General features: G+C 46.5%; 1 protein-coding gene across 1 annotated transcript; it reads right to left on the bottom strand.

Moving 5' to 3' along the window:
* Positions 1 to 53,912: 53,912 nt before the first annotated feature.
* On the bottom strand, positions 53,913 to 59,769 carry LOC138678938 (uncharacterized). The gene is made up of 5 exons (XM_069767765.1): positions 59,590 to 59,769; positions 59,227 to 59,422; positions 58,931 to 59,090; positions 57,525 to 57,989; positions 53,913 to 53,943 (listed from the first exon to the last, which is right to left on the bottom strand). Exons 2-5 carry the CDS (start codon positions 59,381 to 59,383, stop codon positions 53,913 to 53,915), a joined length of 813 nt encoding a protein of 270 aa, XP_069623866.1. The 5' UTR covers positions 59,384 to 59,422; positions 59,590 to 59,769.
* Positions 59,770 to 72,089: the final 12,320 nt, after the last annotated feature.

The raw sequence follows: 72,089 nt of genomic DNA, 5'->3' as shown, positions 1-72,089 counted from the left end.
TGGGGTTCGGTAACTGCGGCTGCCTCGCGGCCTAGCTGTTCTCTCCTCTCCTGTGGGCCTTCGGGTCCACCACCTGGTTCCAGCACCGTCAGCTGGTTCCAGGCCGAGCCTTTGGCTTAGGTGCCTCCTCCTGGGTATCCGAGTTCCGCCAACGTCAGGCGGTCCTTGGTAGTGCTTTTAAGTGCGGGCACCTACAGCTTAGTAACCGGGTTCCAGCACCGCCAGCTGGTCCTCGGTCGTGCCATTGGCTCTTGCACACTGGGGCAACGCATCTGGGTTCCAGCACCGCCAGCTGGTTCTCGGCAGTGTTCTTGACACAGGTACTCCCTCGTGCCAAGCCTGGTTTCAGCACCGTCAGCTGTTTCCGGGTTGTGTCAAGCTCACTGAGACGCCTATGCTTGCCCCGTCGTGGTGCGGTCGGGTTAGCCAACTCCAGGGTGCCTCCAGTTTAGGAGCTTCCTATGTGGGCTGCGTGAACTGGTAGTCAAGGCTGGTTCTGTAGTGCCAGTAGGCCCAGCTCCCCCTGTAGGACTGTTGGGGTTCGGTAACTGCGGCTGCCTCGCGGCCTAGCTGTTCTCTCCTCTCCTGTGGGCCTTCGGGTCCACCACCTGGTTCCAGCACCGTCAGCTGGTTCCAGGCCGAGCCTTTGGCTTAGGTGCCTCCTCCTGGGTATCCGAGTTCCGCCAACGTCAGGCGGTCCTTGGTAGTGCTTTTAAGCGCGGGCACCTACAGCTTAGTAACCGGGTTCCAGCACCGCCAGCTGGTCCTCGGTCGTGCCATTGGCTCTTGCACACTGGGGCAACGCATTTGGGTTCCAGCACCGCCAGCTGGTTCTCGGCAGTGTTCTTGTCACAGGTACTCCCTCGTGCCAAGCCTGGTTTCAGCACCGTCAGCTGTTTCCGGGTTGTGTCAAGTTCACTGAGACGCCTATGCTTGCCCCGTCGTGGTGCGGTCGGGTTAGCCAACTCCAGGGTGCCTCCAGTTTAGGAGCTTCCTATGTGGGCTGCGTGAACTGGTAGTCAAGGCTGGTTCTGTAGTGCCAGTAGGCCCAGCTCCCCCTGTAGGACTGTTGGGGTTCGGTAACTGCGGCTGCCTCGCGGCCTAGCTGTTCTCTCCTCTCCTGTGGGCCTTCGGGTCCACCACCTGGTTCCAGCACCGTCAGCTGGTTCCAGGCCGAGCCTTTGGCTTAGGTGCCTCCTCCTGGGTATCCGAGTTCCGCCAACGTCAGGCGGTCCTTGGTAGTGCTTTTAAGCGCGGGCACCTACAGCTTAGTAACCGGGTTCCAGCACCGTCAGCTGGTCCTCGGTCGTGCCATTGGCTCTTGCACACTGGGGCAACGCATCTGGGTTCCAGCAACGCCAGCTGGTTCTCGGCAGTGTTTTTGACACAGGTACTCCCTCGTGCCAAGCCTGGTTTCAGCACCGTCAGCTGTTTCCGGGTTGTGTCAAGTTCACTAAGACGCCTATGCTTGCCCCGTCGTGGTGCGGTCGGGTTAGCCAACTCCAGGGTGCCTCCAGTTTAGGAGCTTCCTATGTGGGCTGCGTGAACTGGTTGTCAAGGCTGGTTCTGTAGTGCCAGTAGGCCCAGCTCCCCCTGTAGGACTGTTGGGTTCGGTAACTGCGGCTGCCTCGCGGCCTAGCTGTTCTCTCCTCTCCTGTGGGCCTTCGGGTCCACCTCCTGGTTCCAGCACCGTCAGCTGGTTCCAGGCCGAGCCTTTGGCTTAGGTGCCTCCTCCTGGGTATCCGAGTTCCGCCAACGTCAGGCGGTCCTTGGTAGTGCTTTTAAGCGCGGGCACCTACAGCTTAGTAACCGGGTTCCAGCACCGTCAGCTGGTCCTCGGTCGTGCCATTGGCTCTTGCACACTGGGGCAACGCATCTGGGTTCCAGCAACGCCAGCTGGTTCTCGGCAGTGTTTTTGACACAGGTACTCCCTCGTGCCAAGCCTGGTTTCAGCACCGTCAGCTGTTTCCGGGTTGTGTCAAGCTCACTGAGACGCCTATGCTTGCCCCGTCGTGGTGCGGTCGGGTTAGCCAACTCCAGGGTGCCTCCAGTTTAGGAGCTTCCTATGTGGGCTGCGTGAACTGGTAGTCAAGGCTGGTTCTGTAGTGCCAGTAGGCCCAGCTCCCCCTGTAGGACTGTTGGGGTTCGGTAACTGCGGCTGCCTCGCGGCCTAGCTGTTCTCTCCTCTCCTGTGGGCCTTCAGGTCCACCACCTGGTTCCAGCACCGTCAGCTGGTTCTCGGCAGTGTCTTTTGCTCTTGTACCTTCTGCTCCCCATCCTGGTTCCAGTACCGTCAGCTGGTTCCGGGCAGAGCCTTTGGCTTAGGTGCCTTCTTCTGGGTATCCAATTTCCACCAACGTCAGGTGGTCCTTGGTAGTGCTTTCAGGCACGGGTACCTCCTGCTTAGTAACCGGGTTCCAGTAACGTCAGCTGGTCCTCGGTAGTTTTCATTGGCTCTTGGACCTTCGGCTACCCATCCGGGTTCCAGTACCGTCAGCTGGTTCTCGGCAGTGTCTTTTGCTCTTGTACCTTCTGCTCCCCATCCTGGTTCCAGTACCGTCAGCTGGTTCCGGGCAGAGCCTTTGGCTTAGGTGCCTCCTTCTGGGTATCCGAGTTCCGCCAACGTCAGGCGGTCCTTGGTAGTGCTTTTTAGCACGGGTACCTCCTGCTTAGTAACCGGGTTCCAGTAACGTCAGCTAGTCCTCGGTAGTTCCATAGGCTCTTGAACCTTCGGGTAGCCATCCGAGTTCCAGTTCCATCAGCTGGTTCTTGGCATTTTCTCAGCCTTCTTGTACCTTCTGCTACATTTCCAAGTTGAAGACCCTAAAGTCGACGACCCGGAAGACCACCCCGATGCCGACGACGACGACCCGGAAGACCACCCCGATGACGACGACGACGACGGCGGAGACGACGACGGCGGAGACGACGACGGCTGAGACGACGACGGCGGAGATGACGACACTGGAGACGACGACCCTGGAGACGACGACATGGAAGACCGAGAAGCAGAAGAACAAGAGGCTGCAGAACAAAGAGCAGAAGAACATTAAGCATAAGACTTAATATCAGAGCAAAAGATATTATCTAAATTATATGCAGAAGAAGACTAAGCAGTGTATGGGGGTGAGTCCGTTCCTCCTCGTGGTGCCCCTGGATAAAGCCTGATGCTGCAGGCCAAACTGATCGCGGACAAATGTAACTTTTGTGACTGGCAGAACGGAAGGTGTAATCTTCCAACTTTTATAGATAACAACTACGGGAATGCCTGTCACAAATGAGAATATGATGAAGAAGTAGAATAGGAAGAATAATAACAGTGGAATAAAAAGAATATGTAGAATAGGAAGAATAATAATAGTTGAATAAAATGAATATGAAGAATGTAATCAAAAAAAAAAAAAAAAGGTAAAGGATGAAGAAGAAGATGAATAAGGTGAAGAAGAAGTTGATGTCAAAGATGCTGATGATGATGAAGATGAAAGTGTGGGAAAAGAAAAAAAAAAGAAAAAAAAGAAGGGGAAGGGCGTGGAATAGTGAAACATCAATATCTGACAAAAAAAAAAAAAAAATTTACATAGTCAATATCTTTGTCACTCCGAACGTCTTAAAAAAAAACAAAAAACATGCTATTCTATTTGATTGGGATAAACCTCTATGACTTTAATGTCTCCGCCACCTCCCCAAATACATCCGGCATTATTCTTAGTTGTTTTCCTTCATGTAGAATGAACCTACAAGGCAAGAAAGGGTTTATTTTAATTCCGATATTTTGGTCCCATTGACTTGCATTGGGATCGGGTATCGGTATCGGCGATATCCGATATTTTTTGAATATCGGCCGATCCAATCCGATACCGATACTTTCCGATATCGGAAGGTATCGCTCAACACTACTCATATCATGTCGGGTTTAGGAAGGAGATAGCAAAAGCTAATATCTCCTTAAATATAGGTAAATATATATATATATATATATATATTTTTTTTTTTTTTTTTTTTGACACATGGATCCCTTGTATAGCCATATGTTGGTTTTGCAAGCCTGCGAGAAAAACACACAGTACGGATGCCATACGGATTACATACGGAGGATGCCATGCGCAAAATACGCTGACACACCCTGCCTACGGAGGAGCTGCGGACCACTTTTTTGGGGACTTTTCAGCGTATTACAGCCGTAATATACGGACCGTATTGTCTTACGCTGAGTGTGACTCCAGCCTTACTGTGATTTTTTTTTTTACAGCAGAGTATTTTTGACCTCACTGTGCTATTTTTGTGTCTTCAAGTTTTTTGGTGGTGTGAACAGGTTCCTACAGACTTGTTCAATGTGCAAGTAGCCCATGTGTTTCTGGTTCTATAATTGTTCTCTTGTTTCTACAAGACTGGGGAGTCCATCACTCCTCTGTGGGTCATTTGCATTTAAGCTGTTCCATCCTGCATGTCCACATGGATATTCCTTCTCTGAACCCTGCTTATACAGGTACTATACAGATGATCAGGTTTTAAATACATTAGATAGAGATTATATACATTAGATAGGACTGCTCTATAAGGGTATACCGTGACGATTAGTGGAGCAGCTTAGTATACATATTTTTGCAAAAAAAGTATCAACTAAATACCCTGTTTTTTTTTCATGTTTTGACAAGCACTTGCTTATTACTGTGATTTTTTTTTTACAGCAGAGTATTTTTGACCTCACTGTGCTATTTTTGTGTCTTCAAGATAGAATCTAGGGAGAGGCAACCTGGAGAACACCTTGGAGCGGCAGACACCGTCTCTACAACCCAGACCCAACTTGTAGGCCTAATGCAGTGTTGTTTCAACAACTACTTAATGAGAGCCTGAAAATGGAATTTCAGGACCAGAAACCATGAGAACAGCACGGAGCGGCATACACCATTAGTAGGCCCCAACCACACTAGTAGGCCAAATTCAGTGTAATAACAACTACTTAAGGAGAGCCTGAAAATGGAATTTCAGGACAGGAAACCAGGAGAACAGCAAGGAGCAGCAGACACCATTAGTAGGCCCCAACCCAACTAGTAGGCCAAATGCAGTTGCTCCATTTAACAACTATTTAACAAGAGCCTGAAGATAGAAGCTCAGGAAAGATAACCAGGAGAACACCTTGGAGCGGCAGACACCGTTAGTACGCCCCAACCAAATTAGTAGCCCCACTGCTGTTGTTCGATTAAAAAAACTATTTAACGAGAGCCTGAAGATTGAAGCTCAGGAAAGGCAACCAGGAGAACACATTGGAGCGGAATACTCAGTTTGTAGACCACAACGAAACTTTTTTTTTTTTTTTTTTTTTAGAGGAGGACAGCTGTATTAAGTGGCGCAGACAGACACTGCTAGTAGGCCTTACACCACAAAGTAGGCTCACTGCAGGTTGATAAAAAGTGACATGGGTACACGGTCGGCATTGGTGTGCTCAGCGGAGGACAAATGGTAGGAGGGACCGCAGACACACTTAGTAGGCCTAAAATTAAAAAAAATAGGCTCAAAGCACCTTCGATTATGTGGCAGGGGTACACAGGCAGCATTGGTGTGGTCAGCGGAGGACGATTGGAAGGAGTGTCTGACACAGTTAGTACTCCCAAAAAATAAATAGATGTTAATGTCTCGCAAAACAACAAAACCAAAAAACAAAAGGGTGGCATACTTAGGTAGAGGGGTGGGCTCCTCTGCTGAGTTTCAGACATAGTAATTTGGCGCTAAGTATTTACTGGTGTCAATATAGGACACTGACCCTGACTATTTTAACTAGCATCATACATGTCAACAAATTGGTATTGTCAGTGCCAGGCATTGAAGGATGTCAGCGCATAGACTAAACATTGTTGGAGCTGTGAGAGATAATTTTGCAAGTGGTAGAGCACTGTGTGAGCTGGGGGGGGAACTCTCTTGTGGCCGGCGGTACAGGCCCAGGGCCCCTCATGTTACAAAGGTGTGTCTGACGTTGGGTGCGAGCCACCACCGCCAGAGACACTTTATTGTACTATGAGGGACCCAGTGGCCGTGCCGTCGACCAAAAGTGGGCACACCCACCTCTTCAGACAAACGGCACTCTCACGGGTGCTTGTGCCAAGTGGCGAGACCACGGCCCCGTAGGGGGAGTTAGCCCATTTAGGGAGGTGTAAACATGTCATGTGCTGGACAAACAGCTGCTGCACATAAAGAGATTGGAATAGTCAGTAAGACCAGTCCACAAGCAAGACCTTTTTATAGGAAAGCTAGGTGTCAGCCAGGAAAGGTGGGGCAAAATAATTCGAAATCCATGAGTGGTTCATTTTAATGAAGGTTAGATCATCAACATTTTGGGTAGCCAGACGAGTCCTTTTTTCGGTCAATATTGAACCAGCAGCACTGAATACTCTTTCTGATAGCACACTAGCTGCTGGGCAAGCAAGCTCCTGCAATGCATATTCTGCCAATTCAGGCCAGGTGTCTATTTTGGATGCCCAGTAATCAAATGGGAATGACGGTTGAGGGAGAACATCGATAAGGGATAAAAATAGTTAGTAACCATACTGGACAAATGTTGTCTCCTGTCACTTTGAATTGATGCTGCAGTACCTGTCCTGTCTGCGGTCATTGCGAAATCACTCCACAACCTGGTCAGAAAACCCCTCTGTCCAATGCCACTTCTGATTTGTGCAACTCTAACACCTCTGCCCTGTTGCCCCCTGCAGCTCGTGTGAGAACCATCACCGGCGCTGTGTGCTGGGAATGCCTGAATCAAACGGTCTACAAGAGTTGCTTGTTTCGTTGCTAATATTTGTTCGAGGTTCTCATGTGGCATGATATTTTGCAATTTGCCTTTATAGCGAGGATCAAGGAGGCAGGCCAACCAGTAATCGTCATCATTCATCATTTTAGTTATGCGTGTGTCCCTTTTGAGGATACGTAAGGCATAATCCGCCATGTGGGCCAAAGTTCCAGTTGTCAAGTCTGCGGTTGTGCTGGGTTGAGGGGCAGTTTCAGGCAAATCTACGTCACTTGTCTCCCTCAAAAAACCTGAACCCGGCCTTGCAACGCCACCATTTGCTATTGGCCCCGGAGAAGCTTCCTCATTCAAAAAATACTCATCCCCATCATCCCCCTCGTCCTCCTCCTCTTCGCCCGCTACCTCGTCCTGTAGACTGCCCTGACCAGACAATGGCTGACTGTCATCAAGGCTATCCTCTTCCTCGGCTGCAGACGCCTGCTCCTTTTATGTGCGTCAAACTTTGCATCAGCAGACGAATTAGGGGGATGCTCATGCTTATTATGGCGTTGTCTGCACTAACCAGCCGTGTGCATTCCTCAAAACACTGAAGGACTTGACACAGGTCTTGTACCTTCGACCACTGCACACCTGACAACTCCATGTCTGCCATCCAACTGCCTGCCCGTGTATGTGTATCCTCCCACAAATACATAACAGCACGCCTCTGGTCGCACAGTCTCTGAAGCATGTGCAGTGTGGAGTTCCACCTTGTTGCAACGTCGATGATTATGCGATGCTGGGAAGGTTCAAAGACCGCTGATGGTTCTGCATACGGCTGGAGTGCACGGGCAAAAGGCGGATATGCGAGCAAAGTCTGCGCACGTGGAGGAGCAGGTTGGGTAACCCCGGATAACTTTTCAGGAAGAACTGCACCACCAGGTTTAAGGTGTGAGCTGTTGTGAATTCTGCTCTTGGGTTCCCTCCAGTGGTTGTTGGTGGGAATGCAGTTGTCTCTGACTCGCAGTCCTGGCCAGGTGTATCGAATAATTACAATTCTGACTGGGATATTTAGGTGTGCAGGATCCTTTAGCCCTTTCCAGTTGTCAATGTTTCTTTGGAAGTGTTGGATCTCTGCCTGGCCTCTCCTGCTTATCTGCCAGTTCAGCAAAGATAAGTGTCTGTTTCTTTTCCTGTGGCACACATGCAGTGTGCTTGTTTTCAGTACTGTTCGTTTGTTTTTCTTTTGTCCAGATTAGACTGTGTCTGTATTTTCTCAGTCTGGTTGGTTTCACTGGAGTTGCAGATTTACGCTCCTACATCTTTTAGTAGATGTAGGAAGGTTTTTGTATATTCTGCTGTGGATTTTTTGAAGGATTTTAATACTGACCGCACAGAACTCTGTCCTATTCTGTCCTATCTAGCTAGAGTGGCCTCCTGTGCTAAATCCTGTTTTTTCTGCCTGTGTGTTATTTTTTCCCCTCCGACTCACCGCCAATATTTGTGGGGGGCTGTCTATCCTTTGGGGATTTTCTCTGAGGCAAGATAGTATTCCGATTTCCATCTTTAGGGGTATTTAGTCCTCCGGCTGTGATGAGGTGTCTAGGTGTGTTAGGTACACTCCACGGCTACTTCTAGTTGCGGTGTTAAGTTCAGGGTTGCGGTCAGTATAGTGGCCACTTTCTCCAGTGAAGGTTCTCATGCAGCTCCAAGGTCACCGGATCATAACAGTACAACTGGCCAACAATGAGTTAAATGCATCTCAGAAGAAGGGAAGGAAGCTCTTGAGCCATTTTTTTTTCTCCAGTCTGTTTTGTGTTCTCTTCCCTCTTAATATCTGGGTGGCTGAGGAGCCTGGTGCAAGCATGAATGTTCAGGAATTAGCTTCTCGTGTAGACCAGCTTGCTGCTAGGGTGCAAGGTATTTCTGATTATATTGTTCAGACTCCTGCTTTAGAACCGAAGATTCCTACACCTGATTTGTTTTCTGGTGACAGGTCTAAATTTTTGAGTTTTAAAAACAACTGTAAACTGTTTTTTGACCTGAGACCTCGATCCTCTGGTGATTCCATTCAGCAGGTAAAAATCGTAATCTCCTTGCTGCGTGGCGACCCGCAGGATTGGGTGTTTTCCATGGAATCTGGGAATCCGGCTTTGCTTAATATTGACTCCTTTTTTCAGGCTTTAGGACTATTATATGATGAACCTAATTCTGTGGATCAAGCTCAGAAGACCTTGTTGGCCCTGTCTCAGGGTCAAGAGGCGGCAGAATTGTATTGTATGGTCTGTATTGACTAAATGGAATAATGATGCTTTGGCGGCAATTTTCAGAAGGGGGCTTTCTGAATACGTTAAAGATGTTATGGTGGGGTTTCCCACGCCTTCCGGTCTGAGTGATTCTATGTCTCTGGCCATTCAGAGTGACTGACACCTGCGGGAGCGCAGAACTGTGCTCGCTGTGGCGTTATCCTCAGAGCAAATTTCTGAGCCTATGCAATGTGATAGAATTCTGTCTAGAACGGAACGACAAGGTTTCAGACGTCAAAATAGGTTGTGTTATTATTGTAGCGACGCTTCTCATGTCATTTCTGTCTGCCCTAAGCGGACAAAGAGGATTGCCAGTTCAATTACCATCAGTACTGTACAGCCTAAATTTCTGTTATCTGTGTCCTTGATCTGCTCATTGTCATCATTTTCTGTCATGGCGTTTGTGGATTCAGGCGCCGCCTTGAATTTAATGGATTTTGAGTTTGCCAAGCGTTGTGGTTTTCCCTTGCAGCCTTTGCAGAACCCTATTCCTTTGAGGGGCATTGATGCTACACCCTTGGCTAGAAATAAGCCCCAGTTTTGGACACAGGTAACCATGCGCATGGAGCTAGCCCATCAGGAAGATTGTCGATTTCTGGTGTTGCATAACTTGCATGATGTTATCGTGCTGGGTTTTCCATGGTTGCAGGTACATAATCCTGTGTCGGACTGAAAGTCCATGTCTGTGAGTAGTTGGGGTTGTCAGGGGGTTCATAATGATGTTCCTTTGATGTCAATCTCCTCTTCTTCACCTTCTGAGATTCCAGAGTTTTTGTCTGATTTTCAGAATGTATTCGATAAGCCCAAGTCCAGTTTTTTTCCATCGCACAGGGACTGTGATTGTGCTATTGACTTCATTCCAGGCTGTAAGTTTCCTAAGGTTCGACTTTTTAATCTATCTGTGCCTGAACATACCGCCATGCGGAACTATATTAAGGAGTCTTTGGAGAATGGGCATATTCGGCCATCTTCTTCACCGTTGGGAGCGGGGTTCTTTTTTGTTGCTAAAAAAGATGGTTCCTTGAGACCCTGTATAGATTATCGCCTCTTGAATAAAATCACGGTCAAGTTTCAATACCCTTTACCTTTGCTTTCCGATTTGTTTGCTAGGATTAAGGGAGCTAGTTGGTTTACCAAGATTGACCTTCGAGGGGCTTATAATCTTGTTCGTATTAAGCAGGGTGATGAATGGAAAACTGCGTTTAACACGCCTGAAGGCCATTTTGAATACCTTGTGATGCCATTCGGACTCTCTAATGCTCCATCTGTTTTTCAGTCCTTCATGCATGATATCTTCCGGACTTATCTTGATAAATTCTTGATTGTATATTTGGATGATATTTTGATTTTTTCCGATGATTGGAAGTCTCATGTGCAACAGGTCAGGATGGTATTTCAGATCATTCGTTACAATGTCCTGTTTGTGAAAGGGTCTAAGTGTTTCTTTGGGGTGCAGAAAGTCTCTTTTTTGGGCTTAATTTTTCTCCTTCGTCTATAGAGATGGATCCGGTTAAGGTTCAGGCCATTCATGATTGGATTCAGCCTACATCCGTGAAGAGCCTTCAGAAATTTTTGGGTTTTGCAAATTTTTATCGCCGTTTCATTGCTAATTTTTCCAGCATGGTTAAACCCTTGACCGATTTGACGAAAAGGGGCGCTGATGTGGCAAATTGGTCCTCTGCGGCTGTCTCTGCCTTTCAGGAGCTTAAACGTCGATTTACTTCTGCTCCGGTGTTGCGCCAACCGGATGTTTCTCTTCCGTTTCAGGTTGAGGTTGACGCTTCTGAGATTGGGGCAGGGGCCGTTTTGTCTCAGAGGGATCCTGTTGGTTCCTTAATGAAACCGTGTGCCTTCTTTTCCCGTAAGTTTTCGCCTGCTGAACGCAATTATGATGTCGGCAATCGGGAGTTGTTGGCTATGTACTGGACGTTTGAGGAGTGGCGACATTGGCTTGAGGGAGCTAAGCACCGTATTGTGGTCTTGACCGATCATAAGAATTTGATTTACCTCGAGTCTGCTAAACGGCTGAATCCTAGATAGGCTCGATGGTCCTTGTTGTTTTCCCGTTTTGATTTCGTGGTCTCGTACCCTCCTGGTACTAAGAACATTAAGCCTGATGCCCTCTCTAGGAGTTTTTTGCCTGATTCTCCTGAGGTCTTAGAGCCGGTCGGTATTCTGAAAGAGGGGGTGGTCCTTTCTGCCATTTCTCCTGATTTACGACGGGTTCTTCAGGAATTTCAGGCTGACAAACCTGACCGCTGTCCTGTGGGGAAACTGTTTGTCCCGGACAGATGGACTAGTAGAGTGATTTCTGAGGTTCACTGTTCAGTGTTGGCCGGTCATCCTGGCATTTTTGGTACCAGAGATTTGGTTGGTAGGTCCTTTTGGTGGCCTTCATTGTCACGTGACGTGATGTGCGTTCTTTTGTGCAGTCCTGTGGGACTTGTGCACGGGCCAAGCCTTGTTGCTCCCGTGCTAGTGGGTTGCTTTTGCCATTGCCAGTCCCTGAGAGGCCCTGGACGCATATTTCGATGGATTTTATTTCTGATCTTCCGGTCTCCCAGAATATGTCTGTTATCTGGGTTGTTTGTGACCGGTTCTCTAAGATGGTTAATTTGGTGCCCTTACCTAAATTGCCTTCCTCTTCTGATTTGGTTCCGTTGTTCTTTCAGCATGTGGTTCGTTTGCATGGTATTCCGGAGAATATTGTTTCCGACAGAGGTTCCCAGTTTGTTTCTAGGTTTTGGCGGGCCTTTTGTGCTAGGCTGGGCATTGATTTGTCTTTTTCTTCTGCATTTCATCCTCAGACAAATGGCCAGACCGAGCGTACTAATCAGACCTTGGAAACTTATTTGAGATGCTTTGTGTCTGCTGATCAGGATGATTGGGTGGCCTTCTTGCCATTGGCCGAGTTTGCCCTTAATAATCGGGCTAGTTCTGCTACCTTGGTTTCGCCTTTCTTTTGTAATTTTGGTTTTCATCCTTGTTTTTCTTCTGGGCAGGTTGAGCCTTCTGACTGTCCTGGTGTGGATTCTGTGGTGGACAGGTTGCAGCAGATTTAGGCTCATGTGGTGGACAAGTTGGTGTTGTCTCAAGAGGAGGCTCAACATTTTGCTAATCGTCGTCGGTGTGTTGGTTCCCGGCTTCGGGTTGGGGATCTGGTCTGGCTGTCTTCCCGTCATGTTCCTATGAAGGTTTCTTCTCCTAAGTTGAAACCTCGGTTTATTGGTCCTTATAGGATTTCTGAGATTATTAATCTGGTGTCTTTTCGACTGGCGCTTCCGGCCTCTTTTGCTATCCATTATGTCTTCCATAGATCTTTGTTGCGGAAATATGTGGAGCCCGTTGTTCCCTCTGCTGATCCTCCGGCCCCTGTGTTGGTTGATGGGGAATTGGAATATGTTGTTGAGAAGATTTTGGATTCCCGTTTTTCGAGGCAGAAGCTTCAGTACCTGGTCAAATGGAAGGGTTATGGCCAGGAGGATAATTCTTGGGTTTTTGCCTCTGATGTCCATGCTGCTGATTTGGTCCGTGCCTTTCATCTGGCTCGTCCTGATCGTCCTGGGGGCCCTGGTGAGGGTTCGGTGACCCCTCCTCAAAGGAGGGGTACTGTTGTGAATTCTGCTCTTGGGTTCCCTCCAGTGGTTGTTGGTGGGAATGCAGTTGTCTCTGACTCACAGTCCTGGCCAGGTGTATCGGATAATTACAATTCTGACTGGGATATTTAGGTGTGCAGGATCCTTTAGCCCTTGCCAGTTGTCAATGTTTCTTTGGAAGTGTTGGATCTCTGCCTGGCCTCTCCTGCTTATCTGCCAGTTCAGCAAAGATAAGTGTCTGTTTCTGTTCCTGTGGCACACATGCAGTGTGCTTATTTTCAGTACTGTTCGTTTGTTTTTCTTTTGTCCAGATTAGACTGTGTCTGTGTTTTCTCAGTCTGGTTGGTTTCACTGGAGTGGCAGATTTACGCTCCTACATCTTTTAGTAGATGTAGGAAGTTTTTGGTCTATTCTGCTGTGGATTTTTTGAAGGGTTTTAATACTGACCGCACAGAACTCTGTCCTATTCTGTCCTATCTAGCTAGTGTGGCCTCCTGTGCTAAATCCTGTTTTTTCTGCCTGTGTGTGTTTTTTCCTCTCCTTTTCCATCTTTAGGGGTATTTAGTCCTCCGGCTGTGACGAGGTGTCTAGGTGTGTTAGGTACACTCCACGGCTACTTCTAGTGGCGGTGTTAAGTTCAGGGTTGCGGTCAGTATAGTGGCCACTTTCTCCAGTGAGGGTTCTCATGCAGCTCCAAGGTCACCGGATCATAACAGTGAGCCAGGCAAGGAATGTGTTTCAGTTGTGAAAGGGCTATGGCAGCCATAAAATTCCTTCCGTTATCACTCACTACCTTGCCTGCCTCAAGATGTACACTGCCCAGCCATGACTGAGTTTCTTTCTGCAAGAACTCGGACAGAACTTCAGTGGTGTGTCTGTTGTCGCCCAAGCAATTCATTGCCAATACAGCCTGCTGATGCTTGCCACTAGCTGTCCCATAATGGGACACCTCGTGTGCAACAGTGGGAGCTGCGGATGGAGTGCTCGTACGACTGCGGTCTGTGGACAAGCTCTCGCTTCTGCAGGAGGAGGAGGAGGAGGAGGGGGGCGGCGAACGCCTACAGCCAACTGTTTCCTAGACCGTGGGCTAGGCAGAACTGTCCCAATAGTGCTGTCCCCTGTGGACCCTGCATCCACCACATTAACCCAGTGTGCCGTGATGGACACGTAACGTCCCTGGCCATGCCTACTGGTCCATGCATCTGTTGTCAGGTGCACCTTTGTACTCACAGATTGCCTGAGTGCATGGACGATGAGGTCTTTTACATGCTGGTGGAGGGCTGGGATGGCTTTTCTCGAAAGGAAGTGTCGACTGGGTAGCTCGTAGCGTGGTTCAGCATAGTCCATCAGGGCTTTGAAAGCTTCGCTTTCAACTAACCGGTAGGGCATCATCTCTAATGAGATTAGTCTAGCAATGTGGGCGTTCAAACCCTGTGTACGCGGATGCGAGGATGAGTACTTCCTGTCATGGTTTGTCTGTTTCAGTTCCTTTAGGGTTAACTCCTGTAGCCTCACACTGATCCTGGGTGGACTTTTTATAGCCTCCATCTGGGAGTTTCCTTTGTCAGTGATACTTCCGTCTTTGGCTAAGTGTGTTGACCCCTGAGTGTGTTTCGCGCTGTGTACCTGGTTTGCTTGATTTCTTGGCTCTTTGACTCGGTCGGTTCTCTGGACACTGTGTATTGGATTCCCTCTCTGTACTTTCTCTGCCTGTTCGGTATTGATCTCGGCTTGGCCCCTACACTCCTTTTGTCTTGTCCCTTGGTACCGTTATGCTATCCCGTGCTCTGACCCCGGCCTGATCTGTTTACGTCTCTGTCTGTGCCCCTAGGTAGCTCTGTTTGGTAGTTACCTTTCTAGGAGTTTTCCTTCAGCTTCTAGCTCCCTGAGCTTAGACCACGCCCATCACCAGTCAGGTGATTCAGGTCCTGACAGGACTGAAGCAGTGTCTCTCTCCAGTCTAGCTTGCCCTGCATTTCTGGGAGTCTGTGGCTATCTCCAGGTACTATTTCCCCAGGAATTAGCATCGGTGAGAGTTACTCATATCTCCCTGCCTGACACTTCCTTTTCCTAACGAGAGTCTCATGTAGGGTGAGCTGGACTGGAGAGCTGCAGATCGTGGAACTAGCGGGGGTGCCGGTGGACATGGCAGACTGAGAGAGGGTTGGAGATGGTATTCTTGCTGGTGCCCTACATGCAGTGTTTCCTACTACGAAACTGGTGATTCCCTGACTGCTTTGGCCTGGCGACGAAATCTGCACATTTACTGCAGGTGGTGCGGGAAATGGTGGGCTTACAGTGAGGGAAGGGATGTAGTGTTGCTGACTAGCTTCATTGGACGAGGGTGCTACAATCTTAAGGGACGTTTGGTAGTGAGTCCAGGCTTGCAAATGCATGGTGGTTAAATGTCTACGCATGCAACTTGTATTTAGACTTTTAAGATTCTGACCTCTGCTTAAGGTAGTTGAACATTTTTGACAGATGACTTTGCGCTGATCATTTGGATGTTGTTTAAAAAAATGCCAGACTGCACTCTTTCTACTATCGGATACCTTTTCAGGCATTGCAGACTGAGCTTCTTTAACCGGATGTCCACGCTGTCCTACAACTGGTTTTGGTTTTGCCACGCGTTTTTGGCCAGATACGGGCCTGGCAGATGGAACCTGTTGCGATGTTGATGCCTTCTGCGGCTCCTCCTCCTCTGCTTCAGAGCTACTGCCGCCTGCACCCTGTTCCCCCAATGGCTGCCAATCGGGGTCAACAACTGGGTCATCTATGACCTCCTCTTCTATCTCGTGTGCAACTTCGTCTGTGTCACCGTGTAAGCCGGTGGTATAGCGTTCGTGACGGGGATCTGCGAGGGCAATGTTCTGGTCTGAGTCAAAGGAACAGCATAGTAATCTGGCTGTGGCTGTGCATCTGTGCACTCTATGTCCGATTCAACTTGTAATGGGCATGGCCTGTTAACTGTTTCACTTTCTAACCCAGGAACGGTATGTGTAAAGAGCTCCATGGAGTAACCCGTTGTGTCGCCTGATGCATCCTTCTCTGTTGTTCTTGGTGAAGAAGACAAGGAAGCGACTTGTCCCTGACCGTGAACATCCACTAACGACGTGCTGCTTTTACATTTAGCAGTTTCAGAAGAGGAGGCGAAAAAGCTAGAGGCTGAGTCAGCAAGGAAAGCCAAAACTTGTTCTTGCTGCTCCGGCTTTAAAAGCGGTTTTCCTACTCTCAGAAAAGGGAGCGTTCAAGGCCTTGTGTAGCCAGACGACGAACCTGGCTCAACAACTCGAGACTTAGGTGCTATATTGCTTTTCCCACGACCACCTGATGCTCCACCACCACTACCATCATTACCAGCTGGCAATGACCGCCCACGGCCACGACCTCTTCCACCAGACTTCCTCATTGTTTGAAAAACGTAACCAAACTAACGGTATTTGTTACTGTTAAACCAGTTACAAGGTGAACTCAAACTTCTGTTGGATTTATATATCCCTTTATAGGTGGGTGAGACTGCAGGGAAAATCAGGCCCAATGTATAACAGTACACAGCTTCAGTGGCAGACAGATATGCCACTAACAGGACTGACGCTGATGCAGACACTAACAATTAAAATCTCGCCCTTTTTATTTTTTCTGGGAGATTTTGAAGAAATGTGGCCCACTCTTATACAGTATATGTTCTGTGGCACAAAATTAGAGACAGATGCCACACACAGCACTGGCAATGAGGCAGAATTGCCAATCTTAATCTCCCACTACTTTTTTTTCAGGGAGAATTTAAAAGAAATCTGGCCCAGTATTACACACTAGGTTTAATGTGGCACAAAATTTGAGACAGATGCCACACACAGCACTAGCACTGAGGCAAAATTGCCAATCTTAATCTCCCACTATTTTTTTTTTTTTATTTATGGGAGAATTGGAAAGAAATCAGGCCCACTGTTAGACTGTATGTTTTCTGTGCCAGAAAATGAGACACAGATGCCACACACAGGACTGCCACTGATACAGATTTGCCAATTTTAATCTGCACCCTTTTTTTTTTTTCTTCAGGGAGACTAGTGAATAAATCTGGGCCACTGTATTAGAGTATATTTTCTGTGGCAGAAAGTGGCTTGAAGAGATATAACGAAACAAAAAAAAAAGGGACTGTCCTACAATTACTATCTCCCTGCAGTAATCTCAGCAATGTATGGCAGGCAGCAATAACAAGGAGTGGACTGCTGCACAAAAAAAGTCAAAAGTGTGGACAAACAAGAAAGCTGTGCAGAAAGGAAGAAGAGGAGATTGACATCAAAGGAACATCATTATGAACCCCCTGACAACCCCAACTAGTCACAGACATGGACTTCCAGTCCAACACAGGATTATGTACCTGCAACCATGGAAAACCCAGCACGATAACATCATGCAAGTTATGCAACACCAGAAATCGACAATCTTCCTGATGGGCTAGCGCCATGAACATGGTTACCTGTGTCCAAAACTGGGGCTTATTTCTAGCCAAGGGTGTAGCATCAATGCCCCTCAAAGGAATAGGGTTCTGCAAAGGCTGCAAGGGAAAACCACAACGCTTGGCAAACTCAAAATCCATTAAATTCAAGGCGGCGCCTGAATCCACAAACGCCATGACAGAAAATGATGACAATGAGCAGATCAAGGACACAGATAACAAAAATTTAGGCTGTACAGTACTGATGGTAATTGAACTGGCGATCCTCTTTGTCCGCTTAAGGCAGACAGAAATGACATGAGAAGCGTCGCCACAATAATAACACAACCTATTTTGACGTCTGAAACCTTGTCGTTCCATTCTAGACAGAATTCTATCACATTGCATAGGCTCAGAAATTTGCTCTGAGGATAACGCCACAGCGCACACAGTTCTGCGCTCCCGCAGGTGTCGGTCAATCTGAATGGCCAGAGACATAGAATCACTCAGACCGGAAGGCGTGGGAAACCCCACCATAACATCTTTAACGTATTCAGAAAGCCCCCTTCTGAAAATTGCCGCCAAAGCATCATTATTCCATTTAATCAATACAGACCATTTTCTGAATTTCTGACAATACAATTCTGCCGCCTCTTGACCCTGAGACAGGGCCAACAAGATCTTCTCAGCTTGATCCACAGAATTAGGTTCATCATATAATAGTCCTAAAGCCTAAAAAAAGGAGTCAATATTAAGCAAAGCCGGATTCCCAGATTCCATGGAAAACGCCCAATCCTGCGGGTCGCCACGCAGCAGGGAGTTTACGATTTTTACCTGCTGAATGGAATCACCAGACGATCGAGGTCTCAGGTCAAAAAACAGTTTACAGTTGTTTTTGAAACTCAAAAATTTAGACCTATCACCAGAAAACAAATCAGGAGTAGGAATCTTCGGTTCTAAAGCAGGAGTCTGAACAATATAATCAGAAATACCTTGCACCCTAGCAGCAAGCTGGTCTACACGAGAAGCTAATTACTGAACATTCATGCTTGCACCAGGCTCCTTAGCCACCCAGATATTTAGAGGGAAGAGAATACAAAACAGACTAGAGAAAAAAAATGGCTCAAGAGCTTCCTTCCCTTCTTCTGAGATGCATTTAACTCATTGTTGGCCAGTTGTACTGTTATGATCCGGTGACCTTGGAGCTGCATGAGAACTTTCACTGGAGAAAGTGGCCACTATACTGACCGCAACCCTGAACTTAACACCGCAACTAGATGTAGCCGTGGAGTGTACCTAACACACCTAGACACCTCATCACAGCCGGAGGACTAAATACCCCTAAAGATGGAAATCGGAATACTATCTTGCCTCAGAGAAAATCCCCAAAGGATAGACAGCCCCCCACAAATATTGGCAGTGAGTAGGAGAGGAAAAAACATACACAGGCAGAAAAAACAGGATTTAGCACAGGAGGCCACTCTAGCTAGATAGGACAGAATAGGACAGAGTTCTGTGCGGTCAGTATTAAAACCCTTAAAAAAATCCACAGCAGAATATACAAAAAACTTCCTACATCTAACTAAAGATGTAGGAGCGTATATCTGCAACTCCAGTGAAACCAACCAGACTGAGAAAACACAGACACAATCTAATCTGGACAAAAGAAAAACAAACGAACAGTACTGATAATAAGCACACTGCATGTGTGCCACAGGAAAAGAAACAGACACTTATCTTTGCTGAACTGGCAGAAAAGCAGGAGAGGCCAGGCAGAGATCCAACACTTCCAAAGAAACATTGACATCTGGCAAGGGCTAAAGGATCCTGCACACCTAAATATCCCAGTCAGAATTGTAATTATCCGATACACCTGGCCAGGACTGCGAGTCAGAGACAACTGCATTCCCACCAACAACCACTGGAGGGAACCCAAGAACAGAATTCACAACACAGAACCTTAAAAATAAAAAATCATATTTTTTCACAAAAATTATCTTTTCGCCCCCAATTTTTTATTTTCCCAAGGGTAAGAGAAGAAATTGGACCCCAAAAGTTGTTGTACAATTTGTCCTGAGTACGCTGATACCCCATATGTGGGGGTAAACCACTGTTTGGGCGCATGGGAGAGCTCGGAAGGGAAGGAGCGCCGTTTGACTTTTCAATGCAAAATTGACAGGAATTGAGATGGGACGCCATGTTGCGTTTGGAGAGATACTGATGTGCCTAAACATTGAAACCCCCCACAAGTGACACCATTTTGGAAAGTAGACCCCCTAAGGAACTTATCTAGAGGTGTGGTGAGCACTTTGACCCACCAAGTGCTTCACAGAAGTTTATAATGCAGAGCCGTAAAAATAAAACAAAACTTTTTCCCACAAAAATTATTTTTTTAGCCCCCCAGTTTTGTATTTTCCCGAGGGTAACAGGAGAAATTGGACCCCAAAATTTGTTGCCCAATTTGTCCTGAGTGCGATTATACACAATATGTGGGGGGAACCACTGTTTGGGTGCATGGGAGGGCTCGGAAGGGAAGGAGCTCCATTTGGAATGCAGACTTAGATGGATTAGTCTGCAGGCGTCACATTGCGTTTGCAGAGCCCCTAATGTACCTAAACAGTAGAAACCCCCCACAAGTGACACCATTTTGGAAACTAGACACCCTAAGGAACTCATCTAGATGTGTTGTTAGAGCTTTGAACCCCCAAGTGTTTCACTACAGTTTGTAACGCAGAGCCGTGAAAATTATTTTTTAGCCCCCAGTTTTGTATTTTCCCAAGGGTAACAGGATAAATTGGACCCCAAAAGTTGTTGTCCTATTTGTCCTGAGTACGCTGATACCCCATATGTTGGGGTAAACCCCTGTTTAGGCACACGGGAGAGCTCGGAAGGGAAGGAGCACTGTTTTACTTTTTCAAAGCAGAATTGGCTGGAATTGAGATCAGACGCCATGTCGTATTTGGAGAGCCCCTGATGTGCCTAAACTGTGGAAACCCCCCAATTATAACTGAATCCCTAATCCAAACACACCCCTAACCCTAATTCCAACGGTAATCCTAACCACACCTCTAACCCTGACACACCCCTAACCCTAATCCCAACCCTATTCCCAACTGTAAATGTAATCTAAACCCTAACCCTAACTTTAGCCCCAACCCTAACTTTAGCCCTAACCCTAGCCCTAACCCTAACCCTAACCCTAGCCCTAATGGGAAAATGGAAATAAATACATTTTTTTAATTTTTCCCTAACTAAGGGGGTGATGAAGGGGGTTTGATTTACTTTTATAGCGAGTTTTTTAGCGGATTTTTATGATTGGCAGCCGTCACACACTGAAAGACGCTTTTTATCGCAAAAAATATTTTTTGCGTTACCACATTTTGAGAGCTATTATTTTTCCATATTTTGGTCCACAAAGTCATGTGAGGTCTTGTTTTCTGCGGGACGAGTTGACGTTTTTATTGGTAACATTTTCGGGTACGTGACATTTTTTGATCGCTTTTTATTCCGATTTTTGTGAGGAAGAATGACCAAAAACCAGCTATTCATGAATTTCATTTGGGGGAGGCGTTTATACCGTTCCGCGTTTGGTAAAATTGATAAAGCAGTTTTATTCTTCGGGTCAGTATGATTACAGTGACACCTCATTTATATCATTTTTTTATGTTTTGGCGCTTTTATATGATAAAAACTATTTTACAGAAAAAATAATTATTTTTGCATCATTTTATTCTCAGGACTATAACTTTTTTATTTTTTTGCTGATGATGCTGTGTGGCAGCTCGTTTTTTGCGGGACAAGATGACGTTTTCAGCGGTACCATGGTTATTTATATCTATCTTTTTGATCGTGTGTTATTCCACTTTTTGTTTGGCGGTATGATAAGAAAGCGTTGTTTTTTGCCTCGTTTTTTTTTTTTTCTTCTTATGGTGTTTACTGAAGGGGTTAACTAGTGGGCCAGTTTTATAGTTCGGGTCGTTACGGACGCGGCGATACTAAATATGTGTACTTTTATTGTTTTTTTTTTTTATTTAGATGAAGAAATGTATTTATGGGAATAATATTTTTTTTTTCATTATTTAGAAATATTTTTTTTTATTTTTTTTTTTATACATTTGGAAAAATTTTTTTTTACTATTTTATTTTGTCCCGGGGGGGATATCACAGATCGATGATCTGACAGTTTGCCCAGCACTCTGTCAGATCACCGATCTGACTTAGAGCAGTGCACGCTTCACAGTGCCTGCTCTGAGCAGACTCTGTGAAGCCACCTCCCTCCCTGCAGGACCAGGATCCGTGGCCATCTTGGATCCGGGGCTGGAGCAGGCAGGGAGGTGAGGAGACCCTCGCAGCAAAGCGATATGCGGGGGGCTCAGGGAAGCCCGCAGGGAGCCCCCTCCCTGCGCGATGCTTCCCTGTACCGCCGGGACATCGCAATCATCTTTGATCGCGGTGTGCCGGGGGTTAATGTGCCGGGGGCAGTCCGTGACTGCTCCTGGCACATAGTGCCGTATGTCAGCTGCGATAGGCAGCTGACACCCGGCCGCGATCGGCGGCGCTCCCCCCGTGAGCGCTGCCGATCGCATATGACGTACTATCCCATCGGTGGTCATAGGGGCCCACCCCACCTCAACGGGATAGTACATCTAATGTCAGAAAGGGGTTAAAGAATTATTGAATAAGCGTACACGCATCTGGTGGAACAAAGCATTCCTTGAGAGATATATATCATGCGGTCTGATACCGAGGGGGCTGAGAGTCCAACTGTTTCCCTCATTTACCGTGGAGGAGGAAGTGTTTAAAAATAAATGGGAGGAGATCACCACACAGTGCTCAAAAGGCTTTATGGAGCTTCTTATTAAATCAAATGAAGCGAAATTGATTGAATTGGATGCAGAATTAAACGCCATACAAAGTGACATTACTAAGCAAGCTTCGGCTGAGCTGGTCACTAAATTCAGTGGTGAGATGGATGCTGATTTAGAGAGATGGGAAAATGGCATTGTTACCAGGAAAACTAAAAAGTACCAGCGGGATCTGACAGATTTTAAAAATAATAGGATCTATAGATGGAGAAGAAATGTTCCCAATGTGAACCCACAAGTACGGGGGAGATCAGTATCCTTCTCCTCTTTATCATCCAATGAGGAGAGAAATCAAATGGCGGAAACAGGGAGACCCTCAGTGGAGAGGAGGGATCCTCCAAGAGAGAACTGGCTGAGAAGTGGAAAAATATATAACAAACGAAAAGCCTTTAACTCCCCACAGAGGGAGAAGAAGGCGAAAACTAATAATCTTGAGGTAATAAACCTTTCAACTCAACCGTTGACCGCAGATCAAATTTCTGTCTTGCAATTGGGACTCTCCTTTGTACCTACTAACTCTTGATTTTTTTACAGTCTTAAAAGACCTTAATTTATTTTCAAGGAAGTTGGTACTTAAACGTTTACATTCTAAGCATGGGTCTTCCTCAGATTCAACTCCGATAACTGAACAAGAGACTCTCCACATCTTGGAGGAATTAGAGGCCGAGGCACTTCCAGAACTTTCAGATATTTCTCCTCTGCCTATCGCCCCCAGATCTGCCACATATCCTCCCTTGTCACTGGTACCACAGGTGGACATATTCACCAGATTGGTAACGGAGGATTTGAAAAAATTAAGTGGAATTAAAAGAGATAATAATCTTACTCATAACCAAAAACAGGCTCTTGTACAGTTACGAACTAGGAGTGACGTGGTTATCAAACCGACAGACAAGGGGGGAAATGTGGTAGTCTGGCCGGTTGAGAAATATGAGAGGGAGTTCTTTAGACAGTTGAGGGACAAGGAAACCTATATTATGTTGAAGGAGAACCCAATTAAAAATTTCCAGGCACAGGTGTGCAATATTTTGGAAATGGCATTTGAAAGAGGGGTCATTACTAAAAAGTTACGGGATGGCTTGACTGTAGAATTTCCACATGTACCCACTTTCTATCTTCTCCCCAAGGTCCACAAAGATGCTCAGAACCCTCCAGGGCATCCGATTGTCTCTGGCATAAAAGGGCTTAACGAACCACTGTGTAAATATATTGATTACTATCTAAGATCACAGGTAGAGACGTTGCCCTCCTATGTCAGGGACACTACGGATATCCTGAGACGTCTGGATGGCCTGCATATTGAGCCTGACATGCTCCTCGTGACGGTCGACGTGGAAACATTGTACACGTGTATCGATTACGAGGATGGCATGAGGGCTGCAGGCTTTTTTCTGGAGTCGAGGAATTTAGATCCTGATGTCAGAGATCTGGTGTTGGATTTGTTGCGGTTCATCCTGGAACACAATTTTTTTACGTTTAAAGACCGATTTTTCCTGCAGAAACGGGGGACCGCGATGGGGGCGGCATGTGCGCCCTCGTATGCAAATTTATTTTGGGGATTTTGGGAGAGGGAAATTTTTCCAGATGACGCACATGCCGCCCCTCAAATCCTCGGTTGGTACCGCTTCATAGATGACATCTTTTTTATTTGGCAGGGATCGGTCAATGATTTGGATTTATTTATATCCGGGTTGAACCACAACAACTTCAACATCAGACTCGCCTACTCTTGGCATCCTAAGGAAATTTCTTTCCTTGACCTTAAAATACAGGTACAGCCTGATGGTTCACTAGGTACGGATGTACATAGGAAAGAGACCTCAGTGAAAGCATTACTTCATGCGTCTTCCGCGCACATGAGTTCAACCATCAGGGTCAATTTCTCCGTATGAGGAGAATATGTACTTCTGAAGAGGCTTTTGAGCGTCAGGCGGTGGACCTTGGGGAGAGATTCAGTGAACGTGGCTACAGTAAGAGATGTATCAAAAAAGGCTACAAGAGGGCCAAACGTACTAATAGGACCTCCTTGTTATCCCAGGACCAATACTATCATGTGTCTGGAAACAAAAATATGGGTAAAATGGACAGCAAGGGGTTACTAGATTTATTACCACCTCTAATTCAAATTGGGAAGAAATACGGTCAATTCTGTCAAAACACTGGTCTGTCCTGAAAACGGACCCAATTCTTAATCAGCATCTATCAAAAAATCCACTGTTGACGGCTAGGCGTAGCCAAAATCTGTGTGATATACTCGTCAAGAGTCATTATGTGGCGAGACCCCCTGAAAACTTTGGAGTAAATAAACCAAGGGTTGGTTTCTTCCCTTGCATGGATTGCATGGCTTGCAAAAACCATCAGAGAGCCATATCATTCACATCCTCGGATGGGTCACATGAGTTTAAAATCAAGGAGTTTATCTCTTGTAAGAGCACATTTGTTATATACTATGCAAGATGCACGTGTGACCTTATTTATATAGGGCTCACATCTAGGGAGCTGCGTGTGAGAACACGGGAGCACGTGAGAGAGATCAAAGCTGCAAGGGATGAGACTGACATTGGAAATTTAAAAACACTCCTGAGTCCTGAGACATTTTAGGGAAAAACATAAATGCAACCCTAATGATCTAAAAGTGTGGGGCATTGACAGGATCCACACTGGCATCAGAGGCGGAGATATGAAACGCCTGCTATTTCAGCGTGAATGCAGGTGTATTAAGGTCCTAAACACAATGGTTCCTTTTGGACTTAACGAGCAGAATAGCTTTGCCTCTTTCCTCTGGTATCATACATAAGTACAGTGGGGCAAAAAAGTATTTAGTCAGTCAGCAATAGTGCAAGTTCCACCACTTAAAAAGATGAGAGGCTTCTGTAATTTACATCATAGGTAGACCTCAACTATGGGAGACAAACTGAGAAAAAAAAATCCAGAAAATCACATTGTCTGTTTTTTTATCATTTTATTTGCATATTATGGTGGAAAATAAGTATTTGGTCAGAAACAAACAATCAAGATTTCTGGCTCCCACAGACCTGTAACTTCTTCTTTAAGAGTCTCCTCTTTCCTCCACTCATTACCTGTAGTAATGGCACCTGTTTAAACTTGTTATCAGTATAAAAAGACACCTGTGCACACCCTCAAACAGTCTGACTCCAAACTCCACTATGGTGAAGACCAAAGAGCTGTCAAAGGACACCAGAAACAAAATTGTAGCCCTGCACCAGGCTGGGAAGACTGAATCTGCAATAGCCAACCAGCTTGGAGTGAAGAAATCAACAGTGGGAGCAATAATTAGAAAATGGAAGACATACAAGACCACTGATAATCTCCCTCGATCTGGGGCTCCACGCAAAATCCCACCCCGTGGGGTCAGAATGATCACAAGAACGGTGAGCAAAAATCCCAGAACCACGCGGGGGGACCTAGTGAATGAACTGCAGAGAGCTGGGACCAATGTAACAAGGCCTACCATAAGTAACACACTACGCCACCATGGACTCAGATCCTGCAGTGCCAGACGTGTCCCACTGCTTAAGCCAGTACATGTCCGGGCCCGTCTGAAGTTTGCTAGAGAGCATTTGGATGATCCAGAGGAGTTTTGGGAGAATGTCCTATGGTCTGATGAAACCAAACTGGAACTGTTTGGTAGAAACACAACTTGTCGTGTTTGGAGGAAAAAGAATACTGAGTTGCATCCATCAAACACCATACCTACTGTAAAGCATGGAGCTGTTTCTCTGCAAAGGGGCCAGGACGACTGATCCGGGTACATGAAAGAATGAATGGGGCCATGTATCGTGAGATTTTGAGTGCAAACCTCCTTCCATCAGCAAGGGCATTGAAGATGAAACGTGGCTGGGTCTTTCAACATGACAATGATCCAAAGCACACCGCCAGGGCAATGAAGGAGTGGCTTTGTAAGAAGCATTTCAAGGTCCTGGAGTGGCCTAGCCAGTCTCCAGATCTCAACCCTATAGAAAACCTTTGGAGGGAGTTGAAAGTCCGTGTTGCCAAGCGAAAAGCCAAAAACATCACTGCTCTAGAGGAGATCTGCATGGAGGAATGGGCCAACATACCAACGCCCCTGGCCATGCCTACTGGTCCATGCATCTGTTGTCAGGTGCACCTTTGTACTCACAGATTGCCTGAGTGCATGGACATACATAGTAACATAGTAACATAGTTAGTAAGGCCGAAAAAAGACATTTGTCCATCCAGTTCAGCCTATATTCCATCATAATAAATCCCCAGATCTACGTCCTTCTACAGAACCTAATAATTGTATGATACAATATTGTTCTGCTCCAGGAAGACATCCAGGCCTCTCTTGAACCCCTCGACTGAGTTCGCCATCACCACCTCCTCAGGCAAGCAATTCCAGATTCTCACTGCCCTAACAGTAAAGAATCCTCTTCTATGTTGGTGGAAAAACCTTCTCTCCTCCAGACGCAAAGAATGCCCCCTTGTGCCCATCACCTTCCTTGGTATAAACAGATCCTCAGCGAGATATTTGTATTGTCCCCTTATATACTTATACATGGTTATTAGATCGCCCCTCAGTCGTCTTTTTTCTAGACTAAATAATCCTAATTTCGCTAATCTATCTGGGTATTGTAGTTCTCCCATCCCCTTTATTAATTTTGTTGCCCTCCTTTGTACTCTCTCTAGTTCCATTATATCCTTCCTGAGCACCGGTGCCCAAAACTGGACACAGTACTCCATGTGCGGTCTAACTAGGGATTTGTACAGAGGCAGTATAATGCTCTCATCATGTGTATCCAGACCTCTTTTAATGCACCCCATGATCCTGTTTGCCTTGGCAGCTGCTGCCTGGCACTGGCTGCTCCACGTAAGTTTATCATTAACTAGGATCCCCAAGTCCTTCTCCCTGTCAGATTTACCCAGTGGTTTCCCATTCAGTGTGTAATGGTGATATTGATTCCTTCTTCCCATGTGTATAACCTTACATTTATCATTGTTAAACCTCATCTGCCACCTTTCAGCCCAAGTTTCCAACTTATCCAGATCCATCTGTAGCAGAATACTATCTTCTCTTGTATTAACTGCTTTACATAGTTTTGTATCATCTGCAAATATCGATGCGGTCTTTTACATGCTGGTGGAGGGCTGGGATGGCTTTTCTCGAAAGGAAGTGTCGACTGGGTAGCTCGTATCGTGGTTCAGCATAGTCCATCAGGGCTTTGAAAGTTTCGTTTTCAACTAACCGGTAGGGCATCATCTCTAATGAGATTAGTCTAGCAATGTGGGCGTTCAAACCCTGTGTACGCGGATGCGAGGATGAGTACTTCCGTTTCCTAACGAGAGTCTCATGTAGGGTGAGCTGGACTGGAGAGCTGCAGATCGTGGAACTATCGGGGGTGCCGGTGGACATGGCAGACTGAGAGAGGGTTGGAGATGGTATTCTTGCTGGTGCCCTACATGCAGTGTTTCCTACTACGAAACTGGTGATTCCCTGACTGCTTTGGCCTGGCGACGAAACGTGCATATTTACTGCAGGTGGTGTGGGAAATGGTGGGCTTACAGTGAGGGAAGGGATGTAGTGTTGCTGACTAGCTTCATTGGCCGAGGGTGCTACAACCTTAAGGGTAGTTAGTTCAGGCTTGCAAATGCATGGTGGTTAAATGTCTACGCATGCAACTTGTATTTAGACTTTTAAGATTCTGACCTCTGCTTAAGGTAGTTGAACATTTTTGACAGATGACTTTGCGCTGATCATTTGGATGTTATTTAAAAAAATGCCAGACTGCACTCTTTCTACTATACCTTAGTATACCTTTTCAGGCATTGCAGACTGAGCTTCTTTAACCGGATGTCCACACTGTCCTACAACTGGTTTCGGTTTTGCCACGCGTTTTTGGCCAGATACGGGCCTGGCAGATGGAACCTGTTGCGATGTTGATGCCTGCTGCGGCTCCTCCTCCTCTGCTTCAGAGCTACTGCCGCCTGCACCCTGTTCCCCCAATGGCTGCCAATCGGGGTCAACAACTGGGTCATCTATGACCTCCTCTTCTATCTCGTGTGCAACTTCGTCTGCGTCACCGTGTAAGCCGGTGGTATAGGGGCACCATAGTCTCATCAGGGTCTGATTCTGGATCAGTACACTGCGAGGGCAATGTTCTGGTCTGAGTCAAAGGAACAGCATAGTAATCTGGCTGTGGCTGTGCATCTGTGCACTCCATGTCCGATTCAACTTGTAATGGGCATGGCCTGTTAACTGTTTCACTTTCTAACCCAGGAACGGTATGTGTAAAGAGCTCCATGGAGTAACCCGTTGTGTCGCCTGATGCATCCTTCTCTGTTGTTCTTGGTGAAGAAGACAAGGAAGCGACTTGTCCCTGACCGTGAACATCCACTAACGACGTGCTGCTTTTACATTTAGCAGTTTCAGAAGAGGAGGCGAAAGAGCTAGAGGCTGAGTCAGCAAGGAAAGCCAAAACTTGTTCTTGCTGCTCCGGCTTTAAAAGCGGTTTTCCTACTCCCAGAAAAGGGAGCGTTCAAGGCCTTGTGTAGCCAGACGACGAACCTGGCTCAACAACTCGAGACTTAGGTGCTATATTGCTTTTCCCACGACCACCTGATGCTCCACCACCACTACCATCATTACCAGCTGGCAATGACCGCCCACGGCCACGACCTCTTCCACCAGACTTCCTCATTGTTTGAAAAACGTAACCAAACTAACGGTATTTGTTACTGTTAAACCAGTTACAAGGTGAACTCAAACTTCTGTTGGATTTATATATCCCTTTATAGGTGGGTGAGACTGCAGGGAAAATCAGGCCCAATGTATAACAGTACACAGCTTCAGTGGCAGACAGATATGCCACTAACAGGACTGACGCTGATGCAGACACTAACAATTAAAATCTCGCCCTTTTTATTTTTTCTGGGAGATTTTGAAGAAATGTGGCCCACTCTTATACAGTATATGTTCTGTGGCACAAAATTAGAGACAGATGCCTGTTGGAATAAGTTTAAATGCAACAACTCCATTCCTGTTGTAGTCTGCATTGAATGTCTATGAGTGTTCATTTGTCAGCTATGCTGTGATTGTTAAAGTTTGTACAAAAAGGTCAAAGGACTCTCACTGATTGCATCATTCTGCTGCTGTTTCCTTCACAGAGAGACATGTGTTACATGGACTAGATTATATCGGTAGTTACTGTCAAAGCTTTCTTATTTTGTTCCAGTTCAAGCTGCATATATTAAACACAGTTTGCCTTACGTTGGATTCTGCTGCTTATATGAAGTAACACGCGCTGCTGTGGTAATACTCCGGCTAACAGGTTATGGGCCCAGCCACCGGAAAGTAAATGGTAAAAAGCCCAGTCACCGGAATAAGCAGCGAGCCAAGCGCAGACAGCACAGAGGAACCCCCGGAATACAAGGACACCGGAACGCAAAGGTACCGCAGTGTACAGAGCACCGGACAGCGCAGCTTAAAGGGCCAGTAACAAAAAAAAAAAAAAAAAAAGGTACAAGAGACAAGAATGTCTACAGAAAGGAATGCAGTGAAGTACACAGTGCCAAGTCTCACAAATCACAATTACAGCTCCTGGAAATTCAAGGTAAAGATGTTACTTATAAGAGAGGGTACATGGAAATGTATTGAACAGCCTGTGCCTGACCCAGTACCGGGTGATTGGCTAGAGACTGATCAGAAAGCACAAAGCACTATTTCCCTCAGCATAGATGATAACCAGATTGTACATGTATGCAAATGTGATACTGCAAAGAAAATGTGGGAAGAATTACAGAAAGTGCATGAAAGGTCAAATCTCAGCAATAAGCTATATCTTATGAGAAAGCTGTATCAGTCTAAATTAAGTGATGGCCAGCATATGCAGGACTATATCAGAAACACCCTAGAGATTGTGGAGCGCCTAAGGGGTATTGGTGAAGAAATTAAAGATTTTCATGTTGCTGCATTACTATTAAGTGGTCTTCCAGAAAGTTATGACACGCTTGTGACTGCATTAGATGCCAGACCAGATGATGAACTCACACTAGAATATGTGAAAGGGAAACTTGCAGATGAATACAAGAGAAAGTCAGAGACTATTAGCAATAATATATGCAAAGCAGAAGCAGCATTAAAGACACAGTACTTTTCTAAAGCTCAGAGTCATTTAAAGGAAACTCGTGAATGTTTTGTCTGTAAAAAGCCTGGTCACCTTAAAGCAGACTGCAGAGTGTGGAAAGCAAGAATGAATCAGTTTAAAAAGCAGGACAGTCATCAAAAGGTTAAAACAGCTGTAAAGAAGGAAGATGCATGTATTGCGACTGCATTTGGGGTCAGCACAAGCCCATATGCAAACCATGTTTGGTGTATTGACTCTGGAGCGACTGCTCACATGACACGTGATAAAGATTTCTTCATTAATCTAGATGAAAGCAAGTCTGAAAAGGTAATTTTAGCTAATGGTCACTATATGACATCAGAAGGAATAGGAGATGGTTATCTCCATTGTCAAGTTCAATCCTCAGCACAAGTCAGAAAAATCCCAGTTAAAGACGTGCTGTATGTTCCCAAACTTGAAAGTAACCTTTTATCTGTAAAGAAGCTTGCACAACAGGGAAATATAGTTACATTTAAGGATGACAGATGCATCATTTCAAAGAAGGGTCATACCCTTGCCGAAGGAAAAATCAAAGATGAACTTTATCAGCTGAAATGCAATGAAACTGTTTACAGTGCTAGACAAGATTTTCATAAGGACTGTATTCATGTGTGGCACAGACGCCTAGGCCACAGAGATCCAGAAGCAGTAAAGAAACTAGCTCAACTTGCAAATGGTATTGCAATCAACCAGTGTAATCAAACAATGAAGTGCACAAGTTGCCTAAAAGGGAAAATGTCCAGAAAATCGTTTCCTAAAGTAAGCACTACTAAATCTGCACAGATACTGGATTTGATACATACAGATGTGTGTGGTCCAATGAGTGTTCTTACTCCCAGCAAGAAGAGATATTTTCTCACATTCATTGATGATTATTCCAGATATACTGTTACTTACCTACTTCAAAGTAAAGATGAAGTTCCACAGAAACTTGAAGAATATCTTGCTGCAGTTCTTAACAAATTTGGAAGAATACCAAAGGTACTGCGAGCAGATAATGGAACTGAATATACAAGTGGTAAAGTGCAAACCATCCTGAAAAAGAATGGAATCGTGTTCCAGACAACCGTTCCATACAACCCAGAGCAGAATGGCACAGCAGAGAGAAAGAACCGAACTCTTTGTGAAAGTGGAAGAAGTATGCTATTTGATGGAAACCTACCTACAACATATTGGGGAGAAGCCATCATGACTGCTACCTATCTTCAAAATCGACTGCCAAGTAAAGCTACAAGTAAAACTCCATATGAGCTATGGAACTGTGAGAAACCCAACCTGAAGCATCTCAGGATATTCGGAAGCAAAACTTTTGTGCATGTTCCCAAAGAAAAACGTTCTAAGTGGGAATCTCATGCAAAGGAAGGAGTTCTTGTGGGGTACAGTGAAACTCAGAAAGGATACAGAATCCTGCACCCACAGACCAACACAGTAACAATCAGCAGAGATGTAGTGATTGATGAAAACTCAGTATCGCTCAAATTTCATGAGGTTACGCAAATAATTCAACCTAAGGAACAAGAATTTCAGTCAGTGATTCCAGACATTGAAGAGAATCTCAAAGAAAATACTGAAGTCTGGATATGCTCTGAAAGTACTGAAAAAGAAACAGAAGAACCAAGCCAACCTCAGGAGATCAGAAGATCAGAAAGATCAAATAAAGGAATTCCAGCTAAACGCCTTTCTTATATGGTCAGATCAATTCCAGAAGAAGAGCCACAGTCATGGCAGGAAATGCAAAAACTGCCTATTCATAAGAAGCAAAAATGGATAAAAGCTGCTGATGAAGAAATGGAATCCCTTCATAAGCTCAAAACATGGGAGCTCACAGAGCTACCTCAAGGCAAGAAAGCAATTGGATGTAAGTGGGTCTTTAAGAACAAATATGACTCCGAAGGTAATGTTCACCGTTTTAAAGCAAGATTGGTCGCAAAAGGATATTCACAAAAATATGGTGAAGATTATGATGCTACTTTTGCTCCAGTTGCCAAGCAAACTACATTCAGAACTTTATTATCCATAGCTGCTGTTCAGCAGATGAAAGTAAGACATTTTGACATCAAAACAGCCTTTCTACATGGAGACATTGAAGAAGAGCTGTACATGACTCAACCAGAAGGCTATGTTAAAAGGGGTAAAGAGAACCTTGTTTGCAGAATGCAAAAATCTCTCTACGGCCTTAAGCAATCAGCAAGAGCATGGAACACTAAGATGAACAAAGTGTTAATCGACGAAGGATTTAAAAGGTCTCAAGCGGATCCATGTTTGTATACAAAAGGTGTATCACAAGATTGGATGTATGTTATTCTATATGTGGATGATGTAATAATAGCGCATCAAGAAGAGAGAGAAATTTCAAAACTAGGTCAAATTCTGAACAAGCATTTCGAGACCAAGGACCTTGGAGATGTGACATACTATTTGGGAATCCAAATCCAGAGAGAGGAAGATGGAAGTTTTCTTCTTAATCAAAATTCTAAAATCTCCACAGTTCTAAACCAGTTTGGAATGTCAGAAGCCAAAGGCATATCAACTCCAATGGATCCATCTTACCTAAAATTGGAAGGAGAAGAAGATCTGCTACCCACAAATGACAGTTACAGACAAGCAGTGGGGGCACTTCTATACATAGCAACCACAACCCGTCCAGATATCTCAGCCACAGTGGGAATTCTCTGCCGACGTATAAGCAAGCCACGCCAAAGAGATTGGAATGCAATTAAGAGACTTCTTCAGTATCTTAAGGCAACCCAAGAGTTAAGTCTAAAGATTTCTGCATCAGGAGATCTAATTCTCAGAGGATATGTAGATGCAGATTGGGCTGGAGACTCAAGTGATCGAAGATCAACAAGTGGTTACTTGTTCAAGTTAGGACACACTTCAATCTCATGGTCCAGTAGAAAACAAGTGTCAGTTGCATTGTCTTCTACAGAAGCAGAATATACATCAGCTGCTCATGCAAGTCAAGAGTTAATTTGGTTGAAGCAACTTTTGGAAGAATTCGGCAAACCACTAGCTGAACCAACTGTTATCTATGAGGACAACCAAGGATGTATCAAGCTCGCCAGCAGTGAAAGGATAAGTGCAAGAACAAAGCACATTGATGTTAAACATCATCACTTGCGTGACTTAGTAGAGCGTGAAGTTCTAAAGTTTGTTTACTGTGAATCTGACAAGATGTTAGCAGATGTTTTGACAAAGCCATTGTCAAGAGCCAAGTTTGAAGAATTCAGAACTGCAATGGGACTAACAGGATAAGCAGTTGTTGAGTGGGGGTGTTGGAATAAGTTTAAATGCAACAACTCCATTCCTGTTGTAGTCTGCATTGAATGTCTATGAGTGTTCATTTGTCAGCTATGCTGTGATTGTTAAAGTTTGTACAAAAAGGTCAAAGGACTCTCACTGATTGCATCATTCTGCTGCTGTTTCCTTCACAGAGAGACATGTGTTACATGGACTAGATTATATCGGTAGTTACTGTCAAAGCTTTCTTATTTTGTTCCAGTTCAAGCTGCATATATTAAACACAGTTTGCCTTACGTTGGATTCTGCTGCTTATATGAAGTAACACGCGCTGCTGTGGTAATACTCCGGCTAACAATGCCACACACAGCACTGGCAATGAGGCAGAATTGCCAATCTTAATCTCCCACTACTTTTTTTTTCAGGGAGAATTTAAAAGAAATCTGGCCCAGTATTACACACTAGGTTTAATGTGGCACAAAATTTGAGACAGATGCCACACACAGCACTAGCACTGAGGCAAAATTGCCAATCTTAATCTCCCACTATTTTTTTTTTTTTTTTTATGGGAGAATTGGCAAGAAATCAGGCCCACTGTTAGACTGTATGTTTTCTGTGCCAGAAAATGAGACACAGATGCCACACACAGGACTGCCACTGATACACATTTGCCAATTTTAATCTGCACCCTTTTTTTTTTTTTTTTTCTTCAGGGAGACTAGTGAATAAATCTGGGCCACTGTATTAGAGTATATTTTCTGTGGCAGAAAGTGGCTTAAAAAGATATAACGAAACAAAAAAAATAAAAAAGGGACTGTCCTACAATTACTATCTCCATGCAGTAATCTCAGCAAAGTATGGCAGACAGTAATAACAAGGAGTGGACTGCTGCACAAAAAAGTCAAAAGTGTGGACAAACAAACAAGAAAGCTGTGCAGAAAGGAAGGAGCAACAGGATTTGTGCTTTGAAAAAAGCAGTTGGTTTGCACAGCGGTGTACACACAGCAATGCAGCTATCAGGGAGCCTTCTAGGGCAGCCCAATGAGCTACAGCGCTGAGGAAAAAAAATGTAGCCTCCACTGTCCCTGCAAACAAAAGGTGGTGTTGGACAGTGGAAATCGCTACAGCACAAGCGGTTTGGGGGTTTATATTCCCTGCCTAACGCTATCCCTGCTTCTGACGAAGCTGCAGCAACCTCTCCCTATGCTCAGATCAGCAGCAGTAAGATGTCGGTCGGCGTGCACGCCCCTTTATAGCCCCTGTGACGCCGCAGAAAGCAAGCCAATCACTGCAATGCCCTTCTCTAAGATGGTGGGGACCGAGACCTATGTCATCACATTGCCCACACTCTGCGTCCACCTTCATTGGCTGAGAAATGGCGCTTTTCGCGTCATTGAAACACGACTTTGGCGCGAAAGTCGCGTACCGCATGGCCGACCCCACACAGGGATCGGGTTGGGTTTCATGAAACCCGACTTTTCCAAAAGTCGGCGACTTATGAAAATGACCGACCCGTTTCGCTCAACCCTAGTGACCACTACTACCTGCCGCAGTGGGATTTGGTTAATGCTTTTGCTCTTATGGACTTGGGCCTTAGCCTGCAGCTCCTCTCCTCCTGCTGGACCTTCCTTTCTGCATCATATTCCGCTGCCTACTGCCTGCGATATTCCTCACTAGAGATGAGGCACTTTTACTCTTTTCGGATCGAGTTGGGTTTCGCGAAACCCGACTTTGTCAAAAGTCGGGTCGGGTGAAATCGGCCAATTATTGCGAAAAGTCGGGGGCCGACTGAAACACGAATCCCAATGCAAGTCAATGGGGAATCAAAGACGGCAGTGAGTGGAGGACAGGAAAACACCTACAGTGCCCATTTTAATGCCAAAAACATAAATTCTTATTACTTAAGCTTGTCAGTCTTAATTTACTTTATAATAATAGTTAGGCATTGAAAACTGGGGGTCATTTGGCTAAAGTTGTGGAGGGGTAGGGCTGGCTCAAGATTTTCGTGGGCCCAGGAAACGCGGAATACGTCACAACAGTGGAGCAGGGAGAGGTAAGTATTTCAAGTTTGCACGTGCTGTGATCCTGAGCAAGCAGGGGGGAACCCACTCGTTGGCACTGGCAAAGGGCCCCTCATAGTATGGCGGTGTGTTTGACAGCGGGTTGTGCCTCCCACTGGCAGAGACACTTTTGCGTACTATGAGGGGCCCTGTGCCAGTGACGTCGCCAACGAGTATGCCCCCCACCTGATGAAGGATCCTGCACTTTCATCTGCACCTTCCTCTTTGCCCCCGTGTAAAGTGGTATAGTATGCGGGAAGGGGAACCTGACTTTCAGCAGGGTCAGATTCTGGCTGTGTAGAGTGCAAGGGGAATGTAGTGCTCTGGGTCAATGTACCAGCAGACTCATCTAGCAGTGGCTGGGCAATGGGCAGGATGAGGAGGAAACACAGATATAGGCCCAAATAATAAAGTAGGCTAAATGCAGTTCAAAATTGGTAACAGGACTAAACAGGCGGCATTGCTTTGTTCAGTGGAGGACAACTGTTATGAGTGGCAGACACAGTTAGGAGGCCCAAATAATAAAGAAGGCTAAATGCAGTTCAAAATTGGTAATAGGATTAAACAGGTGGCAAAGCTAGGTACAGGGGTGGGCTCCTCTGCTGAGTAGCAGACAGTGGTAGTAGGCGCAAAGTATTAACTGGTCTAAATGGAGGCCAGGGCCCCTGTATATTTTAACTATCATCTATCATTTCAACAAATTTGTATTGGCAGTGCCATTGAAGGATTTAACAGCACAGACTACACAGTGGTGGAGCAGGGAGAGGTAAGTATTGCAAGTGGTAGAGCACTATTCGAGCTGGGGGGAACACTCTCTTGTGGGCGGCAGTACTGGCACAGGGCCCCTCATATTACGATGGTGTGTCTGACGTTGGTTGTGCACCACCACCGTCAGACACTTCATTGTACTATGAGGGACCCTGTGCCAGTGTCGTCGCCCAAGAGTGGGCCCACCCACCTGTCCAGGCAAACTGCACTCGCACGGGTGCTTGCGCCAGGTGGTGACCACAGCCCTGTGGGGGGAGTCAGCCCATTTAGGGAGGTATAAAAATGGCCTATGGTGGACATTCAGCAGCTGCAAATGGAGGAATTGGAGAAGTCAGTAAGAGGAGGCCAAAAACAAGACATTTTTCAGGCAAGCTACGTGTCAGCAGAGGAAGGTGGGGCAAAATAATTTGAAATCCATAACTGGTTCATTTTAATGAAGGTTAACATTCTGGGTAGCCAGATGTGTCCTTTTTTCGGTCAGTATTGAACCAGCAGCACTGAAGACTCTTTCTGATAGCACACTAGAAGCAGGGCAAGCGAGCTCCTGTAATGCATATTCTGCCAATTCAGGCCAAGTGTCTATTTTAGATGCCCAGTAATCAAAGGGGAATGAGCTGTGAGGGAGAACATCGATAAGGGAGGAAAAGTAGTTCGTAACCATACTGGACAAATGCTGTCTCCTGTCACTTTGAATCAATGCAGCACTACCTGTCGTGTCAGCGGTCATTGTGAAATCACTCCACAAACTGGTCAGAAAACCCCTCTGTCCAACGCCACTTCGGATTTGTGCACCTCTAACACCTCTGCCATGTTGCCCCCTATGGCTCGTGTGAGAACCGTCACCGCCGCTGTGTGCTGGGAATGCCTGAACCAAATGGTCTACAAGAGTTGCTTGTTTGGTAGCCAATACTTGCTTAAGGTTCTCATGTGGCATGATATTTTGTAATTTTCCTTTATATCGTGGAGGCAGGCCAACCAGTAATCGTCATCGGTCATCATTTTGATAATGCGGGGGTCCCTTTTTAGGATACGCAAGGCATACTCAGCCATGTGGGCTAATGTTCCAGGTGTCAATTCACTGCTTGTGCTGGGTTGAGGAGCACTTTCTTGCAAATCGACATGACTTGTGTCCCGCAAAAACCCTGTACCTGACCTTGCAACGCCACCAGTCTCTTGTAGGGTGATCTGGACTGGAGAGCTGCATATGGTGGAACTAGCGGTGGTGGTGGTGGACATGGCAGATTAAGAGAGGGTTGGTGATGGTATTCTTGATGTTGGCCTACATACAGTGTTTTCTACCAATAACCTTGTGATTCCCTGACTGCTTTGGCCTTGCGACGATACCTCCATATTTGCTGCTGGTGGTGTCCTAACCGGTGGGCTTATAATGAGGGAAGCAATGTAGCGTTGCTGAATACCTTCATTCTGAGCAGGTGCACCAACGGTACGGGACGTTTGGTAGTTAGTTAGTCCAGGCTTGCAAGTGCATGCTGGTTAAATGTCTAAGCATGCATGTTGTATTTAAATTTTAAAGATTCTTCCCTCTGCTAAAGGTCTTTGAGCATTTCTTACAAATAACTTTTGACTGATCATTCGGATCTTGGTTAAAAAAATTGCCACACTACTCTCTTCCTACTATGGAATACCTTTTCAGGCATTGCATGCTGTGCTACTTTCACCGGATGGCCACGCTGTCCTAAAACTGTTTTTGTTTTTGACAAACGTTTTTGGCCTGATACAGGCCTGCCAGATGACAGCTGTTGCGATGTAGATGGATGCTGCGGATCATCCTCCTCCGCTTCTGAGCTACTGGCAGCCTCTTCCCCCAATGGCTGACAATCTGGGACAACCACTGGGTCATCTATCACCTCCTCTTCAATGTCATGTGCACCTTCCTCTGTGTCACCGTTTAAGGTGCTATAGCTAATAGCTACAGGGCACCATAGTCTCAGCAGGGTCAGATTCTGGCTCAGTACACTGCGAGGGCAATGTAGTGATCTTAGTCAATGGAACAGCATAATAATCTAGCTGTAGCTGTGCATCAGTGCACTCCATGTCCAATTCATCTTGTAATGGGCAGTTAACAATTTCCCTTTCTAACTAAGGCACGGTATGTGTAAAGAGCTCCATGGAATAACCTGTAGTTTCGCCTGACGCATCCTTCACTTTTGGTTTGGGTGAAGGACACAAGAAAACATCTTGTTCCTGACCGGGAGCATCCACTGACGACTCGCTGCTTTTATATTTGGAACTTTCTGAAGAGGAGGCGAAAGAGCTAGAGGCTGAGTCTGCAAGGAAAGCCAAAACTTTTTCCTGCTGCTCCGGCTTTAAAAGCTGTTTTCCTACTCTCAGATAAGGGAGCCTTCGAGGCCTTGTGTAGCCAGACAATGACGCTGGCTCAACACCTCCAGCCTTAGGTGCTATTGTGCTTTTGTCACTACCACCAGATGCACCACCACCACCACCACCACCATCAGTACCTGCTGGCAACCACCGCCCACGGGCTCTTCCACCAGACTTCCTCATTTTTTGGAAAATCTTACCAAAATAACAACCGTTATATGGTACTGCAAAACAAGGTAGAAGGTGTGTATAAACTTGTTGAGAATTTAAATCTCCCTTTTTTTTGGGAGACTGACCCAAAACTTAGGCCCAGTGTATATAACAACACAATCTAAGTGGCAGAAAGTGGCTGGCTGACATACGACAAAACTAACAGGAGTGAAGTACCGTATATACTCGAGTATAAGCCGTCCCGAGTATAAGCCGACCCCCCTAATTTTGCCACAAAAGACTGGGAAAACTTATTGACTCGAGTATAAGCCTGGGGTGGAAAATGCAGCAGCTACCGGTGAATTTCAAAAATAAAAATAGATCATTCTTGCCCCATAGCTGTGCTCTGCACCGTTCATTATTGCCCCATAGCTGTGCCATATAGTGCTCTGCACCGTTCATATTTCCCCATAGCTGTGCCATATAGTGCTCTGCACCGTTCATATTTCCCCATAGCTGTGCCATATAGTGCTCTGCACCGTTCATATTTCCCCATAGCTCTGCCATATAGTGCTCTGCACCGTTCATATTGCCCCATAGCTGTGCCATATAGTGCTCTGCACCGTTCATATTGCCCCATAGCTCTGCCATATAGTACTCTGCACCGTTCATTATTGCCCCATAGCTGTGCCATATAGTGCTCTGCACCGTTCATATTGCCCCATAGCTCTGCCATATAGTGCTCTGCACCGTTCATATTTCCCCATAGCTGTGCCATATAGTGCTCTGCACCGTTCATATTTCCCCATAGCTCTGCCATATAGTGCTCTGCACCGTTCATTCTTGCCCCATAGATGTGCCATATAGTGCTCTGCACCGTTCATATTTCCCCATAGCTGCCATATAGTGCTCTGCACCGTTCATATTGCCCCATATCTGTGCCATATAGTGCTCTGCACCGTTCATATTTCCCCATAGCTGTGCCCCATATAGTGCTCTGCACCGTTCATATTTCCCCATAGATGCTCCACATAAATCTGTGCCATTGCTGCTGCTGCTGCTGCTGCAATGAAAAAAAAAAAAAAAGCCATACTCACCTCTCTTGCTTGCAGCTCCCAGCGTCCGGTCCCGGCATCTCTCCGCTCTGACTGATCAGGCAGAGGGCGCCGCGCACACTATATGCGTCATCACGCCCTCTGACCTGCACAATCAGTGCAGATAGACGCCGGGAAGATGGAGCGGCGCCCGGCGTGTGGAACGGGGATATGTAAATATGCAATACTTACCTGGTCCCGGCATCCGGCTCCTTTCCCCGTACAGCTGTCTTCGGTGCCGCAGCTTCTTCCTCTATCAGTGGTCACCGGCACCGCTCATTAGAGAAATGAATAGGCGGCTCCACCCCTATGGGAGGTGGAGCCGCTTTATTCTGCCACCGATATACGTGGATGAGATGTGTCTGAGGGATGTGATCACAATTCGCTATATAAACAATGGCAGGTAGCGTTACTCACTAACTGTGCCACCAGTCTCTATCAGCCGCGCGTGGTGATCCGGAAGGATGATGCAGTGATACATTCAACAGGTTTATTTACAGTACCTTGGTGAGAGTGAGGACTATAGGTTAGAGCTGTTACAGAATCACCAGATAGAGATAATAGAAGCTTCAGGTTAGAGGTAACAAGAGAATCCTTTCTCCAGCTCTGCAGCACATGTGGGATCCAAGATGGCACGGAGTACAAAAACAGGAAGAGAAGGAAAAAGATAGGAGGAGCTAAAGACAGAAAGGTGTTGTGGGAAAATTCCATAACAAATATTACAGTGATATAGCAAACGGCCAGTAGATGGCAGCAAAGTATAACAAATGATAGAACCAGGCTTATTAGCACTACATAAATGTCCATGTATGGCTGAAAGTCTATCATAATAAACTGAGCAGCACACTCCCCGTCTGAAATCCTTGGATTTCACTATACCATAAGTCTCGAATTGGGAGTGTTCACCAGAAGTGCATGGAGGGATACCTCAACCTGTAAGATAAAAACAACGCATGCAATGCAACAATAACATATTGAATAACAAGATAGACGAATGTCTAGAACGAGTTCTTGAAGTAATCCAACGGATAACCCATCTTCGGATTGGAGAAGCCGCGCTAGGCCAAACTGTCTCCAACCCATTTGTAATCCAAAGGTTGAAGTTCCTTGAAAGAGTTCCTACTGATTGGATGGATAATCAATCCTCAACCGGTATGAGTAAAATAATCTCTGATATAGGCCTAATGAAAGTTTTGGGGTCACCTTGCTTAGTAACTGTCACTTCTACCTTGCGTACCTTGCCATCGTCACTTGGAAAGGTTTTAGAGATAAGTCCCATAGGCCATGTGCTTCTTTCCTCCTTCTGGTCTTTCATGAGGATAATATCTCCTACTTGTAAATTTGGCTTTACGTGTTGCCATTTTCTTCGTTTTTGGAGAAGTGTCAGGTACTCCTTTTTCCATCTATTCCAGAAACAATTAGCCAGATGTTGCACATATTTCCACCGTCTCTGATATTTGTTACCGGACACAGAGTCTTCAGGCGGGTTAGGAACAGTTCCAAGTTTCTGGGTGAGGAGAGTTGCCGGAGTGAGAATTGTAGGAGATTCTGGATCCGTAGATATGGGTACAAGAGGTCTTGAGTTTACTATAGCAGAGACTTCTGCTAAGAAAGTGATCAAGGTCTCGTGAGTGAGTCTTGAAAGATTTGAGTCCATCAGCATAGATTCCAGTATCCGACGAGTAATGCCTATCATTCTTTCCCATGATCCGCCCATATGGGAAGCATGAGGAGGATTGAAGACCCAGGAACAGCCATTGGTTGTCAAGAAGTTCTGGACTGGTGTTGAATTCAGTTGTAGTTCTCGACAGGCACCTACAAAGTTTGTTCCACAATCAGATCTTAGTTGTTTTACTGGTCCTCTGATGGAGAAGAATCGTCTTAAGGCATTAATGAAACTGGAGGAGTCCATGGACTTTATCACTTCTATGTGTATTGCTCGTACACTCATGCACGTGAACAACACTGCCCAACGTTTACTTTCCGCATGCCCGCCTCTGGTCCGACGTGCAGCGACTGCCCATGGGCCAAAAACGTCCAAGCCAACATAGGTAAATGGGGGCTCTGTGCTTGTCCTATCAGCAGGCAAATCAGACATCTGTTGTTGTTGCAGTTTTCCTCTTGTCTTACGACACTGAACACAATGATGAATTAAATGGGAAATCGGTCTCTTTGCTCCCACAATCCAGAGGCCTGCAGCTCTTAAGGCACCTTCAGTGAAGTGTCTGCCTTGATGTTTGATTTTTTCATGGTAATGTTGTATAAGTAGAGTGGTGATATGGTGATGACCAGGAATAATTAGAGGATTCTTTTCTGCCTCATCCAATTTAGCTTTGTTTAAACGACCACCAACTCTCAATAAACACCTTTCATCTATTACTGGGTTTAAGTTGACAATGGGGCTGTTTTTAGGAACGTCTTGTTTTTTACGTATACATTCCAGTTCCTTGTGAAAAACATTCTGCTGCACATTGCGTATCACAATGAGTTCACTCAGAGCAATGTCTTCTGCAGAGAGAGGCTTATGGCAGATATGCCAACCTTGACAATCAGTGTTACTGTCCTTATTGCGATAGCATTGTACAATGTGTACTAACCTTGCAATGGCACGAACCAGCCTCGTCCATCTTGAGAAGCGATCAAAACGCCGACAGTCCAAGCCAACCTCCTCCTTGAGTTTGGTGATGAAGGTGCTGACATCAGGACGGATCTCTGGGTCGACATCTGGATCCTCAAGGCTGAAGCTGTCTTCAACGGCAGTCTCTTTGCACTGTTCGTGAAGGAACTCCGGTCCTGTCAACCAAGAAGAGCTTGCGAAGGCACCAATAGACACTGGTCTAGTAGCAAGGTCCGCAGGGTTAAGATGGGATGGGACGTGCTGCCATTGCTGGGGTTTGGAGGATTTCCTGATCCTTTCCACTCGGTTACTGACATAGACGTAGAAGCGTTTCGTCTGGTTGTATATGTAGCCCAGAACTACCTTACTGTCTGTGTAGAATTTTGTGTCATCCACGTGAATAGCTAGTTCGCTCTGTATGAAGTCTGCAATCTCTATGGCTAGTACAGCCCCACAGAGCTCGAGTCTGGGTATGGTGTGCTCGGGTTTAGGAGCCAGTTTAGCCTTTCCAAACAGAAATCCAACATGGGCTTCATTGTTAGAGTCTACAACCTTCAAGTAAGCGACAGCGGCAATAGCTTCAGTGGAGGCATCAGCGAATACATGAATCTCCTTCCTTTGACTTGTAGTTAGGGATGCTGGAGTGTAACAACGTGGTATGTGGATCTTATCCAAGGCGCAAAGAGATTCTCTCCATGACTTCCACTTTAGTTGTTTGTCTGCAGGGAGTGGTATATCCCAGTCCTTAATGTACTCTGAGAGTTGTCTCAGCAGGAGCTTGCCTTGTATAGTCAGGGGTGCGACAAACCCAAGTGGATCATATAGACTGTTCACCACTGACAGAACCCCACGCTTAGTAAATGGTTTTTCTGCACCACTAACCTGAAAGCTGAAGGAGTCATTTAGCAAGTTCCACCTCAGGCCTAGACTTCTCTGTACTGGTGGATTGTCTGAGCCTAGGTTCAAGTCCCTAAATTCTGCGGCATGATCATTAGGGTGAAAGGCCTTCATGACAACAGCACTATTGGAGGCAATTTTATGCAATCTTAAATGAGCTTTAGAAAGCATACCTTGTGTCCGTTTGAGCAGATCTGTGGCTTCTTCCGCCGTGGGCAGGGATTTAAGACCGTCGTCCACGTAGAAGTCCTTTTCAACGAACTGTTGAGCATCCTTCCCGAACTCTGCTGCACCATCGGAGGCCGTAGGTGGCGACTGCAGGAGAAGGACTGTTTCAGAAAACGTGCACCTTCATGCGGTATTCGATCATTTCCTTGTTGGTGTCGTTGTCTCGGTGCCATAGAAAATGGAGATAATTTCTGTGATCTTGTTGCATTTGTTCGATGTCGGCGGTAATGGCGACCGGTTCCTTTCTGAATCTCATGAGCACTCCCACCAGGTTATTAGTCAGGTTCGGGCCAGTGAGGAGAACGTCATTCAGAGATACGCCATCATGTTTGGCGCTTGAATCGAACACCACCCTGATTTGTTTCGGCTTTCTTGGATGATACACTCCAAAGGAAGGTAGATACCAGCATTCTTCATCAGCTTGCAATGGTGGAGCTGGCTCTGCGTGATCATTGCGAAATATCTTGTCCATAAAAGCTATGAAATGTTCCTTCAATTCAGGCTTGTTCCTTAATGTTCTCTGCAGTGAGATGAATCTAGATAAGGCCTGTTCTCTGTTGTTAGGAAGCCTGGTCCTTGAAGCCTTGAAGGGTAAGGGAGCAACCCAGCGGTCAGATTCATTTTTGAAGAATCCACTGTCCATGATTTTAAGAAACTCCTTGTCTTCTATGGATAAGGCAACTTTGTTGTCATCTTTTGTTGTGTGAAACACTGTTCTCCCTAAGTCATCACCGTAGGGAGTGGGAATGATGTCAGGCTCCTGGATGCAATCAGAGAACCTCTCTTTCACTTCGTAGTGATGAAGGCATGGCTTAAAGTGAGTTGCGCAACCATTTTGGAGCACATACGTTTTACAGGCGTTGACTTCGGATGCCTTGTGACTCCTATCCAGACATACATCGCCCACGATTACCCAGCCTAGGTCGAGTCTTTGGGCGTATGGAGCATCATCTGGGCCGTTGCATTGTTGGCGTACCTTGTGAACCTTCAGAATATCCCTTCCGAGTAGGATTAGAATATCAGCATTCATGTCCAGAGGAGGAATTTCATTAGTCAGGTGCCTCAAGTGGCGATGATAAAGTGCGGCTTCCGGAGTGGGAATCTCCTCCCTGTTATCAGGTATCTGGTCACATTCAATTAGGGTTGGCAAAGGAATATGCACGTTTCCCTTGATTGAAGAGACTATGTACCCAGAGGCTCTCCTGCCAGAAGTCTCAATACGACCAGAGCAGGTGTTGAGGGTGTATGGAGTCATTTGTCCCTTTATGTTGAAGATCTCAAAGAATTTGGGTCTTGCTAGAGATCGGTTACTTTGCTCATCTATTATGGCATACATTTTGGAGGCCTTGTCATGTTGTCCTTCTGGATAGACCTTAATCAGACATACCTTGGCACAGCATTTAGGATCAGTCCCTTCTCCACATACCTCAGTACATGAGGAGGAAACAGCGGTTGCAGTTGGGTCAGGGACCTGTGGCTCCCCGCCATGCTTTTGAGCAGGGTTAGATGCTGCAGAAGGTTGTGAGTTGTATGGAGCTGGCGTGGGATGCATGGCTGTGACGTGTTTATCACTGCTGCATTCAGTGCACTTAATGGCGGCCTTACACTCCTTAGCGAGGTGGTCTGAGGAGGTGCAACACTTATAACATATCCCAAGCTCCTTGAGGGTATCTATACGCTCCTGCAAAGTCCTTGCTCTGAATCCACTGCATTCTTTAAGTGGGTGAGGCCTTTTGTGGATAGGGCACATACGGTTACTGTCCATGACTTTAGGAGCAACATTATTTGTCTTAGTGAAGGCAGGTGTAGTAAGTGGAACGTCAGTCTTTCTCACAGATACTGTGTTCCTTGAATCTCTACGTTTGGCAATGTTATCATACCTTGTAGATGATGATGATGCTGGTGGAGTAGGCTCAGTGAAGTCGAAGCTGGGATCATTCTTCTTCCGAGCTTGGTCACTGATGAACCTGGAAAAATATGAAAAGGGGGGAAAGGACACATTATACTGCCTTTTATACCGTGAGCCGTGGTCTGCCCATTTATCCTGCATGCCGTGTGGCAACTTGGACACTATTGGATTAACGCCATGAGCAGTATCTAGGTAGCTCAGTCCTGAGAGACGTGGGTCTAATTTTGCCAATTCTATTTCCTTTAGCAGGTCGCTCAGATCTTGAAGTTTTCTATTGTCCTTGTAAGGGTACGTTCACATTAGCGTCATGCGACGCAGCGTTGCCGACGCAACGCACGATGGATCGGAAACGCACGCAAAAACGCACCATTTTTGACGCATGCGTCGAACAGATGCGTCGTAAAACGCAGCGTTTTTGTGCGTTTTTGTTGCATTTTCCAAAAAACGCAGCGTTTTACGACGCATGCGTTGTCAAACAATGATGTTATCTTTCCACACAATTTAGTGTCTAGACACTAGATAACACCACCAATGAATAGAAGAGGGTGGGTCTAGTGTCTAGACACTAGATAATGCCACCAATGGGTAGATGAGGGTGGGTATTAATGTAATAGTGGTATATATACCCCGGCATAGATTATTTCCAACCATACAGCATCAGGATGAAGCGTACCATGGAGAGTATCTACCTCAATATTGAGCTGGAATTAGCACTTGCTATTGCTTATGCTATTGCCTGTCATGAACAGAGGAAAAGAGACAAACTACGGAGAAGGAGTCGTCGGCGTTTTTGGCTACACCCTATAGTGGAAGTCCGAGAGAGTCGTGGAGCCTACCATTGTCTGTTTGGCGAATTAAATGAGAACCAGGAGAAATACTTTGAATACACCAGGATGTCACAAAACAGCTTCCGATATCTGCTGCGTCTGGTGGAAGGAACCATTTCCAGGCAGGACACGCAGCTCCGTAAATCGATTTCCCCCGAAGAACGTCTGCTGGTGACTCTACGGTTTCGTAATGCAATGTGAAGGATTTATATGTTCTTGCCATTTTTTAAAGTAACGTGTTTTGGTTTTGTGGGGTGGGGGATTGTAATTAAGAATGAAAAATTCTTTCATAACAATTTAATTAATTACATTTATTTCTTTTTCTTCTTGTCAGTTTCCTTGCTACCGGAGAGACCTTGAGATCACTGCATTTCCAGTTTCGGATTGGAGTCTCCACACTGTCTGGTATTATTGCCGACACATGCCGCGCATTGTGGGACAACCTCCGTGAGGAATTTTTACCCATCCCTACAACAGAATTATGGCAGGCCAACGCCCAAAAATTCGAACAAGTGTGTTCTTTCCCTAAGGGTATGTTCACACGTTCCTGATTTCCATCCTTTTTTTTTCAGGACTGTTTTTTAAAAAACTGCAGCTCTTGGCAGAAAACGCAGGTCCTTTTTTTGGTCCTTTTTTGGTCCTTTTTTGATGCGTTTTTTGATCCTTTTTTTGATCCTTTTTTTATGCAGTTTTCTATGCAGAGTCTGTGTGTTTTCTAGGAAGTTTTTTAGGGTTAAAATGGCTGAAAATACCCTAACCCTAACCCTACCCCTAACCCTAACCCTACCCCTAACCCTATCCCTAACCCTAACCCTAACCCTACCCCTAACCCTACCCCTAACCCTATTCTAACCTTAGTGGAAAAAAAAAAATTCTTAATTTTTTTTTATTGTCCCTACCTATGGGGGTGACAAAGGGGGGGGGTGTCATTTACTATTTTTTTTTATTTTGATCACTGAGATAGATTATATCTCAGTGATCAAAATGCACTTTGGAACGAATCTGCCGGCCGGCAGATTCGGCGGGCGCACTGCGCATGCGCCCGCCATTTTGCAAGATGGCGGCGCCCAGGGAGAAGACGGCCGGACGGACACCGGGACGCCGGGTAAGTATAAGGGGGGGAGATTAGGGCACAGGGGGGGCATTGGAGCACTGGGGGGGGCATCGGAGCACGGGGCGGTGGGATTGGAGCACGGGGGGGCGGGATCGGAGCACGGGGGGGCAGCCACACTCCACCCACGCACTTCCGCCCACTTTCCCGCACTTCCTGCTGCAGCGGTTCTGCACCACAAACCGCAGTAAAACCCGCAGATATTTTTTTCATCTGCGGGTTTTACTGCGGGTTTGACCTCACAATGGAGGTCAATGGGTGCAGAACCGCTGCGGCTCCGAAAAAAGAAGTGACATGGTACTTCTTTTTTCCCACAGCTATTCAGCGCGACTTTTTTTTTTATTTTCCGCATTGTGGGCACAGCAGTTCCTGTTTTCCATAGGGTACAATGTAATGTACCCTGCATGGAAAACAGCTGCGGACCCGCAGCGGGAAAATCGCGGCAATTCCGCATGAAAAAAAGGATCGTGTGAACATGGCCTAACTGTATTGGAGCCGTGGATGGGAAGCACATTAGGATTACCAAGCCTTCCAGAAGTGGATCTCTGTTTTTTAATTATAAAAAATACTTTTCCACCGTGCTCATGGCAATTGCAGGTGCGGACTGCAGGTTTCTCGCTGTGGACATTGGAGCGTTTGGCCGTGCAAATGATTCACGGACATTTAAGGAGTCTGATATGGGCCGAAGATTGTACGATAACAATTTTAATTTCCCCCAGCCACGACCTCTTCCCAACACCGAAGGCCCGGCCCTGCCATTTGTTGTGGTTGGGGATGAGGCTTTTCAAATGAGTGGCAACCTACTTAAACCGTACTCCAGTCGGGGGTTGGACCGCACCAAAAGTATATTTAATTATAGACTGTCCAGGGCCAGAAGAACTGTGGAGTGCGCCTTTGGAATCCTTGTCTCCAAATGGCGTATCTTAGGATCCGCTATAAATTTGAAAATTGAGACAGTGGATGAGGTGGTGAAGGCGTGTGTGGTTCTCCACAATTTAATTATTGATAAAGAGAGAGTCAACGTGGAACTCGATGAACCCATACCAAATCCATTGCCTGATTATCAAGATCATCCTCTGCGGACAACTGTGGAGATTGCTCATATGAGGGACCAATTTGCTGCATACTTTGTTTCAGATGTTGGCCGTGTTTCATGGCAAGATCAAATGGTTTAATTCATCTTGGTATTATGATGTCATGTAAACACTGTGGAGTCCATGTCATTTTACCATCCTATGTAAGGTTATTGTTATAATGTCCCCTGATTGTCTAATGCGTTGTGTTTTTAAATAAAGTTCTTGTGCCTTTCCGTTTTCACAAAACAAATCTCCCATATGTTTTTCCATAATAATCAAATTGTAAAATCCAATGTTATGTAAAGTAATGTGTGTCCCACAAAATTTATGTGAGCACCAGTACCCAAATGGACTGTGACAAAACAAAAAAATATTTCAGCCGTGTTTTCCATAGTTTTGACATAAACATGATCGGCTCCCACCTTGTCAACCATTTTTAATCCTGCAGACTATTTGCATAATGAACCTGGCTTGACAAGGAGGGAGACGATCATGTTTGCAAAACTCTACAGAGTTAACACTATTGGACTCAGGATGCTAGAATTCGTCCAGAGTCAAATAGTGGCGACACTGTGAACATTGCTACCACCTCACCTGACCAATATTCTTAAGGTACCGTAATAAAACTATTATCCAACGATACCGACCAGTGATACGACCGGACCGTGATCGTTGTTTAGTCGTCGCGTGGTTGCTGGAGAGCTGTCACACAGACAGCTCTCCAGCGACTAAAAAAGAGCAAGTCCCCGTGTAATCTGGGTAATGTTATGAAGCGCATGGCTGCACTCACGATGTTTTCCCTGTTAATGTAATTTAAAAAAATTAAAAAACCCTTACATTCCGGTGTGTGACACGTCCATCGCCGTCATCTTTCCGTACTGTGCCAGCCCTAAAGCACAGCGTTTATTAAGTCAACGGTGTGCTCTGCTTTACGGGCGGGAATCACAGTGTCAGTCACTGCGGAAAGATGACGGCGAGGGACGTTGTTGACACCTTTTTTTTTTTTGGGGGGGTATTGTTCACTTATATTTGAGTGTTAAAAACACTGCGCTAGTAACCCAATATTCCCTTGTGTAAAACAAAGACATCGCTGGATCGGTGTCAAACACGCAGATCCAACAATGACAGCGTGTGATCGGTTACCCCAAAAAATTCCTAATCATTCACTGACACCAATACTCTCACAGCAGGGGTCTAATCGTTGTACGATTTCAGAAAATATAACGTTGGTTACATACAAAAACCAACTATATCGTTACTGAAATCGTGGTGTGATGGTACATTTTAAACCTGATATATTGAGCAATGCTGTTTGTGTTTGTAACATCTCATAGTACAATGAGCGACAGCCCTTTAAAAAAATGAAAAAAAAAAATTATAAAATATTGTCAGACATTGCACATCAGGTGTTACAAACACAATATTTGTGTATACGGCGCACGGTGTGATTTGGTGCAAACTTTATTTGAGACAATAAAAACTCAGTATTTTTTAAAAAAATAACAATTTACTAGGGACACAAAATAAAAGAAAAGGGAAATGTTAAGGGGTATCTATGTCAGCAATTAAGGGGGATTGATATACCCCACTTTTGGGGGGTGTTGAGGAGACCGAGGAGGAGGACGAGGGGGAGGAAGCAGCATAGTCTATGACACTAGACGGGATGCCGACATCAATCCAGCCAGTTGACGGTGGCGAGACTGCCAAAGCAGGAGGTGAGGGAGGAGGAGGGACGACCAGTGTCCTTGGCTGGCTACTCCGGCTCCGGGTAGACCCAGGCTATGTACTAGGTGTACTCCTTGTAGACCCATGACCGCATATGCCGAGTACGGTCTTTTCCTACGTATGTAACCTAACCACCAAGACTGCCCACCGACCAAACCTTTTCCTTAAATAAAAACATAACCAATTATTCTTTTGGATATTTTGGCCACAGCGGCCAACTTTTATTAACAAAATTAACATAAACATAAATACAACAGTATAAATTCGAGGGGAGGGTTCTTGGAGCTAAAAAGATCTGGCAAAAAACCCCACAAGAGAAGATCGACCACCATATTACCCTCAGCCGTGAAAACCAGCTCGAGGGCACCGTACATCCCGTTCCGGGAAGAGAAAAAACCACCGACAGCTCCCAGGGTAAAACCCCGTCCAGAGCCCATACCAAAATGCCAGATCCAACCCCACCACATTTTAAATTGCCTGCAATTATGCTCCAATTCCTTCCCCCAACCAATCAGCGTCAACTCCAAGAACCCCCGCCCCCCCACTGCCACTGTGACAATAAACGAATAAAATGCAAATAATGACCAAACACCCGCATACAAAGTGTAATCCCAAACCCCAAAATGCCTTTTTTTTTTTTTTTATCTTTTAACAGATATATAACTTCCTTCGCCAAATCAATATATAAACTCTGCCCAACAATTCCCCCCTCCCTCATTAAAAAACCCCCAAGCACAAGCCAACAAGGGAGGGTGGGTGTTTCTTCCTTCCTCTGGATTAAGGTAGGGAATGGCGGTTTTCCCGCACTTTCCCTACTACCTCCCCCTTCTAAACCCCTCCCCCCCTTTCCATTCTCCTATCCCCAGCCTTAGCATTATTTAAAAAGACCGCCCGGCTCAAAGCAGTCATGGGGGGCCTCCTCCCAGCTGCGCTTTGTTCCAGCCCCCATCTTGACCGCATATGCCGAGTACGGTCTTTTCCTACGTATGTAACCTAACCACCAAGACTGCCCACCGACCAAACCTTTTCCTTAAATAAAAACATAACCAATTATTCTTTTGGATATTTTGGCCACAGCGGCCAACTTTTATTAACAAAATTAACATAAACATAAATACAACAGTATAAATTCGAGGGGAGGGTTCTTGGAGCTAAAAAGATCTGGCAAAAAACCCCACAAGAGAAGATCGACCACCATATTACCCTCAGCCGTGAAAACCAGCTCGAGGGCACCGTACATCCCGTTCCGGGAAGAGAAAAAACCACCGACAGCTCCCAGGGTAAAACCCCGTCCAGAGCCCATACCAAAATGCCAGATCCAACCCCACCACATTTTAAATTGCCTGCAATTATGCTCCAATTCCTTCCCCCAACCAATCAGCGTCAACTCCAAGAACCCCCGCCCCCCCACCACACACGAACAGCCCTGACCACCTCAGGCTCGTGAGTGCCCCAACGCCACCAACGCCCGTTCAACTCCCTCTTGCAATGCTAAAGTCCACAAATCAATCCCAATCGCGTTTAAGTGGACTCCGTCCTCCAACCAATAGTTACCAAGCCCTGACTCCAATTCAAAATGTCTCACACTAATCCCCCCGTTCCTGGAAACAAAACCCGCTATTGCCCTATTCAACTTGACCCTAGCCCTATTAATACCCTTCAAAGATCTAGCCCCCCTCCACCGTTGCCTAGGCACAATATCTGACCATACAATCAACACCCCAGGAAATGATACCTGCAACCTCAACAAATCGAACCGTATGTCCCTAATCAACTCCCTGACAGGCCGCACACCCAAGTCGTTCCCCCCCAAATGCACAATTAAAATGTCAGGTTGTCTATCTAAACGAACCGCCTTAGAAAATTCAGAAAGGGCCCTACTCCATACCATCCCCCTATATCCCAACCACCGAATGACAACTTGACGCCTACTAAACCCCAGTTGCCTACCGTCCGGCCTGACCTCGGCCCGCAGCGCCCCCCAATGAACGAACGAATGTCCGAAGATCCAGGCTAAGTAAGGGGACACACCTGCAACAAGATGCATGAAGAAAAAACACTTGGGTCAAATACAAAAATCATAATCACCCACTAAATTAATGACGGACGTAACTTAAGTAACGATTGGAAGTCCACCTGCCAATTCTACAAATGTCTTCCGCGCCCAAACCCAAACTATCTGCTTCTGATGCCGCCCCGATACGAAATGAATGCGACCCAAACAAATCCGGAGAAAGGCCCAACTCCCGCAAGCCCCTTCTTAACACCGCAATGAACTGAAAGCGTGACAAAAAGGACCCATCTACGTGACACAACAAAGGGCCAGATCTGCCTGACCATAACTGCCAGTATGCTTCCAGACAACCTCTAGGGCACATCAGAGACCCGTTAACCCTCCCCAGCACCACACGTTTTCCTCTCCCCATTTGGTCAGTCTTTGAACGCCGAATCCAAAAAACGATACCCCCCGTCCAAACTTCCACATCCTCCGCCAACAAACCCCCTGCCCGAACTCTGGAACTCGACACCAGCTCCCCAACACGCGATGCCCCAAAAAATGCTAATGAAAAAGCGAGACGAAATAACGCCAACTCAAAACTCGAACCACAAATAATCTCCAAAACTCCTCCTAACCGTTCCAAAAGGCTAAACGAAATGGGGCGGCGACGGTCAATCGACTGATTGCCTCTCCTAAAACCCCTAAGTGCTTGTCTGACCAAAAAATGCTTAGTCGCGTCCACCAACCCCTGCAACTTAAAAGCAAAAGCCAATCCAGCAACAAATTTGTTTACCTTCGAAATCGACCAACCTTCCTCGGCCGCCTTACCGATCAAGAATAACACCGCCAACATCCTATCTTCGTCAGACACCAACTGGCCCCACACCAACACCCAACTTTGCCATACCCTCCAAGAGGCTTCGTATGATGCCCAGGTTTGACTCGTCACAGACTCCCGAATCAACCGGCCCGCTCGTCCATAATCACGCTCCAAAGATGCGAAGGGCATTCCTCTCCCGAGATCTCCGCGTCCGGCGCCAATTCCCGAAAACGGTCCCACTGGAAACGAGACAATGCATCGGCTATTGAGTTCTGCACACCCGGCACATGCACAGCCGAAATACAAGCGTTCAGCTCCAAGCACCGGAAAACCAACTCCCTTACCAACTTAACCACCGGGGGGGATGAGGCCGATAAACTGTTCATCACCGACACGACGCTCATGTTGTCGCAATGAAAACGAATCCTCCTGTTAGCAAACATTTCACCCCAAATGGAAACCGCCACCACGATGGGAAACAATTCCAGCAAAACCAGATTTTTTGTAAGGCCCAACTCCCTCCACTGGCCCGGCCACCGTCCGGCACACCAACGACCACCGCAATAGGCCCCGTAACCAGCCGAACCGGCTGCATCCGTATAAATCTCGCAATCAAAGTTTGTTAAGACCTCCTGCTGAATCATCGACCGCCCGTTGTAATTGCACAAAAAACGTTGCCACACTAGCAAGTCGTCTTTGTGTTCCTTGCTCAGGCGAACAAAATGATGCGGCTCTTTCACACCTGCTGTTGCGACCGACAACCTGCGACAAAATATCCTGCCCATGGGTATGATCCGACATGCAAAATTCAATCTACCCAAGAGAGACTGCAACTCTTTCAAAGTCAGCTTCCTCCTCCTTCTAGCTCTATCAACCTCCTGCTGCAGCATGGCCAACTTCTCCTCCGGCAACCGACACTCCATTCTCTCGGAGTCAATTAAAATTCCCAAAAAACTCAACACTGTGGTGGGACCTTCCGTCTTATCCGCCGCTAATGGGACTCCAAAAAGTTCTGCTACACAAAACATAGCCGTTAACGTATTACGACACACTGCGGAATCAGGCGGCCCAATAAACAAAAAATCATCCAAATAATGGATAACCGACTGAACTCCCGCCACGTCCCTAACCACCCACTCCAGAAAAGTACTAAATGTCTCAAACAATGAACAAGAAATGGCGCAACCCATTGGCAAACATCTGTCCAAATAGTAACCACCATTCCAAAAGCAACCTAACAACGGAACACTGTCCGGATGCACCGGAAGCAACCGGAAGGCCGATTCAATATCCGTCTTTGCCAACAGCGCCCCCGGGCCATGCCTTCTCACCCACTGTACTGCTGCATCGAATGATGTATACTCGACAGAGCACAGTTCCTGGGCGATGCCATCATTTACCGACCGACCCTTTGGATACGACAAATGTTAAATCAACCGAAATTTATTCGGCTCTTTCTTAGGCACCACCCCCAAAGGGGAAACCACCATACCCTCAGTTGGCGGGTTCAAAAACGGCCCAGACATCCTTCCCAACTCCACTTCTTTCTTGAGTTTAACATCAACCACTTCGGCATGCAACATTGCCGACCGCAAATTCTTAATCGAAAAAGGAACCTCGTGACTCGGAGGAGGAATCCTAAAACCATCCGCAAAACCATTAAAAATAATACCTGCCTTCACCTGATCAGGGTACCTATTTAGAAAGGGGGCCATCTCGTGAAGCCTCACCGGGCTCTCCCCCTTGACCGGCACCCACAACTGGCTTTCCTTTCCCCTTCCTGAAACACTTTGAAGCCCCGTGTGAACTTCCATTACAGTGGGAACACACGTGCTTAAATTTACAGGTGTTACCGTATTTACACTGCCCGTCATTAAACTGCCAGCAGGTTCCAGACTTCTCCTTTGCTCCCTGTGCACCCTGACTACTGCTTCCGTGTCCCGCCTGCTGGCTGCCACCACCCCCGGACCCATGAAAGGACTGCCCATGTCTAGCTGGGGCCATAACCTTCAGCCAAAGGCCTATATCCTTCTGGTCCCACCTAATTTCCGGCCTCACCGCCTTCCTCTGCCTAAACTGCTCATCATACCGCAGCCACGTCTGACCGCCGTATGTACGATGCGCCTCCCCAATCGAGTCCAGATAACAAAACAAACCCGAGCAATTCTCGGGCGCTTTCTCCCCCACTACACTCGCCAATATTGCGAATGCCTGTAACCAATTCGCAAATGTCTGCGGAATTAACCGCCACCTCCGCTTTTCTTCCTCCTCCTTTTTGCTATCGTCTTTTTTCCCTTTATCCAAGTTAAACTTCTCCAACGGAAGCAGGGAAAAAATTTCCACATACTCGTCTCTCCAAATCTTCTCCTTCACCTCCTTTTTTAAATGCGTTCCCAACGGCCCTTCAAAGCACACATAAACTTCCCCTTTCGCTCTGTCATCTAATTTAACCGTATCGCCTTTCTCCTTCTCTGTCTGAACCGAAACCGATACACCTGCCGATGCCACCTCCAATACCCGACTAGGGCTTACCAACCCACTTCCCGACGGGGGTACCACCCCTCGCCCGGCCAACCACGCCTCCACCGGCGATGCGGCAACCCCAGTTGCTGACCCCCCCTCCAATCTACGCAAAATTTGTGACATACCCTGCAATAAGTCCTGCATACCTGGCACCTCTGCCACAATCGGCCCACTCCTCTGCCGTTCCTCACACACCGCCACCCGACCTCCCCTAACTTCCTGCAACCCGGCCCCTGCGGGCGACAAACCAGACATAGACTCATACTCACAACGCTGCGCGGGTGCTGTGTCCCCGCCAGCCGGACCTCCGGATCCCTGTCGCTCCGACCTCCCTTGACGATCACCGCTGGACTCCGACACCTCCTCACTGCGTCGATGCCCTGGGCCCGCGCCCCTGGCCTCCTCGTCACCAGGGGGGACCCGAGCGTGCTGGAACTGCTGCGCCGCTAGCCCTCTCTGCCCCAGGCCCGCGCCCCTGGCCTCCTCGTCACCAGGGGGGACCCGAGCGTGCTGTAGCTGCTGTACCGATCCACTCCTCCGTCCGCCGTCAGTATCCCCCGCCACCCCACCGTCCGATGGGTAACGGGTAAACGCTGCTCTATGTTCCGGAGATCTCCTGGGCGACCGCGACCGATCCCCACGTTCCAACCCGGGCGAGCCCGCCCGGTCGTGTAACATTCTTCGCTCCCGAGCAGGCAGCTCGACACTGCTGCCTGCATCTCTCCCTCCGCTGCGCCGTTCGGTACAAGCGGGACGTATAAGATCCCCCGACCGCTGACCGTCCGCCGCCTGTGTACTCCTCGTGGTCATCCCAGCAGGCACCCTGGGAGGTGATGGGCTGTGGGTGCCTGCCGCCGGTAAAGGGTCCGGATTACTGGCTGCTGCTGCTGCTCTTCCTGGCCGTGCTGCTCTTCCTAGCCGCGCTGCTCCTCCTGGCTGTGCCACTCTGCCTGGCTGTGCTGTTCCTCCTGGCAGCTCTGCTCTTCCTGCCACTGCGCGCCCCCTGGGCGCTGTGGATCTGCAGGGGGCAGGGGGAGCGGCGGCCGCTCTCCCTCTGGACACCGGCACAGCAGGAGAAGCCGGTGGAGCGGCGGCCGCGCGTCCCCTGGGAGCAGGAGACCTGACAGGAGCTGGGGAAGCTGCGGCTGCGCTCTGCCTGGATCGCGCAGGCCGCACTTCCGGTCCGGCGCTCCCGGCAGCAGCGGCGGTGTCCTGGGCCCGACTCCCGGCGCCTGCAGACCGGGCACTTGGATTCCTGCCGGCGCGGGAGCGAACGGAGGGGGCAGCGCCGCCGGACTCACCGCCCGCAGGGTCCCTGGAGGGGCTCCGGAGCCTGCGCCTGCCACGCGCCGGGACTTCGGGGGATAGTCTCTCTGGGGGCCTGGTCCTCCTGCCCCGTGAGCTCTGCCCGGATCCTCCTGCAGCACCGATGATGGAGGCCAGCTGGGCCTCAAGCCAGCCCCCTCTCCTGGACCTGGCCATCTCTCTCAGCTGGGACATCATTGAATCCGCCGATGCCATCCTGCACGTCTTCCTTCCTCTGGATTAAGGTAGGGAATGGCGGTTTTCCCGCACTTTCCCTACTACCTCCCCCTTCTAAACCCCTCCCCCCCCTTTCCATTCTCCTATCCCCAGCCGTAGCATTATTTAAAAAGACCGCCCGGCTCAAAGCAGTCATGGGGGGCCTCCTCCCAGCTGCGCTTTGTTCCAGCCCCCATCTAGCTGGGTACTGGGTGTAATGCCTGTTTAGACCCAGGCTGGGTACTTGATGTGCTCCGGGTCGACCCAGGCTGTGTACTGGTGGTTGTTTTGGGAGCAGCCATAGCCAAGGTTGTAGTGCTTGTCGTCGTCTTCTTCTTTTTTTTCCTCCTCTCTCCCTCTGGGTGTGGGTCGGCTTCCCGTCTGTGTGCCCTTGAAGGCCTGGCATGATCAGAACTTTGGGGCTGTGTTCTGTGGTGGCGGTGGCAGTGGCGGTGGCCCTCGGCACGCGGAGCTCTGTGGTGGTGCTCTGCAGCAGGAGTCGAAGTCATGGCAGCCAGCGATGGTACTGCGGGCACTGTAGTCGCTGACTGCATGACCCGAGCCTGCTGCAGAGCAGTGACATATGCATTGTTGCAGCCCTGCATGACCGAAATCTGGAGTTCCGGCGTAAGATGTTCAACCATGCCCTTGTGAATGGCACTAAAAAAATGTTTGGCCGGCCTCGAGAGCTCCGATTCGATGTTTTCAAGACGCCGGTCGATATTGGACATTTTATCGCACAGCGCCTTGAAACCATTCTGAAATACGGTGCTCAAATGTAAAAATTCGGGCATGACCGCCCTGTCCGAGGCCCGCTGACGCTGTCGGGAAGACCCGAAGGAAGGAGCGACAGAGGCCTCGGCCAGGGGAACATCTGATGGACCGGCTGCCGGTTCGCCAGATTGTGGTGGTGCAGACCTGCTCTCGCTGTGGGATGGCTGCGACGGTTCAGATGGCGCTTCACGAAGGACCGCTCCAGAGGGTCGGACAGTCTCGCGGGTGCTGCTGTGTGTTCTGTGAAAACATAAGGAAACCATTAGTATACTAAATATAACATTTCACATGCGTCATTAATTAACTTTACCGGCGGTATCCATTGCCGCCGTTAATATTAACCTATTTTTAATATTGACACTGCATATGTCGCATCAATCTTAAAATAAAAAATGCATTTATTGATTCCAAAATAGTCATCCATGGTTGCGGTTTGTAACGCCCGACAGTTACGCTTACCGTTGGAACTGCCATGACGTCACGGTCATGTGACCGAGACGTCATCACAGGTCCTGCGAGCTGAGCAACCATGGGAACATAACCTGCCTTGCAGTAGAAGGTAAGCCGTGTCTATTATATTTTAAGTTTTTGTGTGTAAAAAAAACTGGGATACACCTGGATGGGCACTATACTACTCCACTATGAAATATTGCCCGGGCATGGCCAATCTACTATCTTTCTGTGTTCTGTATACTTCTGATTTCAGGGAAAGAAATAGTAAGTCAAGCTCACCATTGTAGTAATCCCAGAAGGCTCAGAGCACGGAGCCGCTGTGTCAAGCGTGAGAAGACCAGAAATGAATAAAAAATACGAGGTCACCGAGGCGTGAAAAGTAAAAACTAAATACTTTATTCACTTCAATCAGAAACAGAGGATGAAACATCAGCACAATACAATAAAAACACTATCTACGCGTTTCAGGTCTGATGTTCCCTGTCACCTGAAACGCGTAGATAGTGTCTATTGTATTGTGCTGATGTTTCATCCTCTGCTTATGATTGAAGTGGATAAAAGTATGTATTTTTTACTTTTCACGCCTCTGCGAGCTTGCATTTTTTTCTTCATTTCTATACTTCGTATTTGCCAAAATAAATGGCTGGGCAATAAGCTACGTGGCTGGAATATAGTACGTGAATATGCATGTTGTAAAAACTAGGTGTGTGCGTAGGTACTATACTTACTCTCTGCTTTCAAGGACCGGTCGCAAGAACTGCAATATACGGTTGTATTTGTACACAGAGGTCCTTGACGCTGCAGCACCACTACGGATCTGTCCCTCCTTTTTCAGGCCCCTCCTGAAACGGTCCTTCATGGAGCGCCATCTGGTCTTCAATTGTTTAACTGTGTATAAAAAAATAAGTTTTAGAGAATATATTGAAAACGATTACGCAACCGTGTGCAATCCCAATAGAAGACATCACAGACGGTTGTGTAATCCTGGCCTGATGGGTCACAGCAGCATTTTGGAAATACTTACGAAATTTAGCTTTGGCCACGGGGGAAGCGCTGTCGAAGCCATCCCACAGCAATTGTGCCACCTCTATCCACAAACGGTGCAGTATGCCCTGGTCCGCGTGCCGGGGGTCACGGCTGTCCCACAACGGGCCCCGTTCCTCTATGGCTGCTACCATCATGTCAATATCGAGTTGGTCATCATGGGCCCGTTGTGAAACCTAGAATAAATGTAAAATATTAATGTTTGCAAGATAAAGAATGTTGTCCCTATCTCCTCCACCGCCACCTACCACCTCCACCACCACCCCCTCCCACCACCCCCCATACCCGCAAAAACAAAAAAATTTAAGAAAAAAAAAGGAATAGGTTTGACATAAAAACTTACTCGCCGTCCTGCAACCACAGCTTGGCCCCGTGGTCTCTGCTCCTGCTCCCTCTGTTCCTCCTGGCTCTCCTCCTCACTTGAAGAAGCCTGCAAAATAGTTTACCAAAAAGTTGAGTGACCCATCTACAAATGACAGCGAATAGTAAGCAATAGTTGATCATGTACTCACCGGACTCCTCAGCGGTGGGGTGTTGCTGGAATCGCTGGCCATGATGCAATTCTGAAATAAAGAACAAAATAACATTTATCCTATGCTCCTTGGCACAATACAGCAATTAAAAAAAAACAAAAAACATTTACATTTCAACCGCAAAGAACATTGCACTCCAACTGAACTAACGCTGTGCAAACAACACTGCCACATTGATTAAAAGAAACAATGGCAGAGACAACCCAATGCCAGAGTAAACAAAAGCCTAAAGATAACAAAACAAATATACAACAGACCCAAGTGGTAATCACAAAAGAGAGTTTTTTTTTTAAAAAAAAGGACAGTATGCACGGAGCAACCCAAAAAACACAATAGATTTTTGAAAGGAAAAAATTAACAACCCCCAAAAATTAAGGGCAGAAACGTTAATAACACACCATACTTTACAATAAAACCGACAGGGCCGGAGACAATAAAAGGCCATACAACGCCATACATCACAACCAGAAACATACAACAATGTCTTTACACAATCACAGTGCAGAAAAAAAAATACACAACTTGCAATATAAATTATTACATTTAATAAAAGTGCGCAGAATCATTCTATACTACCATACTTTACAATAAAACCGACAGGGCCGGAGACAATAAAAGGCCACACAACGCCATACATCACAACCATAAACATACAACAATGTCTTTACATAACCACAGTGCAGAACATAATACACAACTTGCAATAAAAAATATTACATTTAATAACAGGGCGCAGAATCATTCTATACTACCATACTTTACAATAAAACCAACATGGCCGGAGACAATAAAATTCATATAACGCAAGAATAAAACATCACAACTGAATCCAAAAAACACCACCAAACCAATAAATGGAAAAGAAAAATCTATCCTGGAAAGAACAATAATCAAGGCCGCAGACAATGAAACGCCATCCTATACAACGCCATAAATCACAACCAGACTAAAAATACAACAATATCTTTAAACAACCACAGTGCAGAATATAATACACAACTTGCAAAAACAATTTTAAAAAACATGTAGAAAATGCAGAGAATCATTCTATACTTACATCTCTGGACAGCGGATGAAAAGACAGTCTGGTCAAATGTGTAGCCTGATGTGTAGCCTGCAGCAGAAGTGACAAACAATCCAACATTTTCTTTATATATGGGGGATGTTTTTATCACTGTTTGCACTGTCTAGACACTGTCTAGACACTTTTTTGTTTAATTTTATTTAACGACGCATGCGTCGCACAACGCACGCACGACGCACACACGCGACGCAAGTGCGTTGTCAATAGGTTTCAATGGGAAATTGTAACGCAATGACGACGCACGAGCGACGCAAGTGCGACGCGTGCGTTTTTTTGACGCTACAAAAATGCAACATGTAGCGTCTCCGACGCCACCCAGGTGCGGTGAAACGACGCATGCGTCGTGCGTTTTTCCGAAAACGCACGACAACGCAACGCATGCGTCCCCAATGATAAAGATAGGGGCGCATGACGCATGCGTTGTCGTGTGTCGACGACGCTGCGTCGCATGACGCTAATGTGAACGTAGCCTTAGTTATCTTTGGGAAGGTTTGCAGTCTTTTAAATAAGGCACATTCTATAGCTTCTGAGCTGCCATAGGTTTGTTCCAGTCTTTCCCAGGCTGCAATAAGACCTGCATCTGAATAGTCCACATGAACTGCCCTTATTGTCTTTATGCGCTCTGCTGATTCAGGGCCTAACCAGTTAACAAGCAAATCCAGTTGTTCCTTGCCGGTGAGATTAAGGTCTTGGATCACTGCTTGAAAGATGGATTTCCAGGCTCTATAATTCTCAGCATGATCATCAAACTTTGAGAGACTAATGTTTATTAACTCCCGGCGAATCATGTATCTGGCGAAGTCAGACATGTCCGATCTCCCGGTCATTGTTGCAGGATGAACTTGTGGTATCCGTAGGGAATGTAAGTTCTCTGGCTTATATGACTGCGACAAATCAGGACGAAATGATGCGGCATAAGGGTTAAACTGCGGTTTAGTCTCTATAGGTTCTGCCGGCTGTGGCCTAAATTGTAAGTTAGTGCTGGAAGTTACCTTGTCCGCAGTAGGTGGCGACATTTCTTGACTTGCGGGCGCATCCGTGTTAGAAACTGGAGGTGGTGCTGGTGCAGATGTTGCATGTCTTAGCACGTAGTCTGAAGTTCGATCAGCTGCGTCTTCCATTTCTTCTGGAATAAGACAGTCCGGATTATCATCTTGTCCCAGTGCTTGTTCAAGGACCTTCAGTTTAGCAAGGGCTGTTGCTTCTTCCCTTTCTGCTTGGAGTATTTTTAATTTCCTTTGAGCTTCCACTTCCACTTCAGCCTCTCTTTTAGCAAAGGAGCTTTTTACTCTAGCTTCCTCTGCAGCTGCACGGATCTCTAGTAGCTTGTCAGACAATGTTGATTTCCTGGAGTGAGATGATCTGGAAGACCGAGCTGTGATTTTGGTCGATGTTGTGCGATGTGACCTAACCTCTTGGAGGTGAGCGATGCGGAGTTCTGCTTTATCCTGGGCATCTCGCACTAATGAGGTCTTTTCTTGGAGAAGAGTTTCCCTTTCAGTTACTTCTGCTGGGGCATCTTCCATGTCACAGTTACTCAGGAATGTGATGAACTTTGCAGACAGTCTCTGGTAGCGATCATAGGCGGCAGATAAACTCTTCAATGTGGCGGTTAAACCTGCAGCGTCACTGTGATAGGGTGGAAGAGCTGCTAAATAGTGATCAACTCTGCCCCATAAATGTTCTAGGTTATCATGGAACTCGTCTCTAGTAGTCTCAAAGTTCTCTCTGGCCTTTTGTGTCGGCTTGGTTACACGTTTGGGTCGTACGTCCTGCTCTGCAGTAAGTGTGGACTCTGCTCCTGCAGCATCTATGGTGTCGGGAACCTGATGTGCTTCACTTGCAGATGGGTCCACGGTAGGGTTGAGCGAAACGGGTCGTTCATTTTCAAAAGTCGCCGACTTTTGGCAAAGTCGGGTTTCATGAAACCCGATCCGACCCCTGTGCGGGGTCGGCCATGCGGTACGCGACTTTCGCGCCAAAGTCGCGTTTCAATGACGCGAAAAGCGCCATTTCTCAGCCAATGAAGGTAAACGCAGAGTGTGGGCAGCGTGATGACATAGGTCCTGGTCCCCACCATCTTAGAGAAGGGCATTGCAGTGATTGGCTTGCTGTCTGCGGCGTCACAGGGGCTATAAAGGGGAGTTCCCGCCGACCGCCATGTTACTGCTGCTGATCTGAGCTTAGGGAGAGGTTGCTGCCGCTTCGTCAGAAGCAGGGATAGCGTTAGGCAGGGTCCATTAACCACCAAACCGCTTGTGCTGTAGCGATTTCCACTGCCCAACACCACCTTCGGTGTGCAGGGACAGTGGAAGCTACATTTTTTTTTTTTTCCCCCTCAGCGCTGTAGCTCATTGGGCTGCCCTAGAAGGCTCCCTGATAGCTGCATTGCTGTGTGTACGCCGCTGTGCAAACCAACTGCTTTTTTCAAAGCACAAATCCTCTTGTTCCTTCCTTTCTGCACAGCTATCTTTTTTGTTTGTACACACTTTTTATTTAATTTGTGCATCAGTCCACTCCTTATTGCTGCCTGCCATACCTGGCTAAGATTACTGCAGGGAGATAGTAATTGAAGGACACTCCCTGTTTTTCTTTTTTTTTTTGTGGGAGATTAAGATTGACATTTCTGCTAGAGTGCCATCCCTGTCTGTGTCATCTCTCACTCAGTGGGCCATAGAAAGCCTATTTATTTTTTTGCTTGATTTGGGTTCTAAAATGTACCTGAAAAAATCACTACATCAATCAGTGGGAGAAAAATATTGGCCTCAGGGCTTGTGTGCCACTCCTGACTCCTGTGTGCATCATCACTCACTCAGTGGGCCATAGAAAGCCCATTTTTTTTTTTTTTTTGCTTTATTTGGGTTCTAAATTCTACCTGAAAAAATCTATAAATCAATCAGTGGGAGATTAATATTGGCCTTCGGGCTTGTGTGCCAGTCCTAAGCGTGCCATCTCTCTCAGATAGTGGGCCATAGAAAGCCTATTTTTTTTTTTTTTTATTGGGTTTATAAATTTTCCCTGGAACCAAAAAAAAAAAAGTGGGAGATTAATATTGGCCTCTGGGCTTGTGTGCCAGTCCTGAGCGTGCCATCTCTCTCACAAATAGTGGGCCATAGAAAGCCTATTTATTTTTTTGCTTGATTTGGGTTCTAAAATGTACCTGAAAAAATCACTACATCAATCAGTGGGAGAAAAATATTGGCCTCAGGGCTTGTGTGCCACTCCTGACTCCTGTGTGCATCATCACTCACTCAGTGGGCCATAGAAAGCCCATTTTTTTTTTTTTGCTTTATTTGGGTTCTAAATTCTACCTGAAAAAATCAATAAATCAATCAGTGGGAGATTAATATTGGCCTTTGGGCTTGTGTGCCAGTCCTAAGCGTGCCATCTCTCTCTCTCAGATAGTGGGCCATAGAAAGCCTATTTATTTATTTTTTTTTTTATTGGGTTTATAAATTTTCCCTGGAAAAAAAAAAAAAAAAAGTGGGAGATTAATATTGGCCTCTGGGCTTGTGTGCCAGTCCTGAGCGTGCCATCTCTCTCACAAATAGTGGGCCATAGAAAGCCTATTTATTTATTTTTTTTTGGTTTTATAAATTCTCCCTTATAAAAAAAAAGGGAGATTAATATTGGCCTTTGGGCTTGTGTGCCAGTCCTAAGCGTGCCATCTCTCTCTGTCTCTCAGATAGTGGGCCATAGAAAGCCTATTTATTATTTTTTTTATTGGGTTTATAAATTTTCCCTGGAACAAAAAAAAAAAAGTGGGAGATAAATATTGGCCTCTGGGCTTGTGTGCCACTCCTGACTCCTGTGTGCGTCATCTCTCACTCAGTGGGCCATAGAAAGCCTTTTTTTGTTTTATTTGTTTTCTAAATTCTCCCTGAAAAAATCATTTTATTTTATTTGGTTTCTAAATTCTTCCTGAAAAAATCATTTTATTCTATTATTTTTTTTTCCTAAAGTCTCCCTGAAAAAAACAAAACAAAAACAAATCAGTGGGAGATTAATATTGCCCTTTCTGCTTGTGTGCCAGTCTTGACTCCTGGGTGTGCCATCTCTCTCTCTCTCTCCAATTGTGGGCCATAGAAAGCCTATTATTTTTTTAGCTTGATTTGGGTTCCAAAATCTACCTGAAAAAATCACTACATCAATCAGTGGGAGATAAATATTGGCCTCTGGGCTTGTGTGCCACTCCTGACTCCTGTGTGCGTCATCTCTCACTCAGTGGGCCATAGAAAGCCTTTTTTTGTTTTATTTGTTTTCTAAATTCTCCCTGAAAAAATCATTTTATTTTCTTTGGTTTCTAAATTCTTCCTGAAAAAATAATTTTATTCTATTTTTTTTTTTTTTCCTAAAGTCTCCCTGAAAAAAAAAAAAAAAAAAAACAAATCAGTGGGAGATTAATATAGCCCTTTCTGCTTGTGTGCCAGTCTTGACTCCTGGGTGTGCCATCTCTCTCTCTCTCTCCAATTGTGGGCCATAGAAAGCCTATTATTTTTTTAGCTTGATTTGGGTTCCAAAATCTACCTGAAAAAATCACTACATCAATCAGTGGGAGATAAATATTGGCCTCTGGGCTTGTGTGCCACTCCTGACTCCTGTGTGCGTCCTCTCTTACTCAGTGGGCCATAGAAAGCCTTTTTTTGTTTTATTTGTTTTCTAAATTCTCCCTGAAAAAATCATTTTATTTTATTTGGTTTCTAAATTCTTCCTGAAAAAATCATTTTATTCTATTATTTTTTTTCCTAAAGTCTCCCTGAAAAAAACAAAAAACAAAACAAATCAGTGGGAGATTAATATTGCCCTTTCTGCTTGTGTGCCAGTCTTGACTCCTGGGTGTGCCATCTCTCTCTCTCTCTCCAATTGTGGGCCATAGAAAGCCTATTATTTTTTTAGCTTGATTTGGGTTCCAAAATCTACCTGAAAAAATCACTACATCAATCAGTGGGAGATAAATATTGGCCTCTGGGCTTGTGTGCCACTCCTGACTCCTGTGTGCGTCATCTCTCACTCAGTGGGCCATAGAAAGCCTTTTTTTGTTTTATTTGTTTTCTAAATTCTCCCTGAAAAAATCATTTTATTTTATTTGGTTTCTAAATTCTTCCTGAAAAAATCATTTTATTCTATTTTTTTTTCCTAAAGTCTCCCTGAAAAAAAACAAAAAAAAAAACAAATCAGTGGGAGATTAATATTGCCCTTTCTGCTTGTGTGCCAGTCTTGACTCCTGGGTGTGCCATCTCTCTCTCTCTCTCCAATTGTGGGCCATAGAAAGCCTATTATTTTTTTAGCTTGATTTGGGTTCCAAAATCTACCTGAAAAAATCACTACATCAATCAGTGGGAGATAAATATTGGCCTCTGGGCTTGTGTGCCACTCCTGACTCCTGTGTGCGTCATCTCTCACTCAGTGGGCCATAGAAAGGCTTTTTTTGTTTTATTTGTTTTCTAAATTCTCCCTGAAAAAATCATTTTATTTTATTTGTTTTCTAAATTCTTCCTGAAAAAATCATTTTATTCTATTTTTTTTTTCCTGGTCTCCCTTAAAAAAAAAAAAATCAAATCAGTGGGAGATTAATATTTACATTTGTGCTTCAGTGACAGTCCTGCGTGTGTGGCATCTCTCTCATTTGTTGCCACCAACAACAGAGTGTGTAACATTGTGCCTGATTTTCGTTGTGGTCTCACTCACCTGTGAAGGGGTAGCTAAATCATACTGAAGTTATAGCTCAACCTTGTAATTTGTGTGACAGCAACAAATACCGTTAGTTTGTTTACGTTTTTAAAACAATGAGGAAGTATGGTGGAAGAGGTCGTGGCCGGGGGCGTTCATTGTCAGCTGGTAATGAGGGTAGTGGTAGTGGTGGAGCATCAGCTGGTCGTGGGAAAAAAAATATTGCACCTAAGTCTGGAGCTGTGGAGCCAGGTTCGTCGTCAGGCTACACAAGGCCTCGAACGCTCCCTTTTCTGGGAGTAGGAAAACCGCTTTTAAAGCCGGAGCAGCAAGAGCAAGTTTTGGCTTATCTTGCTGACTCAGCCTCTAGCTCTTTTGCCTCCTCTCGTGAAACTGGTAAATGTCAAAGCAGCGCGTCGTTAGTGGATGTTCACGGTCAGGGACAAGTCGCTTCCTTGTCCTCTTCAGCAAAAACAACAACAGAGAAGAATGCAGCAGGCGACACAACGGGTTACTCCATGGAGCTCTTTACACATACCGTCCCTGGCTTAGAAAGTGAAGCAGTTAACAGTCCATGCCCATTACAAGTTGAATCTGACATGGAGTGCACTGATGCACAGCCACAGCCAGACTACTATGCTGGTCCTTTGACTCAGACCACAACATTGCCCTCGCAGGGTGCTGATCAAGAATCAGACCCTGATGAGACTATGTTGCCCCATCACGAACGCTATACCACCGACCGACACGGTGACACAGACGAAGTTGCACACGAGCTACAAGAAGAGGTAATAGATGACCCAGTTCTTGACCCCGATTGGCAGCCATTGGGGGAACAGGGTGCAGGCGGCAGCAGTTCTGAAGCGGAGGAGGAGGGGCCGCAGCAGGCATCAACATCGCAACAGGTTCCATCTGCCGGGCCCGTATCTTGCCCAAAACGCGTGGCAAAGCCAAAACCTGTTGGTGGACAGCGTGGCCATCCGGTTAAAGCTCAGTCTGCAATGCCTGAAAAGGTATCCGATGCTAGAAAGAGTGCAGTCTGGCATTTTTTTAAACAACATCCAATTGATCAGCGCAAAGTCATCTGTCAAAAATGTTCAACAACCTTAAGCAGAGGACAGAATCTGAAAAGTCTCAATACAAGTTGCATGCATAGACATTTAACCACCATGCATTTGCAAGCCTGGACTAACTACCAAACGTCCCTTAAGGTTGTAGCACCCTCGGCCAATGAAGCTAGTCAGCAACGCAACATCCCTTCCGGCAGTGTAGGGCCACCATTTTCCGCACCACCTGCAGTATCTGTGCAGGTTTCTTTGCCAGGCCAAAGCAGTCAGGGTCAGGGAATCACCAGTTTCGTAGTAGGAAACACTGCATCTAGGGCACCGGCGGCAACAATACCATCTCCCACCGTCTCTCAGTCTGCCATGTCCACCGGCACCCCCGCTAGTTCCACGATCTCCAGCTCTCCAGTCCAGCTCACCCTACATGAGACTATGGTTAGAAAAAGGAAGTACTTAGCCTCGCATCCGCGTACACAGGGTTTGAACGCACACATAGCTAGACTAATCTCGTTAGAGATTATGCCCTACCGGTTAGTTGAAAGCGAAGCTTTCAAAGCCCGGATGGACTACGCTGTACCACGCTACGAGCTACCCAGTCGACACTTTTTTTCCAGAAAAGTCATCCCAGCCCTCCACCAGCATGTTAAAGAGCGCATCGTCCATGCACTCAGGCAATCTGTGAGCACAAAGGTGCACCTGACAACAGATGCATGGACCAGTAGGCATGGCCAGGGACGTTACGTGTCCATCACGGCACACTGGGTAAATGTGGTGGATGCAGGGTCCACAGGGGACAGCAAGTTTGGGACAGTTCTGCCTAGCCCACGGTCTAGGAAACAATTGGCTGTAGCCGGTCGCACCCCCTCCTCCTCCTCTTCGTCCTCCTGCAGAAGCGAGAGCTCGTCCACAGACCGCAGTCGCACAACCACTCCATCCGCAGCTGCCACTGTTGCACACCAGGTCTCCCATTATGGGGCAGCTACTGGCAAACGTCAGCAGGCTGTATTGGCTATGAAGTGTTTGGGCGACAACAGACACACCGCGGAAGTTCTGTCCGAGTTCTTGCAGAAAGAAACGCAGTCGTGGCTGGGCACTGTAGATCTTGAGGCAGGCAAGGTAGTGAGTGATAACGGAAGGAATTTCATGGCTGCCATCTCCCTTTCCCAACTGAAACACATTCCTTGCCTGGCTCACACCTTAAACCTGGTGGTGCAGTGCTTCCTGAAAAGTTATCCTGGGTTATCCGACCTGCTCCTCAAAGTGCGTGGACTTTGCTCACATATCCGCCGTTCGCCCGTACACTCCAGCCGTATGCAGACCTATCAGCGTTCTTTGAACCTTCCCCAGCATCGCCTAATCATAGACGTTGCAACAAGGTGGAACTCAACACTGCACATGCTTCAGAGACTGTGTGAACAGAGGCGGGCTGTTATGTTTTTGTGGGAGGATACACATACACGGGCAGGCAGTAGGATGGCAGACATGGAGTTGTCAGGTGTGCAGTGGTCGAAGATTCAAGACATGTGTCAAGTCCTTCAGTGTTTTGAGGAATGCACACGGCTGGTTAGTGCAGACAACGCCATAATAAGCATGAGCATCCCCCTAATGCGTCTGCTGATGCAAAGTTTGACGCACATAAAGGATCAGGCGTCTGCAGCTGAGGAAGAGGAAAGCCTTGATGACAGTCAGCCATTGTCTGGCCAGGGCAGTGTACAGGACGAGGTAGCGGGCGAAGAGGAGGAGGAGGACGAGGAGGATGATGGGGATGATTATATTTTTAATGAGGAAGCTTTTCCGGGGCCACTGGAAATTGGTGGCGCGGCAAGGCCGGGTTCTGGTTTTTTGAGGGACACAAGTGACGTGGATTTGCCTGAAACTGCCCCTCAACCAAGCACAACCGCAGATTTGAGAACTGGAACTTTGGCCCACATGGCGGATTATGCCTTACGTATCCTCAAAAGGGACACACGCATAACTAAAATGATGAATGATGACGATTACTGGTTGGCCTGCCTCCTTGATCCTCGCTATAAAGGCAAATTGCAAAATATAATGCCACATGAGAACTTGGAACTAATATTAGCAACCAAACAATCAACTCTTGTTGACCGTTTGCTTCTGGCATTCCCTGCACACAGCGCCCGTGATCGTTCTCACACGAGCTGCAGGGGCCAGCAGACCAGAGGAGTTAGAGGGGCAGAAATCAGAAGTGGCGTTGGCCAGAGGGGTTTTCTGACCAGGTTGTGGAGTGATTTTGCTATGACCGCAGACAGGACAGGTACTGCAGCATCAATTCAAAGTGACAGGAGACAACATTTGTCCAGTATGGTTACAAACTATTTTTCATCCCTTATCGATGTTCTCCCTCAACCGTCATTCCCATTTGATTACTGGGCATCAAAATTAGACACCTGGCCAGAATTGGCAGAATATGCATTGCAGGAGCTTGCTTGCCCGGCAGCTAGTGTCCTATCAGAAAGAGTATTCAGTGCTGCAGGTTCAATACTAACAGAAAAAAGGACTCGTCTGGCTACCCAAAATGTAGATGATCTAACCTTCATTAAAATGAACCACAACTGGATTTCGAAATCTTTTGCCCCACCTTGCCCGGCTGACACCTAGCTTTCCTATGAATAGGTCTTGCCTGTGGACTATTCTGAATGCCTTTTCCAATCTCGTAATTTTCTGCACCTGATTGTCCAGCATACGACATGTTTACACCTCACTAAATGGCCAAACTCCCCACACGGGGCCGTGGTATCGACACTTGGCGACAGCACCCGTGAGAGTGCAGTTTGTCTGAAGAGGTGGGTGAGCCCGCTTTTGGTCAACGGCACTGCCACTCGGTCCCTCCTAGTACAATAAAGTGTCTCTGGCGGTGGTGGTGCGCACCCAACGTCAGACACACCGTTGTAATATGAGGGGCCCTGGGCCTGTACCGCCGGCCACAAGACAGTTCCCCCCCCCAGCTCAAACAGTGCTCTACCACTTGCAAAATTATCTCACAGCTCCACCAATGTTTAGTCTATGCGCTGACATCCTTCAATGCCTGCCACTGACAATACCATTGTATTGACATTTTTGTTATGTTAGGCCTTCGATGCCTGTCTGTGGTCACTCCTTCCACTAGGCCTCCACTGACCACACCACTGCTGCCCGTGTACCCCTGGAACCAATTAAAAATTGCCTACAGCCAGCCCAATTTATTATGTTAGGGCTTCGAAGCCTGTCTGCGGTCCCTCCTTCCACTAGGCCTCCACTGACCACACCACTGCTGCCCGTGTACCCCTGGAACCAATTTAAAATTGCCTACAGCCATGTGTTATTATTTTAGGCCTTCGATGCCTGTCTGCGGTCACTCCTTCCACTAGGCCTCCACTGACCACACCACTGCTGCCCGTGTACCCCTGGAACCAATTTAAAATTGCCTACAGCCATGTGTTATTATTTTAGGCCTTCGATGCCTGTCTGCGGTCACTCCTTCCACTAGGCCTCCACTGACCACACCACTGCTGCCCGTGTACCCCTGGAACCAATTTAAAATTGCCTACAGCCATGTGTTATTATTTTAGGCCTTCGATGCCTGTCTGCGGTCACTCCTTCCACTAGGCCTCCACTGACCACACCACTGCTGCCCGTGTACCCCTGGAACCAATTTAAAATTGCCTACAGCCATGTGTTATTATTTTAGGCCTTCGATGCCTGTCTGCAGTCACTCCTTCCACTAGGCCTCCACTGACCACACCACTGCTGCCCGTGTACCCCTGGAACCAATTTAAAATTGCCTACAGCCATGTGTTATTATTTTAGGCCTTCGATGCCTGTCTGCGGTCACTCCTTCCACTAGGCCTCCACTGACCACACCACTGCTGCCCGTGTACACCTGGAACCAATTTAAAATTGCCTACAGCCATGTGTTATTATTTTAGGCCTTCGATGCCTGTCTGCGGTCACTCCTTCCACTAGGCCTCCACTGACCACACCACTGCTGCCCGTGTACCCCTGGAACCAATTTAAAATTGCCTACAGCCATGTGTTATTATTTTAGGCCTTCGATGCCTGTCTGCGGTCACTCCTTCCACTAGGCCTCCACTGACCACACCACTGCTGCCCGTGTACCCCTGGAACCGATTTAAAATTGCCTACAGCCATGTGTTATTATTTTAGGCCTTCGATGCCTGTCTGCGGTCACTCCTTCCACTAGGCCTCCACTGACCACACCACTGCTGCCCGTGTACCCCTGGAACCAATTTAAAATTGCCTACAGCCATGTGTTATTATTTTAGGCCTTCGATGCCTGTCTGCGGTCACTCCTTCCACTAGGCCTCCACTGACCACACCACTGCTGCCCGTGTACCCCTGGAACCAATTTAAAATTGCCTACAGCCATGTGTTATTATTTTAGGTTTTCGATGCCTGTCTGCGGTCACTCCTTCCACTAGGCCTCCACTGACCACACCACTGCTGCCTGTGTACCCCTGGAACCAATTTA

Source organism: Ranitomeya imitator, chromosome 1 (assembly GCF_032444005.1).
Source record: "Ranitomeya imitator isolate aRanImi1 chromosome 1, aRanImi1.pri, whole genome shotgun sequence".
Taxonomy (NCBI): Eukaryota; Metazoa; Chordata; class Amphibia; order Anura; family Dendrobatidae; genus Ranitomeya; species Ranitomeya imitator.
The sequence above is the reverse complement of the archived record's forward strand: the minus strand, read 5'-3'. Positions and strand labels throughout refer to the sequence as shown.

Excerpts from the sequence above, each read along its gene's own strand:
- LOC138678938 (XM_069767765.1), bottom strand. The coding sequence starts at position 59,383 with ATGATGGTAGCAGCCATAGAGGAACGGGGCCCGTTGTGGGACAGCCGT. Across the intron at positions 57,990-58,930 it reads CCGGTCCTTGAAAGCAGAGA|AACACACAGCAGCACCCGCG; the intron begins GTAAGTATAGTA and ends ATGTTTTCACAG. Across the intron at positions 53,944-57,524 it reads CAGCAGGCTCGGGTCATGCA|AACTTTTTGGAGTCCCATTA; the intron begins GTCAGCGACTAC and ends TTTGTGTAGCAG.